At 34.7% G+C, this 72,089-nt stretch overlaps 3 protein-coding genes and 1 pseudogene across 5 annotated transcripts; 1 reads left to right on the forward strand and 3 right to left on the reverse strand.

Moving 5' to 3' along the window:
- Nucleotides 1–1,959: 1,959 nt before the first annotated feature.
- Nucleotides 1,960–12,270, forward strand: LOC146955071 (1-acyl-sn-glycerol-3-phosphate acyltransferase 2-like). Its single transcript, XM_085719907.1, has 11 exons — nucleotides 1,960–2,146; nucleotides 2,241–2,363; nucleotides 5,120–5,159; nucleotides 5,312–5,385; nucleotides 5,571–5,630; nucleotides 7,692–7,769; nucleotides 7,870–8,028; nucleotides 9,168–9,293; nucleotides 10,551–10,643; nucleotides 11,172–11,258; nucleotides 11,774–12,270. The coding sequence occupies exons 1-11, from the start codon at nucleotides 2,066–2,068 to the stop codon at nucleotides 12,011–12,013; spliced, it is 1,161 nt and encodes a 386-aa protein (XP_085576033.1). The 5' UTR covers nucleotides 1,960–2,065; the 3' UTR covers nucleotides 12,014–12,270.
- Nucleotides 12,271–13,353: 1,083 nt separating this feature from the next.
- Nucleotides 13,354–15,107, reverse strand: LOC146955072 (uncharacterized). 2 transcript variants are annotated; one of them, XM_085719912.1, is made up of 3 exons: nucleotides 14,954–15,107; nucleotides 14,707–14,874; nucleotides 13,354–13,653 (listed from the first exon to the last, which is right to left on the reverse strand). In XM_085719912.1, the coding sequence occupies exons 2-3, from the start codon at nucleotides 14,866–14,868 to the stop codon at nucleotides 13,567–13,569; spliced, it is 249 nt and encodes an 82-aa protein (XP_085576038.1). In that variant the 5' UTR covers nucleotides 14,869–14,874; nucleotides 14,954–15,107; the 3' UTR covers nucleotides 13,354–13,566. The 2 variants fall into 2 exon arrangements, with proteins under 2 accessions (XP_085576038.1, XP_085576041.1); XM_085719915.1 differs by having other exon boundaries at nucleotides 14,707–14,877; nucleotides 14,954–15,104.
- Nucleotides 15,108–17,741: 2,634 nt separating this feature from the next.
- Nucleotides 17,742–26,525, reverse strand: LOC146955073 (uncharacterized; annotated as a pseudogene). The gene is made up of 4 exons (XR_015016134.1): nucleotides 25,767–26,525; nucleotides 25,111–25,207; nucleotides 24,367–24,525; nucleotides 17,742–18,098 (listed from the first exon to the last, which is right to left on the reverse strand). The product of XR_015016134.1 is annotated as an uncharacterized LOC146955073 (transcript).
- A 24,721-nt stretch (nucleotides 26,526–51,246) lies between these two features.
- Nucleotides 51,247–57,387, reverse strand: LOC146955074 (uncharacterized). Its single transcript, XM_085719927.1, has 4 exons — nucleotides 57,334–57,387; nucleotides 52,358–53,206; nucleotides 51,994–52,152; nucleotides 51,247–51,722 (listed from the first exon to the last, which is right to left on the reverse strand). The coding sequence occupies exons 2-4, from the start codon at nucleotides 53,198–53,200 to the stop codon at nucleotides 51,486–51,488; spliced, it is 1,239 nt and encodes a 412-aa protein (XP_085576053.1). The 5' UTR covers nucleotides 53,201–53,206; nucleotides 57,334–57,387; the 3' UTR covers nucleotides 51,247–51,485.
- Nucleotides 57,388–72,089: the final 14,702 nt, after the last annotated feature.

The raw sequence follows: 72,089 nt of genomic DNA on the forward strand, positions 1-72,089 counted from the left end.
TATTTGTATTGTATTTAATGGTCATATCTAAATAAATATTATCTATTATGTAAACAATACTTTGTTCGTTGGTTTTTTTTATAAACAAAGAAACTATTTTTAATCCCAAATGACATTGTAACCAAAAAAAATCTCAAATGACATTATGTTTATGTCATTCTTTATAAATTACTCCCTCTGTTCCTTTTTAAGTGTTTTTTTTAGAAAATTAACACCAAATTAGCGTTGTCTATTTTTACACCTTTTTCTTCCTATTATACCCTCATTTTAATCCACCAATAAATTCCTATTTTTTTGCACACAATTTATCTTTCCAATAAGTTTAATATGTTATCGTTCTCTCGTAACAAACAATTGTCAATTATTATCTTTTTCTCCAACAAATTCCTATTTTTTTCGCACTCTCTCTCAAATTAAATTCATAATCTGCATCTTCATTTAAATCAAAATTCATTAGTACTCTTGATGAAAATTCTTCTTCTTCATTGTCATCTTGTTCTTGTTCTTGTATCTTGTCAAATGAGTATTCAACTATTTCTCCCTCTTCACCTCTCATCAGCAGTTCAAATGAGTCTTCCACTTTTTCTTCGTTTTGAGCATTCATGGAGTCTTTTATTTTTCTTCTCTCAAATCTGTTCTTTTACTTTCCACTTGAAATTTTTAACAATTGATACTCATCTTATATATAGAATTTTAACCCTTCTTGAAACCATTATTTGTAACAAAATTTTGTTTAAATTTGAAAATAACAAGAAACAAACTTTATTTATAAAAAAAAACAAACAAACTTTGTTGAAAAAAAACAAATTTTAGTTTTCCAAATAGAAAACATTAATTAGTTTTATTGAAAAAGATAAGAAAATTGACAAAGGGTATAATTGATAAATCGTACCCTTAAAATATCAAAAAGACAGTTAAATAGAAACGGAAAATTCACCCTAAAAAGACACTTACAAAGGAACGGAGGGAGTATAAAGCTATTCACAACTTATACATGTTAACCGTATTAATGTTAATTACCTACCCACTATTATTTTTTAAATTAATCCGCTTTTTTAACATATTAATCATGTTGCACCGGTGCATGACCCATTCTGATCTTGCACCGTAGACGGCACCCTATGTCCCTAGCTACAATTTTATTTCAAATACTCTTTTCGGTCACCATTATAATAAAAAAAAGGTTATGCTAACAAGTGCCCTTATGACACTTGTTAAGGAACCCAAAAGTAGTATCTTGACTTTTAAAAAATTAAATTCTTCATTTTTCACCAATTTTCAATACAATATTTCTATTTTTATCATCTTAACGGTCACCATTATAATAAAAAAAAGGGTTATGCTAACAAGTGCTTTATGACACTTGTTAAGGAAACCCAAAAGTAGTATCTTAACTTTTAAAAAGTTAAATTCTTCATTTTTCACCATTTTTCAATACAATATTTCTATTTTTATCATCTTAACCCATGTCCGAAGGACACTCTTTAGCATTTCCCATAAAAAAAATCACTTTTTAAATTTATTGAGCAAGATACATATTTGGTTTATATTTATATATTATTCAATAAATCTATTTTTGTTTTGTTTACAATAATGATGTAATTTTTTTTTATTGAATAAAGTTTAGGTGGGTTCGGCTCCGGTCACCACCAGGGTCAGGGCACGCCTCCGGACCCAAAGGACACTTATAGAATTAAATAAAGTTTAGGCGGGTTCAGCTCCGGTCACCACCAGGGTCAGGGCACGCCTCTGGGCCCAAATGACACTTATAGAGGTACTTACAGATCACCCATCAACAATGCCCTCACATCGGCAGAAGGAATCGAACACAAAACCTTATGCAAGGAAGTGACTCGTTCCTTACCAACTGAGCCAACATGTGTTGGTATAATGATGTAATTTTTGTTTAATAGATTAAAATTGATAGATGTTATAAAAAAGAAAAATGATAGAAACTAGAAAGCATAGAAGACATCAACATATAAGTAACAAGACAGGATCATCCATCATCATCGACAACAAAGGAAAACATCTAGCAATTAGTAGTAAGTTAGTATAATTTAGTATGCCAATTTCACCAGCAGCTGTGATCATCCCATTGGGTATTCTCTTCTTCGCTTCTGGTCTCATCGTTAACCTCATTCAGGTCAGTTTTTTCTCTTTTCATTTTACCGAAACCATCATTATAAAAATTCATTTTTTAGATTCAGATTTGATGTGATTATTATTGTGTGTTTCAGGCAACATGCTTTGTGATTTTGAGACCCTTTTCAAAGAATTTGTACAGACGGATCAACAGGATGGTGGCAGAACTCCTTTGGCTCGAGCTTGTTTGGATTTTTGATTGGTGGGCTGGTGTCAAGGTTTTTTTTTTATTATTTCATTTCATTCTCTCTTATATTTCATTTTCATTTTTTACTGTACTGTAGTTCTAGCTTAGTGTGGATTGCATTGAAGCACTATGAAACACTCATATGTCAACACAATTTAATGTAATCACATGTGCTGTTGTCATGTTGGTGTCTGAGATGTGTCCACGCCAGACACCACTTCAATCAGAAGTTTACCACTTCAATCAGAAGTGTCAGTGCCACATATATGAATCATTGTTTCACATGTGCTGTTGTCATGTTGGTGTCTAACACATGTTTGTGTCAGACACCAGACACCACTTCAATCAGAAGTGTACCACTTCAATCAAAAGTGTCAGTGCTACATATGTGAATCATTGTTGTGAAATGATATTTGAAAAACCATTTTTAAACAACTTTTGTGACAACTTTCTCCCTCTCTCATATTCTCATTGTACTTTTTTCTCTCTCTTCTTTTTTCTCACTCTATTGTTATTGTCCAATGAGAAGAGAGGAAAAAGGTTGTCACAAAAAGTTGTTTAAAATTGGTAGTCAAAATATCATTCCTCATCATTGTTTACTTCTTTTCAACTTTGTTTCTATTTGTTATACATAGTGTGTGACATAGTATTTCTACTTTTTTTTTATTGGTGTTAAACCTCTGGTTCCCGGAGAAGGGCTCTTAGTAATCCAGAGTTGAGCCGTGAGGTAAGTTTAGCCTGACCAATAATTGTTCCACCCATGAATCAAACTCGAGTTATCCCAAACGATTCCTCCTTTCGTGGAACTACTAACCACTTGAGCTCAATCATTTGGTTAACATAGTATTTCTACTTTGCTCATTAGTTATGTTTCCTTGCTATCAATGTGTATTGAAAAATTAGTGATCTTTGGGCTTTGATCTTCAGCTCTACCTTCTTCGTTTGAGGATGGTGGGATTTTAATGGATTTAACTAATGCGTGTTAGGAATCACACATTGGCTAAGATGAGAGTTGAACATAAGTTTATAAGCGGGGGCAGTCGTCACCTTACAAGACGGTTTTGTTATGATGAGTTAGGCCAAGGCCGGCCCAATCAAATTGGACGCCTTGTACAAATATTAAAAATGGACCCCTAATAAAAAAAGCGTAATTTTTTTAAAATGAGTTATTCTCTATTTAAATGTAAATATCATCAATAACATACTAAATAATCCTCCTTTATTTAAACAATATAAAGATTATACTATCAATGCAGTTTTTAAAAAAAAAAAAAATTAAAGCAAGACCCTTTGGATAAAATCGATTTTGCTTACCCAAGATCAAAAGATCATCAGGTTCAAAGTCTTGTAAAAACAATTTAAAACTTTTTAGGATAGTTTTCCAATCATTTGAATTTCAATTTTTTTGTTGGATCAAATTTGAGTTTATTTCACTCGAAATGTTAATTTTTGCAACGATATGTGATTTATATAACGAAAAAATAGCATAATAATAAGTGTGTATCATACTTGATTCATAGTTCTGGTGTACTGTGCAATTGTTTAACCACTCATGGTTGTTCTGTGCAGTGATATGTTAAAAATGGATACCGTAAATTATTCACAAAATTAACATTCCTTTAATTAAAAATTATGACAAACGTGTAGACCATTATGATCAACGATTTTCTAGAGTTATTTGGGCTAACACTTTTGTGACTAATAATGGGCTTGACATGAATATCTACAACTCCATTTGTTGGTTTGTTTGTTTGTTTCTCTAAAGTTACGAGGCACTCACGTGTTGAGGCCCTGTGCTGTGGGCCTTGCTGCACCTGCACAGGGCAGACCCTGGCCTAACCAAAATTTTAAGATGTGCTTGTGTGACGTGACTACTTAGAACGGGCTATAGGTTATAGTTCCGACTGAATTCAATGAAATGATATGTGGAAATCTAGGCAGTTATGTTTTCCCTAAAATTTTAGTAGAACTCAATGTCGTCAAATTTCCGCCATGGCGTTATAGTATGGCTGATTTTGTTCGCTATATGTCTTAAAACCTATTATATCCGCCATAGGCCACAACACCATGTTTATGTGGTGGATTTTTTTGCTGGCTGCCATAATCTACCATTCGCCATTGATAACATTGGTAGGGAAATGAAGTCACTTGGTCCTGTTGTTTCTGGTGCTCAAAAGTCAGTCAAATGTCAAATTTGATGTTTGAATTGTATGATCTCAACTTCATCCAATTGTAAAAAGGATGTTCTAGGTTTTTCCTTTATCAATTTGAGGAATATATCTGAGGAGAGGGATGAAGCATGCTATTTTTTATGATTATAGCAGCAACAATGCCCAAAATTATAAATTATGAACATTTCGTTGGTTTAAAGTAGTCTTGGCTGAAGGCAATTATGCTTTTTTCTAACTGTGCGACTCGATTGGTAAAAAAAAAATACCTTGCGACTAAAAGACAATTGGAAAGATTAGGACTTTGTACTATAAACAGATGGTAATTGTTTAGGTGGTTGGTAGCTATGACAATATAAATTGAAAGGAAATTCTATGCATTTAATATATCTTCTGTTGTTTAGTACGTTTGATAGCCCTGCCTTATGCGTTATGATGACGTCCAATCTTTTTAAATTTTAACTATGAATCATGATGCAATGCGGAATATCTGATGTTACCTAAGAAGGAATATTAATCTTTTGAAAGTACGGTTATATATGAATTCGATCCAATTCAATAGTATTTATTGTTCCATTTGGATTAATCAAAGATTTCATTGGACATATTTTTGCTGCAGATCCAAGTATTCACAGATCCCGAAACCTTTCGTTTCATGGGTAAGTCTCTTGTGCTATGCATTTTGTCCTAGTTTTTTCCCCTCTTCTTTGTGCTTTGCTTATGTGCTTGTGTTTTGGAAAGGGTAAAAGGGAGTATTCTTGGGGCCATTTTTCTTCACCTAAGTAATATGATTATGTCTAGAATTTTCCAGGTACGGAGCATGCCCTTGTCATATCCAATCACAGAAGTGACATCGATTGGCTTGTTGGATGGATTTTAGCTCAGGTGATTATCTTATGTAGTATGAGCCTTCTCACATCTTTAATGCAAGCAAACAAATACACTTATAGCTTATTTCATTTGATATTCTGGTATCAAACTAGGACAAAAGGAACTTATACATCTGTGTATTTGTCATCTGATTTGTGGTTCAACTACTCTTGATTATCCAACATTATTGTGTTCAACAGCGTTCAGGATGCCTTGGTAGCACGCTTGCTGTGATGAAGAAATCATCTAAGTTTCTGCCGGTACGTTTCATATGATTTGAATTTTTGAAAAGAAAAGATAGAACAGTGTTTGTTATTCAGCAATGATGGTTTAAATCGATCAATTATGGGTTTCAGACATAATATAAACTGATATGTATGATTAAGAAATTCAGGGATGTGTATTCATGGATTGCTAATTATTGAAACAATTCATGGATTGTTAATTGATGGGATGGTCTATTGGCTAATTAGAGTTATCATGTGAAACAGCATTCTCTTACTCGGTTTTTTATTTTTTATTTTTTTTTATTTTTTGCATTCACTGTTTATGCTTAATATATTTTCGAACATATGGTCGAGTCCATTAACTGAGCACTAAAACACAAAACTGTCAACTTGCGTTGGCCTTGTGGTTATTTGGTTATTGTGGTTATGTGCTCTGATTTTTGTAAATAAATGAGTATTTCTGTATATTATACTTATTCTTACACGTTGCTTAATTAAAAATGTAACACCATCAACACTATTATATTACACTTTATTTCCTGTACCTGAAACTCCAATTATAAGCTTCTCTAATATTATTTTCAACCTAGTGCACTGCTCATAGTCACATAATACGCGGTTCGCTTCGGTACGCGGTACGGGTTCGGGTTCGCGGTACGCGACATTAGAAGAATTCGGTGCGTCCGGGGGTATAGAGCTTCGGTACGCGTCGGTTCGTAATACTAGTAAAAATATAAAGTATTTTTTAAAGATAGAAATATAGTGTAGCAGAAGGATAAAATTACCTTAAGGATAAATGGATAAATGGCTAACTGACTTGGCCTACTGATGCTAAACTAAAGGATAAACAGGAAGTAAATGGCTAACTGACTTGGTTAGAGAAATTCTTGAAACAAAAGTATAAGTGTTTTGGTTGTGGATAGAGGAGGAATCATGAGAAGCAGGAAAGGATAAATGGCTAGTTGCTGCTATTGTACAAAAGCCTACTGATGCTAAACTAAAAGAATAAATGGCTAACTGACTTGGCCTAAACCTTCTATACACCGATTTAAATTTACTTTCTTAGATTGAGATGAGACTTGATCACTAAAACTCCAAAAAACAATCACACATAAGAAGCATTAACACTAGATCACATTCGACTAATTCACTCCACACCAGACCGAAATTTGCAGATTAAACTTCAGGCTCCATTGTTTACTATAAAAGACTTTGAAGACAATGTGTTGATTGGAGAAATTCTTGAAACAAAAGTATAAGAATTTTGATTGTGGATAGAGGAGGAATCATGAGGTGTGCCCTTGTTGGATGGAATTTGGTGCAGTTGGCTAAAAACATGCGGTGGTCTGGCAGATTTTAGTGAATGGTTGTGTTAAACATGTGGTGAGACTAATATTTGAAGTCCCACATCGGAGATTTTGAAAACAAATGAGAGGACCACTGGCTATAAATACATAGAGTAGACAGTAGAAGTGAATGTACTAACAATGAGTATTACTCATGTGGGTCCAGTGTTCCACTAATATTAGAGTGTTGAGCACTTTCCAATGCAGTATTAATATATTATATTTATTGTAGTTGTTTTCTCTGTATTGAGCTTTCTTGTTTTGCTCAAAACATTTGAATTTAAGGCAGTCAAATTTTTTCCTAACAGCTGGTACTTCTGGTTCGCTCAGTTAGACGAATTTTTGTACGAATTTGTCCGAACCAGTACGCTAAAGTACCGTGAACCGGTTCGTGCGAACTGGTTCGCGGTTCCCAGTAAAACCGGCGAATTATGTGACTATGGTACTGCTATTACTGAGTGAAACTTACCCACTTGGAAGTAACAAACATTATAAGTTTTTCTATCACCTCAATCATGTTACCTCAATCATGTTAATTTCTGCTTGTATACTTGTCACAAGTAAAATATCAAAAACTTGGTTTTCTGCTTATTATTTAATGTTGTTTAAGAGTCCCACATCGAATAAGAGATGGCCTGACAATATGTTTATAAGTGGGGGCCATCCTCACTTCCAAAGTCGGTTTTGTGGGGCTGTTTTAGGCCCAACCACAGTTTCTAAGATCTATCTTCTAAGTTCCAATATGCAGGTCATTGGGTGGTCAATGTGGTTTTCTGAATATCTTTTCTTGGAGAGAAATTGGGCCAAAGATGAAAGGACATTAAAGGTATGGACTATGGGTTACTCGAACATAATTCATATGTATGCTGAATGCTCACAAGAGATTCATATTTGTACATGTTATATTAATATTAATGTATGTGCAGTCAGGCCTACAGCAACTGAGGGATTTCCCTCTTCCCTTTTGGCTAGCTCTCTTTGTAGAAGGAACTCGCTTTACACAGGCCAAACTATTAGCCGCTCAGGAATATGCAACCTCGACTGGATTGCCTGTTCCTAGAAACGTTTTGATTCCAAGAACTAAGGTGAAATTTTAAATAATCTCTTTATCTTTTCTTTGTTTGTCTTTTTCCTTCCCCTGCTTTTCTTCCACTTTTTGAATTTTAAGCTATTCTACGTGAATTTTAAGCTATTAGCACGTTCTTGGCAGGTTTTTTCTATTCTATGAAATTATATTACTGTGTTACTCCCTGTAATTAGGATTATACCCTCTATTGGAGAGAAAATAACCCAAGTCCTACATTGGATAAAGCTTAGGAGTTGGAAATCCTCAGATTACAACCTTGTTTTATGGGATTGAATTAGGTCCAAAAGTATCATAGCTCTAAATCTTAGACGGTATTAGAGCTTATCTTAGACCATCGTTAGCCTGCTCATACCTTAGACCATTGTCGGTTTCGTGGGGTTGAGTTAGCATAAAAAACTAAGAATATCAATTTTGATTTGTCAATACACTCGTGGTAGTTAAAATCACGAGCCAGCGCGTAGCAACATACAATTCTGTGATCTTGGTACCCTTCCCCAATCCGTGTTACAATCTCCTGATTCACAATCTTGTGACCCTTCTTGATCCTGCGTATGATCTCGACTCAGTCTAACTTGAATGCACAGATAGTTTCTCACTTTGTTGATTCAGACTGGTGATTTTGTGGATAACAGTAACACCTCTGCCAACTCTATTCTAGGTGAATATGGACATTATATCACTGATTTATGCAGCATTTTTGGACCTTCAAAATTTTGATTTTCATGTCACCTGTAAGCAGACATGAGTTACTTAAATTCCCCATCCTACTCTAGTTCATCTATGTGGAATATGCTTTGACAGTTTTTTTATCAATTGGGAAGATACTTTATCCTCCTCAAAGCGTACTTTAACTCTTTTCCATCCTAAAATTACTTGTTTTTGTTTGCTTCAGCATGTAATTACAACCGATTTTGATTTGAGTTTCCAATTTACCCCCCAATAAATTTGAAAATATTTATTGACTCTGTGTATATGTTTTGCTTCCTTACTCTGGCTGTTTTATTCTACCAAGTTTACATGAGCAACACAGTGTATCTTACTTATATAACCTATACATAGTCCAAGCCATTACAGTTGGTTTCCTTGTTCTTTTCTGTTATTTGCTTTGAAAAGTTTACTGAATTGTGTTGCTTTCAGGGGTTTGTTTCTGCAGTAAGTCATATGCGCTCATTTGTTCCAGCCATTTATGACGTAACAGTGGCAATTCCCAAGAGTTCACCCCCTCCTACAATGCTAAGACTCTTCACAGGGCAATCTTCAGTGGTGAGTTTTTTTTTTTAATAAAAAAACTGCATCTACAGTCTTCAGTTTTTTCTTGACCACATAGTATACAAAATGAAAATTTACTTCTTTTCTCTGTCGATCAGTTATATGTTTTGAGTCGATTGACTTTTGCTTGCTGAATCTGTTGATGTGTGGGGAATTTAACTGAAGAAATTAATTTTGACGTGCTGACAAATAGGAATTACGAGCAAATAGTACTCTCGATTTATGAATTCTCCCGTGTACTAGTGAATGTATCTCATTGTGAACTGAGGTGGAAGGCCCAGTTTGAATTAGCTTCTTATTCATGGAAATTTCTCAACTTAGCTAAGTATTTGATTCCTAACTTACAATAGGTGTTTATGGAGAAGTTAGATGAGAAAGCTTCAAAAAAAGTTTAGGCTTGATAAGTTAATTTCAACTTACCGAAAGCTAATAATTAGAAAACTAATTGTAAGACTATTTCACTTTTTTCTTTTCCGTTAAGTATTTGTGGAAGATTTTATCCAAACTAACTCTAAGTGCACCTGTTTTGGGGAAAGGGAAGTCATGAAAAAAGGACATCAAAATTCAAAAGTGTAATGCAAGTGGATAGTTTTGATTTTCTTTTTTGTTTTTCTAATTGTATATTTATATGCTATTTCCCTAATAATTTATTCTAAATATGCAGTATAGAATTTAATTTACAGCTTCATTTCTTGATTTTCTTTTCTTTTCTACCATTTTTTTGGCATGGTCATATGGGACAACAGCAGATACTTTTAGAAAAATGAATCAAATAGAAGATTGTCTGATTGAAACAAGCAAAAAATGATCAAAGAAAAACTACAGAAGAAATTATTAAGAAACTCCTTTTCTTTTTTGGTTTTTGATATAGTCCAATAGGGTTGATTGATCCAGATGAGTCTTGGTTGTTTTGAAACTTTTTGTGTGATACATGATCATCTTGTTCGACATGTAAATTTGTTATCCTGAAGATTTAAATAGGCTTATTGGGGGACTTTATAGGAACTGTTGTTATTTGTGGGAAAAGAAGAGATGTGACTTGGCAATTTGGTGCATGTTTTTACTTTGAGAATGATGGAGCTTTTTAGGAGCATTGTTTTCTATATAGCTACTTGGAATCTTTGCAAGAGGATTTCTTGCCTTTCTTACATTTTTAAGAACTATTTTTCTTTTCGGTCAAAAAAAAAAAAAAGAACTATTTTTCTTTATAAAATGTCATGTTTGATAAAACATGTACTATCTGAATCCTAGGTTCATGTGCATATTAAGCGGCATTTGATGAAGGATTTGCCTGAAGCAGAGGAAGCTGTTGCTCAATGGTGTCGAGACATATTTGTGGCTAAGGTTTGTACCAATTGAACCTTTCTATTAATGGTTTTTTTTTTTTTTTTTTTTTTTTGTGGTTATTTACACAAACCAATAAAACCGATAAATTTTGTTACTTTTGATGACACTATGTCTTTTTTCTTTGATACCCTTTACTTGTATTATCTAATTTCACTTATTTCTTTGCAATAAATACTTAGAGTATTATTGACAAAACAATAGTCAGTGTTTCACTAAACTTTGAAAACCACAAGTAAATAGGAAAAAAATTTCCCTACAAAAGTGACATGTTAAAAGGAACGGAAGGAGTATTATCTTTGCTCTCCTTTTTTCTCACAGGGTACCTGTGTCTCGGTTATTTTGATTCAATCATCATAGTTTTTATTAAGAACTAATTTGACACACTTCTTTGCACACCATGTAACGTCTATTTGCAAGAATGCCTTCGTTGATTTTGTCACATCTATGTCTATAAATTCTTGAGTTTCAATTGTTTTACAACTTTGCTCTTCTTTTCTCTCTCCCTTATTTCCTCGGGCACACCAGGATGCTTTGTTAGACAAACATACTGCTGATGACAAATTCAGTGATCACGAGCCACGGGATCTCGGTCGACCAATAAAGTCTCTTCTGGTAAGATATTTCCTCTCAATACATCTAATTTCGCTATGTCCATTTCGATTAGCGAGCTATTCTCTAATGTAGTACACTACTTAAGGTTCACTAGTTACAGCTTATAAAAATAGTGATTTTGATATACATTAATTTGAAAATTAGAAATTATTGTGTTTGTATAGCATAAATAAAATCGCTGATTTTAATAAGAAAAATAAGCTACCAAAAATGATTTTCAATATAAGCTACTCAAAACAGCTTCTCATTTAATGCAGTTTTTTATTTTAGATTCTTATTTCTTCAAAAATCTGTAACAAACCAATGAAAACATTTAAAAGCGGTTAACGCAATTTTTTTTAAATTGATTTTTTGACTAAAAACTTGTAACAAGCACATGTATATTGGTTATTAGGGCCGAAGTCTGGATTACTAGGGCCTGATCCCATAAGAACCGGTCGGGTTAACGCCAAAATAACACATAAGTATTGATTATTTGCATGATTATTGATCAACTTCATGTTGGGAACAAACAGGTTGTCATAACATGGATTTGTGTCGTCGTTGCGGGGACTGTTAAGTTGCTTCAATGGTCTTCACTACTCTCCTCTTGGAAGGGTGTTGCATTTTCAGTATTTAGTTTGGCAATTGTCACCGCACTCATGCAATTCTTGATTAAGTTCTCACAATCTGAGCGTTCAAACCCTGCCATGGTATCCCCTTCAAAGTCCAAAAGTAGAGAAGAATTGCAGGGTAGTGATGACAAACAAGAGTAGATCACACACATTTTAATTTGTATTTATGTGTGGATCCTCTTGGTTATGAAATTCCAACACCTATGTATGCAATCTTGTATTATTATGCACAATTATCCATTCATTATTTTCAAACTAGGGTTAATTTGTATATACGCTATAGGATTTTTTTTTTGAAGGATATACGCTATAAGATAGGATGGCGTACAAAAATCTTTGCATTATTCTTGTGGGCACTTAAACATTAGAATGTTAATTTTGTGGTTATCTTAGGCTCATCTTCAAAATGTCTTTTATTATGCACGATATTCTCTGCTTTTGTATTATGTTCATGAGAAAAAATAGGTCTATGAACAAGAACCAATTCCCAATCTTTATTCGTCCACGAATTCCATAGCTCCACCATGCTCGAATAAGGATGGGAGGGATCACAATCACTATTTGAAAGTTGGACATCCAACTGAGAATCACAATGAATAAGGACCTTACAAAGACCTTTATCCCAACCAATCTTAAGAGCCATGATCAATCCTCAAAACACCGCCATCAATATTAGCCGAAATCCAGTTATGTAGATTATGGGCAAAGAAGTTTTGTGGCAAGATACCTAAAAACAACTCCCAAATCTGCACCACCTTCTCACAATCCCTGGTTACAAATTGCATAGCTCTAGAATCATTAGTAGAAAGGCCATTTTTAAGAGTCTTGCACAAATATTTCTCCCACTCCCATTGCAAAATTGTATAATTTTCATGCAGGGACCTTTCAATAGATTATAAGCAGACGAGTAATAAACTTAACATAAGAGGTGAGTTTCCAAATTAAGTTATCTTCCCCACCCTCATCTCTAGGAGGCATTACATTACTGATTTCACATAGCAACCATCCAGGTACATCCTCCATCAAGAACATCGCATCCCAACTTCCATCAATTAAAACAAAGTCTTTAAGACACTTATATAGAATGAGCTCTGGAATTGGTTGTAAGGCATGATCTTCAATGATATGGCCAAACGTTTGTAACAAAGTTCATCCTGGGAATAATACCACTAGCGGTGTCGGATACCGACGCGTGTCCGACAATGGGACACACCTAATCCGAAGAACACATGTGTTTCATAGGTCCATATTATGGCTTGATTAATATGCGATGAGTGGTATTTGTCTTGGTGTTTATCTTACGTTTTATTAATGCTATTCTTGTCAATTATAGATTGAAACGAACTATAAACTGATCTTTGAGACAAATTGGTTTGTTGGCAAAGATTATGAAACATAAATTTTGAAAAATGAATTTAGATCTCATTTCATTCTCAAACGCTAGCTCAAAGAATGAGAATGTTCAAACACATACATCCAATAGTAAAAGAAAAACACTCGCCTGCCTGAAATTCCATTACAACTTCATCAAGTTTCACCTACTAGGGGAGATGAATTATACAACTTTATCAATAACAGTAGAGGAAAACTATCATCTGAAAAACATAACCTACCAAAGGAATTTTACTTCTAAGCAAAATAAAATAAAAACTTTGTTAAACAGTTTCTCTGCATTTATTTAAATTCCAACATAACTAATCTCGCAGAGTTGTCTGAAGAGGCAGAGAACTTTCAACTCCATCAGAGTTCTTCTCCGTAACAGCCTTAGACAAACCAAACATCTGAAATTGACAAAAGAAACATTAACACAAAATCAGGAGATGGAAAACAATTAATAAATTATCAATTTAATCCTAAATTATCCAATTTAGTCATTAAATTATATTTTATATAACAATAAGTCTCTAAAGTATATAAAATCCGTCACTTCGTAACTATAACAATTGACATATTTTCTAGGAATATGCAACTCAACTAATTTGAACTAAGCGATAAAGAGTCAGAGGTCCTGGATTCAAACGAGACGAATAACTAAATATTAATCTATCGACTAGTAACTACCGATAGGGGTGTTCAAAACCGAACCAACCCAATAGAAAAACCGCAAACCAAACCAATCCAAACCGAAACCGCAAAAAACCGCACTTGGTTCGGATGAATTCGGATGACTTTTGCACTGAACCGCGCGGTTTGGTTTGGTTTGCGGTTTGCATCTCAGCAACCGAACCAAACCAAACCAAACCGCAAGAATAATGAATATTACTTAAATATGTACTAGCCCAATTACATAGCTCAAGAATAATCTATTTTGATTCGATTTTTCCATTGTTGCACCATCAGGTTCGATTCTAATTCATTTCCATCTTTTTCAATTCATTTCCAGTGATGAATTTGTTTCCTTTACTTCCCAATAATTTATTTCATGCTTATGTTTCTTCTTAACTTTACCTATTTTGATATAAGTTTTACCTAATATTTTATCATATAAACAACGAAATAAAATGTCCTATGTTTATTTTGTAACAAGTTGGCAATATTAGAGTTAATGTAATATTTTTTTTATCGCGATAAACCACACAAACCGAACCAATCCAAACCGCATTGGTTTGATTTGGTTTGGTTTGGATGACTTTTTAAAAATCAACCGAACCAAACCAAACCGCATGCTTTTTTATCTCGCGGTTTGGATGACTTTTTTGCTCAAAACCGAACCAAACCGCACCGCGAACACCCCTAACTACCGATATATGTCATTCAAAACAAAATATTGACATATTTTCATATAATTTAATTATCTATAGAGAAAGTAATGATACAAAAAACATATACCTTACCTTCTTAATTGTTTTCTGAAAGCAAGTTTTGTGTTCATCCATAGAAGCATGAATAAACTCATCAATGTGATCTTTCAAATCTTCAATGAAAGTGGCTTCTTCATTCTTCTTCTTTCTACACGAAGTTGGTTTTTGATCAGCTTGGCTTTTCTGTGTATCCATAGCTACCTACTGAGAATACTCCAAAACTAAAAATCACTTAAAAAAAAAAGGAGTTTCAAATAAGTTTTTAATAGAAATCACAAACCTTTCTCGAGGACTCTTGGAAGTAGTAAAAGGGGTTTGATTGCGTGGAGAGAAAGATAAGAAAGATATTCGAACTATAAAAATAAAAATCAACGAATTTATAAAAATAAAAATCAACGAATTTAAGTGTCTATCTGGAAGGTTCTAATTGAAAAATGGGTCTTATTGTTTTGAAGATTGCTTTTATGCTCCTTCAATGTCTCTCTAGCCCTTCAAAATTCCGTTTTTGCCCCTGTATACCGGTTCAAGAGATATGCCCATAAACTCGGATAGCGGCCTGGGCCGTCCTGGAATGGGATAAAAATAAATTAGATGGACTGGACTAATCGTTTGGGAGTTAATCTCCCTTTCGGTGTGTTTTGGGAGTTATCTTTCGAAGGGATCATTTTATATGTGAAACAATTGGTTATACTTTAATTTATTCTTCAGCCCTCAACTGTAATCTTCTCTAAAACTTTGTGATTTTTGGTGATTCTTTCATTTCTTATCAGCCTCCTCAATTATTCGCGCGCCCTGCTTATGGATTCTGAAATCCAAAAAACTGGCGGTTTGAAACGTATTGTATGCTTCCAAAATGCAGTAGGGTGTTCGAAAAGAGAATAGGGCACTCACACGAATTTAAAAAGCCTAATTAGCCGATTGTGTTAGTTGAATTGATTCACGGCTTCTTTGTAATCAAAATAATTTCTCATTTAAGGACTTGATATATTACTTTTAGATTGATATTCTTGTCAAAAAACTATAACCAATGGACAAAAACTCTAAAAAGTGATTATTTTAAAAAAAAAGTTACCAACGAACAAGGAGCTTGCTATGGGAACATAAAAGAAGGAATGTAGTTTATTTTATTGAGATTGAATGACACAATTTCAAAGAAAAGGATAATCAGTTATTTGACCAAAAACAAGAGTAATCGATTAATGTCATATACCTAATCGATTACTTTGACAACAAAGTGATCTAATCAGTTAATATCATAAATCTAATAGATTGTTTAGACAAGTAAATGATGTAATCAATTAATATAACCTCCATTTTGCATTGGGAAGCTTGCACTCTTCACATCAACACAACCACTATCACTCCCATTACTTTTTCCGCAAGGTTCAACTTCATATTCTATCTGCAAGGGTAGTTTTGTAACTTTTCTTTAATTAAATAAAACAAAAACAAAAAACCCTTTCATCAAAAATCAAAATGCAATTTCCTAAAAAAATCAGAACACAATATCGTTGCCAACGACATATAGTACAATACCTCTAAACAAATACACATCGCAGTCAATCACTTCACATATGCAATACACAACTTTAACCCTTAATATCTTTAATTATCTATGGTAAAAAATTATAAAAATTTAATATCTTAAAAATATTGATCGAAACAAATCGAACAACATTCATCTTTAATGACTATCCACTAACAATGTAAAAACATTTTACTCATACATCTAACTATATCAAACCATATATTACAATGCGAGCGCACAACATATGTATATATTATTTTGAGATTTCACTTACCTTGCAATCATGGTTCATACTCATTCCTTTAGACTTATCTGATATCTTCAAAGTATCAGTGACATCAAAAATATAAATCTTGACAGGCAACATAAAGTTAATATCCCAATCGATCCACATAATTGTGTATTTCAAATATATCATTTTTTTTGGCCCTAAAAACCCTTTCCTCAGCTTGCACTTAGTGTTATCAGGACAACATTGCAAACCCCCTTTATAATTTGGACTCAAAGCATCACCGTTTTCATCTTTTGTTACATTGTATAGGTCACATCTGCAATCAATACATCCCATCCTATCTTCCACACCCCTTGTATCAATAACATGAATATTCATCAACCATTTCTCTACATAACCTTTAAGAACTTTTTATATTAGTTTTAGATTGATATTCTTGTCAAAAAACTGTAACCAATGAAGGAAAACTCTAAAAAGTGATTATTTTTTTAAAAAAAGTTCAACGAACAAGGAGCTTACTATGGGAACATAAAAGAAGGAATGTAGTGTATTTTATTGAGATTGAATGACATAATTTCAAAGAAGAGGAGAAGAAAAGAGAGTGGGGTTTCAAACAAGGTTCCTATTTAATTGGATCCATTAAATCGTGGGCATTGGTTAATTACAAAAGATATGGTTCAGTTCAAAATAGTTTTAAGATGGGTTTACCGAGATTTTACAATTAGATAATCAGTTTTTTTTTTTTTTTTTTTGTTGAGGGAATTAGATAATCATTTATTTGACCAAAAACAAGACTAATCGATTAATGTCATATACCTAATCGATTACTTTGACAATAAAGTGATCTAATCAGTTAATATCATAAATCTAATCGATTATTTAGACAAGTAAATGATGTGTAATCAATTAATATAAGCTCATTGATCAATTATTTTGGCAGTAAATGTAATAGAACATATGCAAATGGCACAATTTGAAGAGTTTGATTTGGTTATTTTGAAATTATACAAAATTATGGACCGTTATACCAAACAACTATAAAATAGCACAATATTAAAAAAAAACAACCAGGTGTGACAAAATACATCCATACTTTTTTCTATGAGATATCCAAAAAAAAAAAAAAACCGTCAAAGGTAGAAGTTTGACTATTATTGTCTTCATGGCGAGGTGATGAGTCAATATGACAAATAAAATAAAGAAGAAAATATAAAACTTAGTATTAAGTCATTGATATTTGTTTTTCTCTTTTCTTCTCCTAATGAGGATCAATTGGGTCATCGTCTCACTCATTAAGATAAGAAATACCGTAAACTTGTACTTCCGACAATATTGTAAATTATCATCGAAGTTTCAAAGAATATTCAAGTGCTAGTACACATCAAAAGGCCCACCGTAGAATTTACTGAATAAAAGATGATAGGAATTTTAGACATGATGGTGTGGTAGCTTTTCTGCCACCAAGAAATAAAAAAGTCCCATTACTCCAGAGTGCCTTATGCTGCTGCTATAGTTCGTCTCTAGAGTTAAAGTTTCACCATCAAATATCTTGATAGAGCCTGGTTGAGGATAACAAGTTGACATTCCTACAACATACCCTTTCTCATTTCCTGCTTCCTTTCCATTTCCATATTTTGGGTTTGAATTACATATTACCTTCCCATCCTAACATTGACACAACCAAAGTTTCAAGAATGTAATTAATATTTCAATCTAAGTAATAAAAACACATGTAGTCTAATTATAAAAGCTAAGCACATTAATACAAAATAACAAGATGGTTAAGATATAACTGGACTAAATAAAAATGAAAATTTATAACTCCTTTTTAACTTGAGGGACTCAATACTACAAATTTCCATGTATACATGTACTACGCATGTCACTAAATGTTGTTTTTGGATTTCCAAACTGTTGTATTTGGATTTCCAAATTCTATTATCTACCGAAGTTGTTACTAGGTTGAGTCACGACCAGGTCGCTCTCTTTAAGACGTTTCGTGGCACTACCCAAAATTGTGCAAGGTAGACTATCAACCACGCCGCCTCCAGGATAAAACAAGCCCAGCTACAACTGTTCGATTAACTACTGCACTGTAGAAAATCGTTCGAGAATTACACCGTCAAATATGGTACTAAGACCACTCTTTAATAGTGAAACCACTTTAATATGGTATTATTACCATTCTATTATGGTGCTAAGACCACTCAAATATGGTGTTTCCACCATTCTAACCTTTAAGTTCTCCAAACTTTCAATATGGTACTACGACCACTCAAATATGGTGATACCACCATTTCTCCTCAAATAGAAAAATATTTAAATAATTTATATACTGTTAAGATCATTCATAATTCCGACGGGACATTATTATTACGAAAGGGACTATGATCTTAATAGTACTCTTTATTCCGAAGGGACATATATTATCGAAAGGGACTATGAACTTAAGACCACTCTTAATTCCGAAGGGACATTAAACCGAAAAGGGACTATGGTCTTAAGAACACTCTTAAAAATATGGTTCAATCGATTGATCGAAGCCACTCGATACGGTACGTAACCGCTCTATTTGAAACCGAAAGGGACAGAAAGGAGTAGAAGCAGAAGAAACTTGTTAACACAAGTCGGAGGGAGAAGAGAAGAAAAGAATTCCCGACAACTCAATGAAATTCTTTTCGGTGTGTGGAATGCACTATGTGAGTTCTCTATTTATAGGGAAAACTCACAACTAATAAGTGAGAAACTTTGGGAACAAGTAATATGAGAAACTTTGGGAACAAGTAACATATTACTTTGCGATTAAGTAATTCACATATTAGATCTAGTACAAAAATATCTTAATTGAGTACTAAAATATATTAAATTATGTACCAAAATATTTTAGCAAAACTTGGGGACTAAGAAAGCACTTTCTAATAATGATTAAATTTATCATTTCCAAATAATAAAATATATATCAATATATATTTTTTCTCTAGTGCTTATGTACCCCCATTAATTAGAGGTACACCCCCACTATATAAACACTACTAATGTGTGTGTTCCATCCGATGTGGGACTTCCACTTTTTTCAATTCACACAACACTAGTTCTACCCAACATGGGAATTTGTGTTTAGTCTTTTAACTCAATTTCCACACATGTTCCAACAATCCCCCACTTGAATTTAAAAAATGGTTTCAGAATTAACGTCAAAAACGTCTCCATAAGATTTGCTAGTAAACAAAGGTGTCGCTTACAACTTGAACCTTTGCATAGCGAGTAAAATTCTGATTAACAAGAGTTGCTTACAGCATTGAACTCTATCTCAGACATAGAACTCACACACAAACCTTTTCATAAGGTGTATTCTAAAAGCCCGTGCGTTTATGGCTTTGCACGTGTATCCCGGTTTTAACGAACGCTCTAGGTATTCTGCCCCGAATCCCATAGGAACCGGCCCTTAGTTCCACATTCGTATAGGTGAGTCTATCAAGAGTACTCCTGTAGCTATGTACTCCACTCCAAATAGAGTATAGATCTCATTAAGAGTTTCTATTATCTCATCCTTCTATCGCTGCAGGAATCATGCTTTCTTACTTTTATCATAGCATGTTCTATCACTTGTGACTTGTTATTACCCATTGAACCTATTTCTTGGGATCTCCAGTCATGTAGGTCGGGTTACCATCACTTGTGACCTTTGGGCATAAGTCCCATCCTATTGGATGTGTTTAGGACTTTCTTTTTAGTAATTCCTTTCGTCAAAGGATTAACTAATTCTTTATCAGTACGTACATGATCTAGTTTAACCGTTCCTTTTGAGAGTAGCTAGCTCTCTATTTCTCTATGTGTTCGTGCCTTAATAATCGCCTCTTACCATTGTGGTAACGATTCTCAATTTTGTAATAGCTGCAGACTATCACAATAAATTAACACTTCTGGAAACGGTTTTATCCACTAAGGGATTTCAACTAGCAAGTATCTTATCAACTTGCTTCTTCACTAGTTTTCTCTAGTGTTCTCATCTCAGATTCATTCCATAGTGGACTGAGTCAATATCATTTGTTTCAACAAATAACTCCTCTAGTGATGCTCAATATGCAAACACTAGTCGCTAAATATTCATCTGAAAGATGTTCTATTTTATATCTTGTACCATTTAAGTACAATAGGTTACTCCTCATGAAGTAATTCTAGAGTCATAGTCTTCTTAAGGCACCTCATGACTCTTTCTATAGCATGGCAATGCTTCTCATCCGTCTACTAGTAAACTTGCACAAGAGGTTTACGACATCGGCAATGTCGGGTCTAATACATTCAGTGACATACCTAAGTATTGCCAATGATGCTCGCATCAGTTTTTCTAAATCCATCTCAAGTGTTCTTACACTTGATCATAATATATGATTGCAAGTTTACGGTGAAATAATAATATTTCCTTAAGAACTTCTCAACTTTGTGAGATTTATCAAAAAAAGTTCTCTTTTCTGATCTAGTAATCTTGAAACCAAGAATTACTTCAACTTTGTCTAGGTCTTTCTTATCAATGTTGTTGATAAACAATGATTTCACATAATTCATAACATGAATCTTTAAATCAAATATGAGCAAGTCGTCTTCATAGAGACATATGATCGTGCAAATATTATTTGTCACTTTCATTCACTTTATACTCATTCGATAGCATTAGAATGTCAAATTTTTCATGTCATTCCTTAAGAGTTTATTTTAAACCTCACAAAGAATTATCTAATTTACAGACTTTGTTTTCTTGTCCATGAATCGCAAAACGTTTAGGTTGTTTCATATAGATTTCTTCTTCTAATTCACCATAAAAAAGGCAACTTTCACATCCATTTGGAGTACTATCGAGTTATGAACGGCGGCTAAAGGGACTAGTACTTTCATGGATAGCATTTTCGTGACTGGTGAATGAATGTCGAAGAAGTCTATATTTTTCTCTTTGTCTAAAACCTTTGACTACAAGGAGAGCCTTGTATTCATCAACCGTTCCATCAGGTTTTAGTTCCTTTTTCCAAAATCCAAATATAACCGATTGATTTTGCAACTATGAGACAAGTCAACAAAGTGTCATGTTTTGTTAGACTCTAGAAAATTCATTTCATCGTTTATTGCTTTTAGCCAAAATTCAACATCCAAATAAGGATATAGCTTCGTTTAAGGCTTAATGAATCTTCTTCCAATGTATAAACCATAAGGTCCATACTCTTTAGCAATTCTTGCTTTCTTACCTCTTTGAGGTTCTATAACATCCCGTACGATGTTCTCATAACTATTTCTAATTACGGAATTTAGTTTACCCCCACTAGTGCCCCCACTATCCTTTAATTTACAGGGGTACTTACTTCATAGAAATCAGCATCTTTTAATTCTATGATCACTTTAACATTTAGGTCCTAAAACCTATATGTTTCGTTATTTATCGCATACCCGATGAATACACATTCATAGGCTCTACTAGTGAGTTTAACTCTCTTGGGTTCAAAGTCCGAACTTATGTCAGACAATCCCAAGTTCAAAAAATAAGACAAGTTGAGTTGTCTTTTCTTCAAAAATTTCTTAATTAGAATTTTTGTTCTTAGACTTGGGTTCTCTATACAACATAAATTTCAATTTTTGTTATAAAAATTGAACATTCAAGCATATCAATTTTATTTTCTAAAATGCACAGTCATCAATAAATATGATAAAATATCATTTTATCATTTCTAGTTTATGTGTCATCAAATTCACACATATCATAATTTATTATGTTTAGAGATTCATATTCTCTAAATTCTGATTTATATGAACTTTTGGTTCATATATCTTGACTGCAATAAATAAAATTGTCTAATCATATAACGTTGGAATTAAATCCAAGTTACTCAAATTTAAAATTAAAAGCTTGTTCACATGTCAAATATTAAAATCACACAACTAATAAAATAGAAGCAGAATTTAATTTTGATCATGTCATCAAAGTGCAGTCTTTTCTCATAAGAATGCATAGAGTACAAGTCACTAGACTTGTTCTTATAGGATTAACATCCTAAAATAATTGAGTGCTCAAATTTATATCCGTCTGCCAAAATTGATGCTCTAGCACATGGTTTTAATCGATAACATAAATATAATATATGTTGTAGCTTTCATTTACCAAAAGAAATTTATTTAGTGCACGTGCTGAACTGAAGCAATATTGGCAGAGCAGGCACACATTGATTCTAACAATGTACACTCATCTTTCAATTAGAACCGTAGCATCCTTTTTCATTTGTCAATGCACCGTACAAAATTTCCCAATCCTTGACAATTAGTTTTATCCTACTCGATCAGCCCTGTGTTACGTTAAATGTTTGTCTTTGTCAATCATCAAAGATTCAATAGAAAATTAGAAACGATGCATCAACACTCGGGGGTTCTATTCATGTACCAATTAAGGTTATTTATTCACAGAACCGTATTGTGAATTTCTTAGTGTTGTTGTTATAACAACATACACTTCATTGTTTCAGTCGAAAGATGTAATTTTATAGCTTGATTTATCCTTAATGTATTTAGGGACAACGAAATCTCAATAAGTAATTCCTTCGGTAGACATAGCAGATCGAAACGTCTTAAAATTGTTGTTTTTGGATTTCCAAACTGTTGTATTTGGATTTCCAAATTCTATTATCTACCGAAGTTGTTACTAGGTTGAGTCACGACCAGGTCGCTCTCTTTAAGACGTTTCGTGGCACTACCCAAAATTGTGCAAGGTAGACTATCAACCACGCCGCCTCCAGGATAAAACAAGCCCAGCTACAACTGTTCGATTAACTACTGCACTGTAGAAAATCGTTCGAGAATTACACCGTCAAATATGGTACTAAGACCACTCTTTAATAGTGAAACCACTTTAATATGGTATTATTACCATTCTATTATGGTGTTAAGACCACTCAAATATGGTGTTTCCACCATTCTAACCTTTAAGTTCTCCAAACTTTCAATATGGTACTACGACCACTCAAATATGGTGATACCACCATTTCTCCTCAAATAGAAAAATATTTAAATAATTTATATACTGTTAAGATCATTCATAATTCCGACGGGACATTATTATTACGAAAGGGACTATGATCTTAATAGTACTCTTTATTCCGAAGGGACATATATTATCGAAAGGGACTATGAACTTAAGACCACTCTTAATTCCGAAGGGACATTAAACCGAAAAGGGACTATGGTCTTAAGAACACTCTTAAAAATATGGTTCAATCGATTGATCGAAGCCACTCGATACGGTACGTAACCGCTCTATTTGAAACCGAAAGGGACAGAAAGGAGTAGAAGCAGAAGAAACTTGTTAACACAAGTCGGAGGGAGAAGAGAAGAAAAGAATTCCCGACAACTCAATGAAATTCTTTTCGGTGTGTGGAATGCACTATGTGAGTTCTCTATTTATAGGGAAAACTCACAACTAATAAGTGAGAAACTTTGGGAACAAGTAATATGAGAAACTTTGGGAACAAGTAACATATTACTTTGCGATTAAGTAATTCACATATTAGATCTAGTACAAAAATATCTTAATTGAGTACTAAAATATATTAAATTATGTACCAAAATATTTTAGCAAAACTTGGGGACTAAGAAAGCACTTTCTAATAATGATTAAATTTATCATTTCCAAATAATAAAATATATATCAATATATATTTTTTCTCTAGTGCTTATGTAACCCCATTAATTAGAGGTACACCCCCACTATATAAACACTACTAATGTGTGTGTTCCATCCGATGTGGGACTTCCACTTTTTCCAATTCACACAACACTAGTTCTACCCAACATGGGAATTTGTGTTTAGTCTTTTAACTCAATTTCCACACATGTTCCAACACTAAAACTAGAAAGTAGTATTGAAATATTAACAATGATTGCAATTATTTAATGTCACCTGTCCATATAGAGTTGATCCAATTGAACCCGCATGCAAATGACCAACTCCATAGATGACATAACCTCCATTTTGCACATGGAAACTTGCACTCTTCACATCAACACAACCAGTATCACTCACATTAGTTTTGCTGCAAGGTTCAACTTCATATTCTATCTGCATGTAGCATAGAATCTATGTTACTCACACTTGAACTACAATTTTGCATATAAGATGCTGCTAACTTACTCCCACCTGCTAACTTACTCTCACCTAAAAACCTAAAGGAGTAAGTTAGTAACCATATTTCCACTTGCTTTTTACTAAATAACCAACTTATTACTATTAAAGCTAATTTTAAATGCAAGGGTAGTTTTGTAACTTTTCTTTAATTAAATAAAACAAAAACAAAAAACCCTTTCATCAAAAACCAAAATGCAATTTCCTAAAAAAAATTAGAACACAATATTGCTGCCAACGACATATAGTACAATACCTCTAAAAAAAAATACACATCGCAGTCAATCACTTCACATATGCAATAAACAACTTTGACCGTTATCTTTAATTATCTATGATAAAAAATTATAAAAATTTAATATCTTAAAAATATTGATCGAAACAAATCGAACAACATTCATCTTTAATGACTATCCACTAACAATATAAAAACATTTTACTCATACATCTAACCATATCAAACCATATATTAGAATGCGAACGCACAACATAATGTATGTATTTTTTTGAGATTTCACTTACCTTGCAATCATGGTTCAGACTCATTCCTTTAGTCTTATCCGATATCTTCAAAGTATCAGTCACATCAAATATATAAATCTTGGCAGGCAACACAGGGCTGTCCCTGAGAATTCGGAGGCTCGGCTCAGGGAATGAAAAAAGGCCAGTGATAAAATCAAAACGTATTTTTTTTAAAAGAGCAATAGATAATATAAAACGAGTTTAGGCGAATACCTTCAAAAAGAGTCTTCATTCGCACCAAAACGAGACTTCCTACGTGTATTTACTGAAGCAAATTCATCAATCAACTCTTCGTATTGTATATTTGGTGAGGTTAGACATGTAAGATTATTAAGAGATCAATTTGGTGATAATTATCTAGACTAGATAATGTGGCAAAACTAATGCTTCTAGAGTAGAAAAACTATGAACTTCCTAATGGACAAGTTATCATAATTGGGGCTGAGAGGTTCCGTTGCCTAGAAGTCCTTTTCCAGCCATCTATGATTGGAATGGAAGTTGCTGGAATGGAGATATTAAGGGGGCCTAAAAAGCAATACTATTTTTTATTGGAGATACTATTACTACTGGGTATAAAAAAAATTGAGGCCCATCCTTGAGGGAGGCCCAGCTCGTTTGAGCTGTTTGCACCCCCTCAGGGACGCCCCTGAGGCAACATAAAGTTAATATCCCAGTTGATCCACATGATTGTGTATTTCAAATATATCCTTTTTTTTTGCCCTAAAAACCCTTTCCTCAGCTTGCACTTAGTGTTATCAGGACAACATTGCAAACCCCCATTATAATTTAGATTCAAAGCCTTACCGTTTTCATCTTTAGTAACATTATATAGGGTCACATCTGCAATCAATACATCCCATCCTATCTTCCACACCCCTTGTATCAATAACATGAATATTCATCAACCATTTCCCTACATAACCTTTTGGAATTTCAGCAGGATTACCAACTTCTATACCATAAGGGTCTGGAATATATGTATTTGTGCCTCTTGTTTCAGATCCAAGACCATAGTACTGTCCTAAAATAGTCTCTTGGCAAAAGCCATCATTTCTTCCAATAATAACACCTGATTGGCTATTTTCTGTCACATTTTTAGGTTGGTGGTATCTAACAACAGCCCAATGGTGTAGATAAGTTTGATGAAGAGGTACAGAATTTCCTGCTTCATCAACTAGTTCAGCATTGAAACTCTTGAGTGAAATATGGCCTCTTGGAAACTCAACATCATAATATACTTTGTTTGAAACAAATCCTGGACTCAGTTCAATCTTTGGAGACATAAAGACATTTGTTTTAATATTTTTATTGGTCTTCCTAGTAGTAGCTGATGAGAATGACGTGCTCAACAACAACAGTAGTACTAGTATTGTCAATGAAAAAAACATCCATTGTTGAGATACAATCATCATGTTAATCTGTTTATATAGAAACAATTGGTTAAAAGCAAGTAGGCATGTAGGCTTGAATTTAAAGAAACCATTAAGTTAACCATTTAAAATATGTGTGCGCTACAACTTTATGCGGATGTCATTATTTCTAAAGTGTGGGATCCATATTAATTTCACTCAATAAAAGAGAAAATGTTTGAGTGAATGTTGAAAAGAGAGTGCTACTAGCACTCCTCAATTTTTAAACTATTGTTGGTTTAGTTAATAAGCTTGAAAGAAATATTTATATACCAAAAGATTAAGTAAGGTGTTCGAATGCTCTAAGCCGGCCATGACGTTTACCAAATATGGATAATGAATTTAAAGTATTTGTTTGAAAGTTTCAATGTTTTCTAATGAATATACGGTTGAACGTATCACATATTCAAGCAAGTGTTCCGAGTTGTATGTCTTAATTGATATTATTTTAGAGTTATTTTATATATCTAAGAAGTTATTTTTTAGTATGTGTATATGTGTCATCTTATACTTTTAATCCTATTTTCTATCTTTATTTATGTGTTACATGTTGTTAACTTGGTTATTCAGTTATTATGTTTAACTAACTTTTATTTATGTCTTGCACTAGTTTGGATGTTTATCTTCCTTTTAGATTTATGCTCCTATATTGAGTGCAAGTTTTTTATTTTGTTTCGATGAATGATTATATTGTTAAATAATTAGTTCCTTTTAATTTGTCCTTATATTAGTTTTTAGATGAACTTTTGTGCTATTGACTAAATTGAAAATGTTACTCATCAGGCTTTCTTTTGATTGGTGACAAACCTAATATCAGATTAGAATTAATTAATGCATATGTGTCGTTCAGTAATCTAATCATATTAATGCATATGTGGCCCTAGTTTTTTTAGTGAGAGAAACTCCAACTTCTCTCTAAGTTTTCCTTTTCTTTCACTCATCGAGGAGGGGTGGTTTTAGGTCATTTTTTGACATAAAATCACCCCTCTACATCTTTTTTCTCCTTTCTTTTGATCTAAATAAGTGATTTTCACAAATACAAACATTTTCTTTTGTGTTTTTTTCGTGATTTCGTCGTCTGAGTGCGACCTTGTGTTGTTCGTCGTCTTGTGCGGCATTGTTTGATCTGGCATCTTGTTGCGGTGTTCGTTGGTTCATATTGAAAGATCAGCTTCAGTCAATCAGAGATTCAATCAATGATTTGGACGTCAACGTTGCAGATCCAAAAGCAAGAGTATTCTGGTGGTTTTGATTTTATCATATTATTTGTAGGCATTATGCCGTTGTATGCTATTAACTTGGGTGCTGTGAGTTTGTTCGCAGATTCATCCTTTACGTTTTTAGCGATCTTGATTCTGATGTATTCTATCGATTTGAATGAATGAATATCGTTTTGTTTTTGTCAAAAAAAAAATCTGACGTAAGTTATTTGAATTATGTTTATTCATAATTTGAATTACGACTTTTTTTATAACTCATTTTGTTCTTTTTTTTATGGTATCTGGAGTTCGAACCTGAACCTTACCTATATTATACATTGTTCTTATGAACTAGGGATGGCAATGGGTACCCAATGGGTAGGGTACTATAGTACCTTTTCCCATACCCGCGTTTGTAAAAAATGCCCGTACCCGACCCCATACCCTCGTGGGTAACAACTTTAGTACCCTTCCCCATACCCTATGGGCACCTAAGTGCCCGTACCCGTATCCATTACCCACACTTTATTTATAAAAAGACAATAAAAAAATATCACAATTGAAATAAAACTATGATCCAAATTTTTTTAAAGCAACTTATAAAATAGTAGAAATTGTAGTCTTTAGCCAAATAAAAAAAATCTAAAATATTCCTCGAAAATTAAAATAAAAACATTCAAAATACATATAAAAAGGTGCATGTTAAAATAAACATCAAATTGATTTAAATCATAAATTTGTAGCTCGTGAGCTTTGAAGGTGAGAAAAACACAAGAAGGGGGGTTGAATTGTGTTTTAGAAAAAATTCTTCGTTTCTCCTAAAAACTGAACACACTGATCAGAAGCTAAGCGAGACAGCTTCTGAACTGATAATCAGAATCTAAATGCAGCGGAATAAAACAGAGAGAGAGAAGAAGAACGACACAAAGCAATTATACTGGTTCCTTCCACAATCCGGAAGTAGTCCAGTCCCCCTTGCACTTCCAAGGAGATTTCACTATGAGTAATATCTGATTACAAATGCTCAAGCACACAAGCAAGAGACTTCCAATGCTCAAGCACACAAGCAAGAGACTTCCTTTGCTCAAGAACACAATCAAGAGACTTCCTGCTCAAGCACAACTGCAAGAGACTTCCTAACTAAACAAAATTACACAGAAAATTGTTTAAGGTTGAACACTTGATATACAATCAGAGGTGCTCACAATACAAATCAGATACAGACTCAATGGACTTAAGAATTTCTAAGATATGACTTTGAGACACAGAAATTCTAAGTGAATGCAGAACAATTTCAGCAGAGGTTTGGTACTTGTGAAAATCTTGTGAGTCTTTCGTTCAGCGTTCTTGCATTACCAAATCTCTAGGTCTTCACTCCTTTATATAGAGGTGTGAAAGAGACGTTGTGAAATTGCCAGCACACCAAAGAGTCGTTGTTGAAGCTTGATCTTTCACCAATGATCTTTTGCCTGATTTGGTTGTTGTCCTATGAAGAACAAATTTGAAATCCATTCCTTATCCAAAGGAACATCTATGCAGGCGAAACCGTATTCTGGAGCTGTTTTCTTGTCCTGTAGCGCGGACACAAAACAGAGTAGTGGAGAACGTGGTTGTACAATTCGTACAAAGTACAATGTCAACGCTTTCGTCCAAATTGCAAACACACGCCTTCAAACACCTTTGAAATGACCGTTGCAAACTCCACTAATCCTTTGTTTGTGTTTTCGAATCCAATAGACAGCTTTTGCATTGATAATTCTTCAATTCTTGATTCTTTGCAAATCCAGTTGATATTCAGCTTCTGGTGAAATGGCTTCTGATGATGCAGCTTCTGATGATGCAGCTTCTGATGACGCAGCTTCTGATGATGTGGCTTCTGATGACGTGGCTTCTGGACCTCTTGTCTTCAGAAGCACTATTCTTCAGGAGCAGCCTACTTCAGGAGCGCTATTTCTTCAGGAGCAGCTTGACTTCAGGAGCGCTTTTTCTCTTCAGTAGCAAGTTGCCTTCAGGAGCGTCCAAGCTTCAAATTTTTGTTGTTTCCATAGCTCTTTATTTGCTCATTCAGAACCAATGATGATGTAACTTTATAATTATGGTCCTGTACACTTGAACAAATATTAGCTAGTCCAATTTACAATTTTTAATACCTTGTTATCATCAAAACCCTTTAAGGTTCATTGTTAAACACATTTTGTTCCAACAATCTCCCCCTTTTTGATGATGACAAACAAAAGTATTTAAAATTGATCAATTGTTGTTAATCTAATTAACAAGTTGACTTTGGGGTTCTGAGGTTTGTAAGCTCAGAATCTGAGGTTTGTAAGCTCAAACTCCCCCTGAGTCTGATAGTCTATAAGGTGAGGTTTGTAAGCTCCCCCTAGGTTCTATCCAGGTTAATTAAATTCATTTTTCGCGCAATAATATTATCAGAGCTTAAAAACAAAATTGAATCATTGAAAGAATAAACTTATAGATAAGAAGAATGGTTCAATTAATTTTACTTGAATTTTGATACTCCTTCGTTCGTTCATAGCTTATACCAGTAAGGTAAAAAAATGATAGAAGGTTTTCAAAAATTTCAAATGCCATTAATGGGGCTCAGAGCCTTTAAATACTTGTCACATATACTCCCCCTTTTGTCATTATCAAAAAAAATTTAAGCATAAAAGACAAAAAGATATGAGAAAAACTCAACCAGGAGAGAGTATAAAAGAAAGTGAACTAAATAAGTCAGAGCAAAATATATGAACATGTATATCAATTGTCAGAAGCAGCTAAACAGTCAGAACCAGTAAGCATTCAGAAGCATAGAGAAATAAAACACGATGGTTTCAGAAGCAAGGACTAGGAATTTAAAACAAACAACAAACAAAAAGAAAAACACAAGGGTGTGCAACTAAGGGTTGGTTTGTTGTTGTTTCTTCATCTCCTCCATTTCTTCAATTTTCTTCTGCAACAGTTCTTCAAGCTGTTGTTGCCTCTGGAGAAGAGCTTGTTCCCTTTCCTTAGCTTCTTGCTGCTGCTGTGCCATCTGTTTCTTCAGAAGCTTACACAACCTGGCTTCTCTGGTCAAGTAATCCGTTTCAAAGAAGAAAGGCTGGTTTGCCAGGAGCAGTGTAGAGCTTCTTACTCTAAGACTCTGATTCAGATTTTCCATTAGCCTTCTGACTGAAGCTTGCTTGACTCTGATGCATTTAGCTTTGATCTCTTCAATAAGCTCAGCTGCCCGGTTCTGAAGTGATGCCCAGGAGTCTTCATATGCACTTGTGAGATCAATTGTCCTTCGTTGATCCACCAGATTATGCATCTGACTCAGAATTGTGAGAAGCTCAGTATTGATATATCCAGATTCCAGGATGTTTGTGGGTGGATGATCAAGGGTTTCAAGATCAGAATCACTGATTTCTAAATCTTGAATGGGGTTAGGAATTGGAAAGGTAAGGTGTGTTTGTGTGTTTGAAGATGAAGGCTGGTCAGAAACAATGTGTGTGGTGGAGGTTGAGGCTTGAACATTGACTTGAGAGATGTCAACATCCATGGGAGTTGGTTCTGGGGAGTGTTCAGGTAAAGGTTGAAATTCAGTTTCAGTTGGTGGTTGTCGTAGTGAAGTTGTTGTTTGATTGTTGAGTTGGGGGTCAATGATGGCTATTGGTGATTGTGGGGGTGTTGTGGGTTTTTGTGGTTCAGGTGTTTGTTGATGAGGGTTTTCTGAAACAACATTTTCAGAAGCAGTTGCTTCTGGAGTTGTTTCAGAGGCCTTTTCTGAAGTAGATTTGTCTAAAGGTAACTCACCTGAGTAGTGGAGAGCAAGACTGTCTAAGACAGAAGTGTCTTCTTCTTGCTCAGTTGCTTGTGGTGAAAGGGGTGAAATGGGGGTAGAGGTGACTGGAATCTGACATACCTTGACTGAAGAGCCAGCTACAGAAGTGGTAGCACTAGGTGCTTTCAGAACCGCTTCTGAAGCTTTAACAGCCACTTCCTTGACTTCTTCAGACTTCTTCTTGAGAAATTTATCACAATTCTCCAGTCCTGAAGCCTTGAGCCTTTGATCCCTTTCCTGATTGTGCTGAGCTTCTTTCCTCTTTATCTCAGCTAGCATCTGAACAGCTTGCTCATCATCTTCTTTCTTCATATCAGAAGTCACTCTTTTCTCAGGAATAGAAGCAGCCCTTATTCTCTTCTTCTCCTGTAACTCTGATAACTTAAAAGCAGCAAATTCCTTAGCCATTCTGGCCTTGGCAGGAGTCAGCTCAACCATAGAGCTTTTTATATCAACAGGTGCCTTTTTCTTCTTCAGCTTGGGCTCAACTTCCTCCTTTTCTATTTCATCCAAAGCTTCATCCAGTTTTTCCTTGTGATAAACTGTTTCAGCTTTCCCCCTCTTTCTTTTGACATCCTTCTTTTGCTTGCCCTTATCAGTAATTGCTTCTGATGCAGTGGCACTCTTTACCTTCTTTACTTTAGCAGGAACAGCTTCCTCCTGAGTGCTTGCATCTTCTTCCAGGACATACTCAGCTACTGATTGAACTAGGAAATCAGAGTCACTTTCCTTAAAGATGGGAGGAAAGTCCCTGATTATCTCAGTTTCAGCAGTTGTCATCTCTAACCACTTTTCATCTTTAGGGGCTTCTTTGATGAACTTCATAGAGCATAAGCTCCTGCTACTGATAGTCCTTTCAGCAGTAGAGACTTCGAAACATCTATCAGAAGCACTTCTTGTCCTTTTTAAGAACTCCAGCACCCTTCCTTGATAAAAGATTTCAGACAGCAATCTTCCATAGGGTACTTGTTTTCTTCCTCTGATAGTGCTTTCATTTATGGCCCAGCAGAGATGATCCATTACATATCTTGGGAAGTTTATCTTTTCCAGAATAGCCATGAAGTAAATTGCTAGCTTCTGTTGATTGTTGGGTTGGTCAGATCCTCCTGCTCTTTGAAAGAAGCAATCATTACTGAATTTCACCAACATCCTGTTGTGAATCTCCATTTCAGAAGGCTTTGCATCTTTCTTCCCACCCAAAAGAGTGTTGTAGTAACCTTGTAGCAGGACATCTTCCTTCCTGACTATTTCTTGGAATCTTCCCTCTGCATCCATCCTACAAGCTTTAGCTATAACGTCCTCAGTGATGGTTATAGGAATGCCCATCACTTCAGACCTTATTTCTAAGCTATCAAAAGATGTAGGATTCATATCCATGACCATTTTCCCTTTCTTTGACCCCGCTTGTTTGCTTACGACTTTTGCAGGCTTTTCATTGTACACTTCAGCTTTTAACCAAAAGTCCTTGACCAAGTTCACATATGTTGGCCCATTTAGCATCTTGAAATACTCAGACATCATCTGAGTTTCTATCAAGCCTTCCATGTTTACTTCATACTTCTTGAGTGAAGCAAAATCCACCGGTGACTCTACTTGAACTATTAAGGATTCCCATGGAATATCCATAGTCTTCTCTTTGTAGATGGACCCAGATTCTGATACGCTTTGCTTGTTTGATGTAGATTCTGAAACTTTTGAGCTTGATGATGCCATTTGATGATTTACGAAGATTTGAAGAAGATGAAGATTTTAGGGTTCTAAGGTTGAGAGAATGCGCTTACTTCGCAAGAGGTTTGAGAGCAAATGTGTTTGTTGTGAGTGAGTAGTGTGTGAATTGACAAAGTGTTAGAAGTAAAACGATTGCAATTCAAAAGAGACAAACAAACATAACATTAATGACAAAATTGGGGGCGCGTGAAAAGTACTTTCAAAGCTATTAAATCATCATTGCCCTTTTAGTTATACACCAACACATACAGGCCACGTAAGAAGTTCACAGAGTAACTACCAAGTTAGTGGGCCAGAAGTTACTTTTTAAAAGGTAACTTCCAACGTTTCCACTAATTCAACTATTCAGAAGCAATAAATCCAGCTTCTGGACTTCAGATGCTGACGTCATCATCAGAAGCGAGTTTTCCTCAGAACCTCAATAAAGAGCTTCTGATGGACTACCGCTTCTGAACTAACTTCAGAACCTAAAATCCTATTCAGGAGCAAGCAAGCATTTAATCAGATACAAAGTGCATGTTCAAATTTTTCTTTATAAAATCAAATCTTTCAACAGTTAAAGGCTTAGTAAATATATCAGCCCATTGATTTTCAGTATCAATGAATTGTATATCTAAAATTCCTTTTTGAACATAATCTCTGATAAAATGGTGTTTGATTTCAATGTGCTTCGCTCTTGAATGCAAAATTGGATTTTTAGACAAACAAATAGCAGCAGTATTATCACAATAAATGGGAATACTGTTAGCAGTTATCTGATAATCTTCCAACTGATGTTTCATCCAAAGTAGTTGTGTACAACAACTTGCAGCTGAAATGTATTCTGCTTCTGCTGTAGACATAGCAATAGTTGTTTGTCTTTTGCTAGCCCAGGATATAAGATTATCACCCAGAAATTGACAATTGCCACTGGTTGACTTTCTTTCAATCCTATCACCAGCATAATCAGCATCACAGAATCCAATTAGCTTATAATCTAAGGATTTCCTATAAAGGAGTCCAAGATTGGTCGTTCCTTTCAAATACCTGAAGATTCTCTTGACAGCAGTCATATGAGATTCTCTAGGATCTGATTGGAATCTTGCACACAAGCATACACTGAATAAAATATCTGGCCTAGATGCAGTGAGGTATAACAAAGAACCAATCATACCTCTATACAGCTTCTGATCTACTTTAGCTCCTTCATCTTCTTTGCTTAAGGTGCACGTAGGGTGCATTGGAGTGTTCATCACTTTACAATCTTCAAGTTTGAACTTCTTCAGAAGCTCCTTTGTGTACTTTGATTGATGAACATAGACTCCATCTTTGCATTGATTGATTTGAATGCCCAGGAAGAACTTCAGCTCTCCCATCATGCTCATTTCAAATTCATCCTGCATTAACTCAGAAAATTCCTTGCAAAGAGATGCATTAGTAGAACCAAATATTATATCATCAACATATATTTGCACAACAAGAATATCTTTCCCAAGGGTCCTTCTGAAGAGTGTAGTGTCAACCTGTCCTCTCTTAAAGTTATTTTTGATTAAGAAATTACTTAGTCTATCATACCAAGCTCTGGGAGCTTGTTTCAAGCCATATAGTGATTTCTTCAATTTAAAAACATGGTCAGGATATTTAATATCCTCAAATCCAGGAGGTTGCTTAACATACACTTCTTCTTCTATGACACCATTGAGAAATGCACTCTTGACATCCATCTGATATAATATTATGCCATGATTAACTGCATAGGAAAGAAGTAACCTGATTGCTTCCAATCTTGCAACTGGAGCAAACGTTTCAGTGTAATCAATGCCTTCTTGTTGACTATACCCTTGTGCAACAAGTCTGGCTTTGTTTCTTGTTACTTCACCTTGCTCGTTCAGCTTGTTTCTGAATACCCATTTTGTTCCAATAATGTTCTTGTGCTGAGGTTTGGGTACCAGATCCCACACATCATTTCTTTGAAATTGATTCAACTCTTCTTGCATAGCTAGGATCCATCCATCATCTGAAAGTGCTTCATCAACTGTTGTAGGTTCAATCATTGAGATTAGTCCAATCATTGACTCTTCTTGTCTGAAATGTGATCTTGTTCTTCTTGGACTATCTTTGTTTCCAATGATTAGCTCTTCAGGATATGAAGACTTGTGTTTGAATGTGTTTCTGGGAGGATCTTCTTGATGTGAGTCATCTTGTGCTTCATCAGAAGCAGCTTCATCTTGCGCTTCTGATGTGGGTTCAGCTTCTGGACTATCTTCAGACTCAGCTATCTGATCAGGTTCTGGAGTAGCTTCAGGAACCTGTATCTCTGCAGAACTTTCACCTTGCTTTGAAGTTTTATCTTCAAGCTCCTTGTCATCAAATTTAACGTGCATAGATTCTTCAACACAGAGTGTTTCTGAATTATACACTCTGTATGCCTTTGACCTTTCAGAGTAACCCAAAAAGATTCCTCTTTGGGCCTTGGCATCAAATTTCTTTAGGTAGAGCTTGTTGTTCAGAATGTAACATGTACATCCAAATTGATGAAAGTAAGAGATATTGGGTTTTCTTCCTTTAAAGAGTTCATATGCTGTTTTCTCCAAAATAGGTCTAATATAGATCCTGTTTTGAACATAGCATGCTGTATTCACTGCTTCTGCCCAAAAATGTTTTGGTAAATTGTTTTCATGAATCATGGTTCTGGCCATTTCTTGTAAAGTTCTATTCTTTCTCTCTACAACCCCATTTTGTTGTGGTGTTCTAGGAGAAGAGAATTCATGGAAAATTCCATGTTTTTCACAAAAAGCTTCAAATGGCTCATTTTCAAATTCTCCACCATGATCACTTCTGATTTTCAAAATTTTTGATTCTTTTTCAGATTGAATTTGAGTGCAGAAGCTACTGAATACATCACACGCAACATCTTTACTCTTTATGAATTTCACCCAAGTCCATCTGCTGTAATCATCAACAATGACTAATCCATATCTACTTCCATATAAGGATGCAGTACTCACTGGTCCAAATAAATCAATATGGAGTAATTCCAAAGGTCTTGAGGTTGAAACAATGTCTTTGGTTTTAAAAGATGATTTCACAATTTTCCCTCTCTGACATGCACCACAGAGTGCATCTGAATGATAGTCAATGTCTGGTAGCCCTTTCACAAGTTGTAACTTACTAAGCTTAGAGATTAACCTCCAGTTAGCATGTCCCAACCTTCTGTGCCACATCCATTTCTTATCATTCACTGATAGTAGGCAAATCACCTTCTGATCAGCCAGTTCAGAAAAATTGATTTTATAGACATTGTCAACTCTCTTTCCCTTGAACACAATGGATTTGTCTTCCTTGTTGATTACTGTACAGTTGGGTTTTTCAAAAAGCACATCATAACCATTATCACAAAATTGACTAATGCTCAAAAGGTTATGTTCAAGACCATCTACCAACCATACATTATTAATTGAGGTAGAGGAATTACCAATAGTTCCTGTACCTATGATCTTGCCTGACTGGTTGCCTCCAAATTTCACATTTCCTCCCTCTTTCATTGTTAGGCTGAGGAACATGGACTTGTCTCCTGTCATGTGTCTCGAGCAACCACTGTCTAGGTACCATGATCTTTGCTTTGGCACTGCTCTTAGACATACCTCGTTTTCATCTTCTGAGTCTGAATCTGATCCAGCTTCTGAAGTTGCTGTTGCTACCAACCCAACAGCTACCTTTGCATCTTCATCAGCTTCCTCTTTATCAGATCCAGATTCACTACCCAAATCATCCCAGGTTGCCATTAAACTCTGCTTAATCTGCTTCTTGAGTTTGCTTGGTTTGAATGTAGACCTCTTTGACTTGTCCTTTGACTTTTCTCTTTGAAGATCAGGGCATTCAGCAATGAAGTGTCCAGGCTTCTTACAGTTGAAGCATCCCTTCTGATCTTCTTTCTTTGAGCTTCTGGAGTTACCCCTTCTGGAGAGAAACTTTCTGTTCTTCTTGGCCAGATATTGAAGTCTGTTTGAGAGCATGGCCATTTCAGCAGCATCTGGTTCAGAATCTGAACTTGACTGTTCTTCCTCTTCAGATTCAACCACTTTGAGAGCTTTTGATGACTTGCCTTTGGATGGAAGAGCTATTGATTTACTCTTCTTAGTAGACTCATGTTCATTAAGACTTAACTCATGAACTTTGAGAGAACTAACAAGATCTTCGACACTTAAAGTGTTTAAATCTTTAGCTTCCTCAATGGCAGTCACCTTTGGTCTCCATCTAGCAGGTAAGCTTCTGAGTATCTTGCTTACATGATCAGAAGCAACATAGCTCTTCTTTAGAATCTGTAGCCCAGAAACTAAAGTTTGAAACCTTGAGTACATCTCCTCAATAGTTTCATCATCCTTCATCTTGAATAACTCATACTGATGTACAAGCAGGAGAGCCTTTGCTTCTTTGACCTTCTTGCTCCCTTCATAATTTGAACAGAGAGAAGCAAACATAGCTTTAGCAGTGGATTTGTCACTCATCTTCATGTATTCTGCTTTGGGTATGGCCGTGACAAGAGCTCCTCTGATAATATGATGCTTCTTGTAGAGTTTCCTCAGTTCTGGAGTATGTTTCTTTCTATCCACAGCAGCTCCTTCTTCATCAAGGACTAAACCACCAACGCCGTCTTCCAGAATATCCCACAATTCTTCATCTAGGCTCATGATGTAACTGTAAAAATTGGTCTTCCACCAAGAGAACTCTTCAGCATCTCCATTGAACTTTGGAACTTTTCCAACACTGGTTTTCTTACTATCACTATAATCATGTGAGACATTTTTATAGCTAGTATCACCATCAGGAGGAGGAGTAGTCATGTTTTTCTCAGATCTTTGACTGTTGCACGTTTAAGTGATACACAACAGACCAAGGCTCTAGATACCAATTGAAGGTGAGAAAAACACAAGAAGGGGGGTTGAATTGTGTTTTAGAAAAAATTCTTCGTTTCTCCTAAAAACTGAACACACTGATCAGAAGCTAAGCGAGACAGCTTCTGAAGTGATAATCAGAATCTAAATGCAGCGGAATAAAACAGAGAGAGAGAAGAAGAACGACACAAAGCAATTATACTGGTTCCTTCCACAATCCGGAAGTAGTCCAGTCCCCCTTGCACTTCCAAGGAGATTTCACTATGAGTAATATCTGATTACAAATGCTCAAGCACACAAGCAAGAGACTTCCAATGCTCAAGCACACAAGCAAGAGACTTCCTTTGCTCAAGAACACAATCAAGAGACTTCCTGCTCAAGCACAACTGCAAGAGACTTCCTAACTAAACAAAATTACACAGAAAATTGTTTAAGGTTGAACACTTGATATACAATCAGAGGTGCTCACAATACAAATCAGATACAGACTCAATGGACTTAAGAATTTCTAAGATATGACTTTGAGACACAGAAATTCTAAGTGAATGCAGAACAATTTCAGCAGAGGTTTGGTACTTGTGAAAATCTTGTGAGTCTTTCGTTCAGCGTTCTTGCATTACCAAATCTCTAGGTCTTCACTCCTTTATATAGAGGTGTGAAAGAGACGTTGTGAAATTGCCAGCACACCAAAGAGTCGTTGTTGAAGCTTGATCTTTCACCAATGATCTTTTGCCTGATTTGATTGTTGTCCTATGAAGAACAAATTTGAAATCCATTCCTTATCCAAAGGAACATCTATGCAGGCGAAACCGTATTCTGGAGCTGTTTTCTTGTCCTGTAGCGCGGACACAAAACAGAGTAGTGAAGAACGTGGTTGTACAATTCGTACAAAGTACAATGTCAACGCTTTCGTCCAAATTGCAAACACACGCCTTCAAACACCTTTGAAATGACCGTTGCAAACTCCACTAATCCTTTGTTTGTGTTTTCGAATCCAATAGACAGCTTTTGCATTGATAATTCTTCAATTCTTGATTCTTTGCAAATCCAGTTGATATTCAGCTTCTGGTGAAATGGCTTCTGATGATGCAGCTTCTGATGATGCAGCTTCTGATGACGCAGCTTCTGATGATGTGGCTTCTGATGACGTGGCTTCTGGACCTCTTGTCTTCAGAAGCACTATTCTTCAGGAGCAGCCTACTTCAGGAGCGCTATTTCTTCAGGAGCAGCTTGACTTCAGGAGCGCTTTTTCTCTTCAGTAGCAAGTTGCCTTCAGGAGCGTCCAAGCTTCAAATTTTTGTTGTTTCCATAGCTCTTTATTTGCTCATTCAGAACCAATGATGATGTAACTTTATAATTATGGTCCTGTACACTTGAACAAATATTAGCTAGTCCAATTTACAATTTTTAATACCTTGTTATCATCAAAACCCTTTAAGGTTCATTGTTAAACACATTTTGTTCCAACATTATGGATGCATGAATGAAACGATCACCATATTAGTTTTTAGGTTTAGGTTTATATTTAAATAGCTAAATAAATTAAATAACTGTACACCAATAATAAATTAAATATTTATTATATTATATAAATATGTATATGCGGGTTGCGGGGCTAAATTTGCGGGTAATTACCCGGACCCAAGCCCATACCCATAAATGCGGGGTTTTACTCTACCCATTGCGGGTATTTTTTGCGGGTGCCCGTCGGGCCTGGGTCCAATTGCCATCCCTATTATCAACTGAGTTAAGCTCATGGAGACATTCATTTTATTCTTTAGAGTGCATGATTCGAATCATGCTTCTTAATAATTTTTCAAATCATGAAAAAGTTTTTTACTCATTTTTGTCTTTGGAGTGCATGATTCGAATGAAGCTTCTTAATAATTCTAAGGCCACCTCCCCGGGTCCTTTAAGTTTCATATTTGTTTCAGATAGATCCTTTAAGTTTCTAAGGTTTCAGATATGTCCTTTAAGTTTCTAAGGTTTCAGATAGGTCCTTTAAGTTTCGAGTTTGTTTCAGATAGGTCATTTCTATCAACCTCTGTTAAGCCAAAGTTGATCTGTCCGTTAAGCCAAAGTTGATCTGGTTGGGAAAAAATGGATGCCAAGTGTCAGAGAGAACCACCTCACCCACTTAACGGACATATCAGCTTTGGCTCAACGGACAGAACAACTTTGACTTAACGGAAGTTGACAGAAAAGACCAATCCGAAATAAACTCGACACTTAAAGGACCTATCTGAAACCTTAGAAACTTAAAGTACCTATATGAAACAAATGTGAAACTTAAAGGACTCAGGGAGGTATTTGGCCTAATTCTAACCACCATATAAATTCAAGGTACCAGGTTTTTTTTGGATATCCTAATTCGAATTACAGTTAAACATACGACAAACTAGTTCAAATCATGTGTTTTAAAAGAAGTTACAAGATTTTCTTAGTCATGATGATTTGAATACATGATACTCTAATTCAAACTACGGTAAAAGGCTGATTTGAATGACCATATTCATTATGCTTCTTTTTTTAAATGATTTTGTTCACTAATCAAAGGAAAAGATTTGGAAAAATCTATTCACCTCAGCAAGGGTTTTTGATTCAAGACTAACAAGATACAAATGGGTATTCTACTATATACTAATAATAATAAACCAAAATTGGTAAAGAAACAAAAGTAAATCATGTTAGCTTTGATGGGCAGAACTGAGAAAATATATGATATGTTTCCATCTTTATGCTAAATATGATGATGGTATTATTAATCAAGTGTTAAGGAACGTACCTCAAACACAGAGAAGAAACAACGTCTAGTGGCATTAATTATTAAACGATGGTTCAATTGTTAAGCTTGAAAGAAATATTTATATACCAAAAGATGAAGTAGGTGTTCAGATGCTCTAAGCCGGCCATGACGTTTACTTCACTTGACTAGAGCTCTATTTTGTTAAGGTTGAACGTATCACTTCACTTGACTAGAGCTCTATTTTGTTTTATTTTTTTGAAGGAGAGCTCTATTTTGTAAAAAGTAGTGAATAACACGAGTTTTTTTTTTTTTTTTTAACTAGTATGATACCTGTGGTAAGCAAGGAGATTTAATGCACTTATAAAATTTTAATAAAAATATTATTTTTAATTTAATGAAAGATTAATTTACACAGACATAATTAGTGAATATTTTTTTTAGGGAATTAGTGAATATTATTTTAGGGAATAAATAAGTCAACATAAATTCGAAGTAAACTTAATGTATATTAAAAAGTTTTTTTTGACAAAAAAAATTATAAATTATAAATTTAAAAGTAATATTGTGTAGTTTTGTAAAAAAAAATTATATAGTTTTATTTAGATACTTGGTCTTACAAATAATATAAAGTATATATGTAGTTTTGTTTCAGCGGATGGAGGTTTGGGTAGCTTTGCTGGTTTGAGATTAGGGATAAGGAGTTGACGGTCATGAGTTCAAATTCTGACAAATGAGTAAAATATTAATCTAACATTTGTCATTCAAAAGAAAAAAAAATATAAAGTATATATTAAGTTTTGTTTGGGGGAGGGGGTGTTGGGTAGCTTGACTGGTTTGAGTCAAGGGATGAGGAGTTGGAGTCATGCCATGTGTTCAAACTCGAACGAAGGAGTAAATATTAACTTCACAACTTATTATTAACATTCATTCAGAAAATAAAAGTAATTGGTTCAATCTCTCTAAGATAAAATAATATTTTCACTAAGAATATATCATATTGACATTTTAAGAAAAAATAATTATATTCTGTTTTTTTTTGTTTTACCCATGCATGTGTGTGTGTGTGTGTGTGTGTGTGTATATATATATATATATATATATATATATATATATATATATATATATATGTAAAACCTAATAGGGAATTGGGAGCCGCTCCTTCCTCTCGATTTACACAGCCGCTCTTTCTTCTTGCTAATCCCATCTGAACGACAGCCGCCGCTCCGCCACTCAACCACCACGATGTAGATCCGGGAGATGGTGACGCGAAGAGAGCTTTTCTTCGCATCACCGTCGCACCCTTCTTCCTCCGGCGGTCCATCTGTCTTTCCAGTTTGTCGTATTACCATCGTCGTTCACAGGTTCGTACATTGGTTCCTTGTCGGAGTTTAAGGGTTGTGTAGTTTAGGTTGCTGCTCCACCGTTTTGAACCTCGGAAGTCCGGCGCCGCCTTATCCAGCGGTGGTTGTTGGTTCTTTTCTTGGTATGTTCGTGTTTCGTTGCCAGATTTTGTTCGTGGGTCAGAGTTCCGGGTCTGCTCCGTTCCATATCTGTTTTGAAGTTTTGAAACAGATAGTAGTTTATGCATTTCGGGTGGTCTGTTGTTTGTTTCTGTTCGAACTGCGGTCACCGTTCTGCAGTGCCTACGGTTTTGGTTTGAAAAACTGTCGCTACTTTCTTCTGTGGTGACGATTTTGGTGGGTTCAAGAGAAGTCGGGTTGTGTGCCTCCACTTCGTCGGTCTTTAATCAATTTCTAGGTTTTGTTTTGGTTCATGACTCATGGATGCGGTGATGGGTTTTTCAGTAATTGTTCATGCTTATGGGTTTGTTTGGCTTGAAAGAGCGTTAATGACTGCTGTGATTTGGTAACAGGGGTTTGTTGGAACTTGAATATGACCGTGTTGACGGTTAATTCATTCGTCATATCAAGAAGTGAAGACTCATCTTGGCCAGCTGATGGTCAACCTATATGGTCTTCAATCCGCTTAGATCCTTTGAATTCGTTGTAAATGAATTGTTGGGGTTCGAACTATTTTGGACTCGAAAGAGTCGTTAATGCTTGCTGCTGATGGTGCAGGGAGTTGATGGAACGTGATCATTTCTGTGTTGACAGTCGTTTCATTTTCCAACTTATAGACCCGGTTGGTGCTCACAAACATCGTTTGTCAGTCTTGACTAGGTTTGACTCGAGTGTATGTTCTTAACGTGTTTGTAATGCCCGTTTGGGTTGGCTTGCACACCTTTATGTTTTTACTGGGTTTAGGTCTATGTCCCCCAAGTTTTTTTATGTACTTTTTTCATTTTTTTTAATAATATATATATAAGCACGTGACATATGATTAAAGTATAGTTGAGAAATCACCTATCCTCTTTTTTGATGTTATTATGCTCTGGCCTTATAAAATACACACACACACACACACACACAGAGAGAGAGAGAGAGAGAGAGAGAGAGAGAGAGAGAGAGAGAGAGAGAGAGAGAGAGAGAGAGAGAGAGAGAGAGAGAGAGAGAGAGAGAGAGAGAGAGAGAGAGAGAGATTGAGAGAGGATCCATTGAATCCAAGAGTAAGTCTAAAGACTTACTCTTGGAGTCAATGGACCCCTTCTCATCTCTTACCATAGAAATCTTTAGTAATTAATCATAGCCATTAATTAATATTAAAATCAATGATCAAGATTGGGGGTAAGTGTTTAGACTTACTCTTGCAGTCAATGGATCCATTCTCTCTCTCTCTCTCTCTCTCTCTCTCTCTCTCTCTCTCTATATATATATATATATATATATATATATATCTGTGTGTGTCAAGATCCGTTGACACCAAATCCTACGCCTCTATTTGTTAATCCAAAGACTAATAATAGTTTTCTAAATCAACCCACACAAGTCTCTATTTCGTTGGTGTAGTCAATCATCAAACTTAATTTGAAACTGTGCCATATCCACTCATCAGACATCGATATGCAATAAATCAAACTTCATTCACTAAATTACAACCTAATTAGATACCATTCATGTAATATTTATGAAATCAATTACACGTAGAGGAAGTAATTTTGAATGAGTGTCTTGATGGATGGAATTTAAGGTTTGGGAATGAGTTGCATAGATGTCGCCATTTGATAATTGAAATACTCCCAACAATTTCATATCTGAATACATATACATAAAATACTCGTACCAAACCCATCCAAATACCCCTAAATTCATTATTTTTTTTTCTTCTTCAATTGCGATATTTCCCATAATATTGGCACAAATTGTCTTCATGAGCAGCTATTGATACAAGAAATTAACAAATAGAGAATAGAGATGTAGATAAGAAATAACAAATTTTTCAGAAAAGAATAAGGAGGAGTATCACGATGCACCCTGTTTTCAATTCCAGATTTTCAGTTATTGAAATTAACCTGAGGGATGAGACACAAACACAAAACTAGGGATTTGAGGAAAAAAAGATACCCGGCAAAACTTGCTCATGTGATAATTTATCAAGGTCTGAACATATATAAGAGCATCAAAAGCATAAGAGAAGGTAAAGACTTCATAGAAGATCTGAAGAAAGGTTAATCAGAAGTCAACAAATGATCAGAAGTGAAGAAGTCACCCAAAAGTTGCTGTAGACCAGACTCTGGATCATCAGACTCTGAGTTAACCCAGACTCTGAGTCATCCAGACTCTGAGGTATTGATGGTCGGATTAGGCAACTGTACCAAATTGTTTACCAAGTAAAAAAGTGATAAGTAGAGTATCATATTAACAGGGATTGTCGTTTCATCTAAAGAATTCACGTTACTTATTTGGGAACAAAATAAATAAATAAGATAAGGGTTTAAAGTTTTTCAATTTAATCTGTTTGCAACAGTGCAAGTTTACCTGTTTGATTGCAGAATGTTAGTAGTGGTTAAGATTCTTTGAATCCCTTCTATTAATTTGTTGGAATTAATTAACAGTCAAGTCGCGTTCAATTATTCTAAGTAGACTATCTAAGTGATGAGTACGTCGGGACGTGATAACCTAATCTGTTTGTCAAGTTGCACCTGCTCGTCGCACGTTGATCCTTACATGCAGGGTCCTACACTCTCGGTTAACTTCGGTCTATCCCTCCTTCTGTTGAGTTGCACCTGCTGGTCACATGGTGATCCTTACATGTGGGGTCTTACTCCCTCAGGGGTAATTGAAACATAAACTTAAATTTAAGTTCCTAAATTTCCAAAGGTATGGTTTTTAGTGTTCCTAAAGGTTCTCTCATATATGAATCTTAGAAGTACATAGCACACTCTACCTCTCGGTAGTTCTACAAACGAGCAGCTCTATCAGCGTCTATCTAACCAAGGTGCGAGGAGAATGAAGTTACTGGGCCAATTTAAGTCGTGAAGTCACTTGTTTCCTTAATTACTAACTAGTTACCACTTGATTTCAACAAATGTTCATCAATATTAGGCCCTATCACTACCTAAGTGCCTAAATCAGGGTTATGCTTCAGAGGAGACAAATCTTATGCACTACAGTAAAACTAAATAGCGAACAGAAAATAACTAAATAAACGACTTTAAATAAATAATTATCCAACAAACAAGATAGAGGTTCATCTTAGAACCCTAACCTAAAAAGATTTAGTTTCTCATGGTAACTAAAGACAAATTACAAAAGAAATAAAACATACCCTAGAGAAACTTGGAGTGAGGAGGGAGAAACTCCTTCCCTAGAAGCTCGTAATGCTTGCCATCCTCTTGAAACACTTCGTTATGAATGAAAAGTTGTGAATGAGGAATGTGGTATTTATAGGAAGAGTTTCCACCTGAAGTCGGGCCCAAAATCGGGTTTTTCCCCACTAAAAAGTAGCAAAAACTAGTTTTGGCAAGCATTCAACCATGCTCGAGGCACATAGGATGTGCTCGTGGATCCTGAGTGTGCATAAAATGCATACTCGGAGTGCCCATGCCATGCTCGGGGCGCATAGTGTAACAACCCGATTTTCGCTAGTTTTATTTTATTATTTATTTATGTGTGTTGTGTGTGCTATTATGTGATTATTTGCATCTGTGTGTATTTTTGGTTGGGAATTGTAGAATTCGGTGCAGAAGGGTATTTTAGTCATTTTGGACTTAGGGGCATTTTGGTCATTTTGAGAGTGGGGGGTAATTTTGTAATTTTAGATGAGAATTATTTTGAGTGTTAGTAAGAATGTTGTTTTACCAAGTTACTAGAGAAGGTGTAGTAATTAATTGATTTACCGGTAAGTGACCGTTAGTGTTGTAATTTACCATTAAGTGAGTAGTGACATTTTGGGGTGTTAGAATAGAAATGGGTTAGGCCCATTAAGGTTGAGAGATAAGCCCAATTGAATAGAGCACATATATAAACTCTAGTTGTTGGTGAAAATTAGGTTTCACAACATTATTCATTTCATTTCATTTGGGAGGAGAAGAGATAGAGACTAGAGACAACAACAAGAGCAAGGGCTAGAGCTAGAAGAGTGGATTCAACACCTAGGAGCTAAATTGAGGCTTGAATTAAAGATTCTTGGTGTTAGAGGTAAGGGGGTTAGTTTTTGATCATAATTTCATCATTTTTCATTTAAACCCATTTTTATGAAATTGATAAATTGAATCCAATTGTTCTGAATCCGTGCATAATTGTTGCTGTTATGATTGAGAACATGATTTGTATGATAATTGCAAGTTAGTATGTGAATTAACATGTTGAAATGTGCAATTGTGGGTATATTGTGTTCTTGAGCAATTTTGATGAAAAATGAAGTTGTGATGTTGAATTGTACATGAATTTGTGTTCATTAGTTGTTGTTGATGATTGTTGAACTGTTGGAATCAAAATTATGTAACTGGAAACGTTGTTTATGGATTCATGAGGAGATTTGTGGTTATGTTGGTGTTTTGAAAGAATTTTGTGAATTTGATGAAATGAGCTATGTTGTTGTTTTTAATGCTTGAAACATGTTTGTTTAAGTGTATTGAACCTGTTTTGACACATAAACATTTTCTGGAAGTTGATTTGGGAGTTGGGGGTTTGAAAATTGGGATTTTTGGGCAAAAATGGTGTGAAAACCCGAAACTTCTGCATAATTTCGCAAGAACGGCGCTAATAGCGAAACTGTCTGGACAAGTTTCGCTAATAGCGAAAATTTCGCTAATAGCGAAATTGTCTGGGAATTTCGCTAATAGCGCAGATTTCGCTAATAGCGAAATTGCCCAGAAACAGTTTTCTGTTTTGATTGTTTTGAGCTTTGGGGGACCAATCCAATACTTCTAAAATGTTTCTTTGGACTTAATTAACACATGTTTACCCCTTTAATCCTACTGGAACAAGATTTGAGTTGGTTTGGACTTGGATTTATGAAAATCGTCTAACTTTTGTGAAAACGGTCCAAACGTCAACTTTTCCAAAAACTCGTTTTCTCCGGAAATTGAAGTGGGATTAGAGTTGTATATCGTTTATATGATTTTTAAAAATGGATGTGATTGGTTCTATCAAGTTTGAACTTGTTTTTCTTTGAAAATGGAAAATTTTGGGAAAAAGTGAAGAGTGAGACGAACTTTGGGTTTTTCTTGAATTCGTCGTTTTGGCAGATGAAATGCTTATGTATCCTCTACTGCACCTATAAGTGACTTGTGAGAATACATGGCATAGGCAATTGAGCTTGTAGAGTTGAGTTTGGTTCATAACCTCTAGTATTTTTAAAATGGTGACTTTGGAGACGAACTTAGTAGAAATGAATCTTGTTGGACTAAAGTCTTATGAATCTTTTGTGAATGGTCACATATGATTAAATAACTGTGTTTGAATGATTGTGGAAGGTTGAGAATGATGTTTGTCATAGATTGTTGTGTTGTTCCATTTTACTTGATTATGTGATGTAAATGGAAATGAATTGTAAATCGATGTTGATGAATGTTGATGAATCTTATGTGAGATGTGATTGTTGAATGTATGGGCATGATTCTTGATAATGCAATGTTGTTGAGTTGTTAAAATGTAAAGGGAGGTGTACTTTACATTGTTTTGATAGTTGTTGGAGATGTGCATTATCGAGTCATTGCTATATGTCCATGCATCATATCATGTTGTTGTTGTTGTTGAAATGTAAAAGGAGGTGTACTTTTACATAGTAAGAGGAGGTGTACTCTTACTTGGATGTTTTTGTTGCATCCATTGTTGTTGATCTGGTACCACATGCATATATGTGTCGAGTATAGGCGCATTGCATATTGAAATGTTATCTTGTTGTTGCATGTGAATGGTGAATGTTGATGATAAGTGTGTTTGATGAATACATACTTGAGATATTTGGAATTGAATGGTTGATGAGTTGTGACATAATTGAATATGTGACTTGATGATTTTATGTATTGGTGAAATTTGATGAATGTTGTGATTATGTGGATTGGTGTATATGTATATTGGTGGATTTTGTTGATGGTTGTGAAATAAATGCTCTAATTGCATGTCTTACTTGTTGTGCTTATACACTTGGTGAATCTATTTGATGATAATTGGTTGGATGATAATGATGAGGTGAGAATTGTATATGTATATACATAAGATGTGGTGATTTCTTTGATGATGATGATTGATTGCTTGTAACTTGAAATGATGAATTGTACTTGTTGAATTAAGCATGCTAAATGAGTAATGAGGTAAGTGATGTGATCATTGATTGATGTTGATAAATGATGAGCTTTTATTGATGACTTGATTAGAGGTTGATTATGCATGCTATGCTATGATAATAATGTGATAGCTTGAGATGCAAGTAATGGGGGATGTTAATCATATGATGCTAGTATTCTAGGAGGGGTGGTTATGTATATGTGATATGTATAAATTCTTGAATACCATGTTTTTATATGTGGATTATGATTAATGTAATGCTTACCCCCAGTGGTTTCGACCGCCTACCTGTCTGTATGGATGGGTAGACGTTGTGTAGGACTAGACGCTTGGTGAGTTTGCTAGTTGGATGTTTGGACAACGGGAGCTTTCTCCGTTGTCGTGTCAGTGTCATAGTATCTAGGCTTTGATTAGGTTTAGCGTCTGTTGTTGTTTTGGATTCTGTTGCTATGTTGTTGCTATTGTCCACTTGTCGGACTTGGAGTATTTTCATATGAGGATTTATTTGACCATGGCATGTATATGTTGAAGTTTATGATTTTGAATTCCGCTGTGTTCGTTGAAATATTATATATATACATGATATCTTTTGGTTTGTTTTGAGATGTAGCATCTATTTCTAGAATATTTCTGATGTATTCGCGCGTTTTACCGCTTAATAGAAATAGGGTGTTACACATAGCCATGCTCGGGGCACATAGACCATGCTCAGGGAGCCGTGAGTATGTTCCAATGCATAAATATCTGTTTTTCCGTTCTTTTGGGTGTTTGCTTCCATACAAGATGTCTTGGGACCTGGGATCAAAATTTCTCACTCTGTAACATCTTCTGAGGCCACTTGAATCTTCATTTTGGATCTTCTCAAAGTCTTCACTAATCATCAGATGTCTTGATTTGCCGATTTGCTTGATTTCTTCGTGAATTACATCAAAAACACCCTAAAATTGCTATGTTTCGGGAAGAATAGAATTACAGACTCAAATATAGAAAACATTCCAAATGTCCCGAAATCATAAGCAATTGTTCTAATACTCCTCTGTTCTGCTGGTAAATCCTACTGAAATTGACTGAAAAACATGTTAAGAATAACGTAAGATGACCTGTCATCAGTGTATTCCACCATTCGACCTAAAACCACTGTGTACCCTAGATGTAGGTGTCAGGTACTTTTTTGCCATACAAACATCATCGGTAACAAGATGACTATAACGTCGGTTGATGGATACTCGACGAATCATGCTGAGGGACACAGATGTCCTAGATGGAATTTTCCCCTCCTACATAATAGGTGAAATGTCTAAGGGTTCAATATTGAATTTGACAATGGTGACATACTATGCCTTGTGTTTAATATAGACATGAGGGAAAAATGGTAATTATACACAAGATCTTTATCACTAAAAGGTTTGACAGATCATCTGACATTTTCGTAACTTGGGTAGCAGTGATGTGTTACTATATATTGCTCACTGTTTATAGTATTAAATATGTAATATAATATTATTGCCAACATTACAATAACCTACAAATTCACACACAAAAGGACAATTGAACGAGAAAAATGAGCGAGACTTATTTGGGGTGCGTTTAGTAAGTGGTTCTAATTAATTAACAGATCAAGCGAATTGGTTATTGGGCTTGTACACGTCCAATAACACAAGACTTGGTGAGCACACAATGGATTCTATAAATAGAACCCTTGTGTAGAAGCAAAAGTTGTTGAAATCCACCATTCTATCTCTAAGCCTCCATCACGTAAAAGCTAGCACTGTGAGTGGAGGTGATTGTTCATGTGGACTGAGTAGAGGCACTACCGGAAGAGTGGTGCTTGTGATCGTATTCAGAGTTTCGATAACAAAGGAACTGCACTACAAGAGGTATTATGTTTTTAATATACGATTTCGCTTCAAATTAGACATAGACGAATTAAACCAAACATTAGATTATAAACTGAATAAAAACTTTATTAATAGAATCCAACAAATAAAATGGCTTCATCGTGGAACCATAATCAAAGAGGTTTAGTTGATCATGGAAACTGACATCATTACAAAACAATAGAAAAACATACCCTAGAGAGAACAAGAGGAGGATAGAGATCCTCTTCCTTGAAGCTCCCGATGCTTGTCCTTTGCATTATACTAGCTTTCTGAATGAATAAAAGAGTGTGCAATGGTCTCTATTTATAGTGCATGATTACTTAGGGGTTAATGGAATGAAAATAGGATTTTCCACCAAAAACAACTTGGAAAACAAGAAAACAGCACCTCCTGCCCGTGTTCATGTGCGGGGCTCATGCAGAACCCTTCATGCGCGAATTCTATAGTTTTCAACCCTTTTTCAAGCATTCTTCCGTCTTGCAATGCATTGTAACTTCAAATGAATTTTCTTTACTTTGTATTGTCTTCAAATGTCTTCTAAGAACTATTGAACTTCAATCTTCATATCCCAATCCTTCACGTGATGTATTGTTTTGCAGATTTACATGATTTCTCACTAAAAAAATTCAAAACACTTATGGAGTTGAATGATTTAGGATACAACTGAATTACAAACTCGAATGAAAAAAATAGAAAAAGTTCCTCAAACCATTGACAATTCCTCTAATGGACTTCTATTTTGCCTTCAAATGCAAAGAAATACACTAAAAAAATAACTAAAAACATCATATATTATTCCATCATCACCCGTGCCTTGCACGAGTAATCCCAGAAGTACCAAACATCTATAAAATAACACATAATATTTATTTATTTTTTTTAAATGTCTCGGGTCTTACAAAATTTACATCTATACTTTGTACTCTAAGATATCCAACAAAAATATGGGGTATACTAATTACCACTGCAGCACCATATTTTAATTATTTTTTCAACATAACATGCAATGATTGCTATCAAATACAATAAAAACAAATTCTGAGGTGGACCATGTTGATAACAAAGTAATCAAAATGATAGGAATGTTAGACATGATGGTGTGGTAGCTTTTCTGCCACCAAGAAATAAAAAAGCCCCATTACTCCAGAGTGTCTTCTGCTGCTGTTATAGTTCACCTCTAGAGTTAAAGTTTCACCATTAAGTATCTTGATAGAGCCTGGTTGAGGATAACAAGTGGACATTCCTACAACATATCCTTTCTCATTTCCTGCTTCCTTTCCATTTCCATATTTTGGGTTTGAATTACATATAACCTTCCCATCCTAACATTTACACAACCAAAATGATATGATTTTAAAGATTATAATATATCAAACTAAGCAATAACAACACATAGATAGTATAATTATAAAAGTTAAGCACTTTAAAGCAAAATTACAAGATGCCTATGAAAAAAAGTGAAAATTTATAACTCCTTTGTAATTTTAAGGGAGTAAATTATACAAATTTCCATGTATATATGCACTATGAACATCACTAGAAGTAGAAAATAGTATGGAAATGTTAATATTAATTGCAATTATTTAATGTCACCTGTCCATATAGAGTTGATCCAATTGCACCTGTATGTAGATGACCGACTCCATAGATGACATAACCTCCATTTTGCATTGGGAAGCTCGCACTCTTCATATCAACACAATCGCTATCACTCACATTACTTTTGTTGCATGGTTCAACTTCATATTCTACCTGTATTTAAAGAATAATCTCTATTACGTACTCACACTTCAATTACTAATATATATATATATATATATATATATATATATATATATATATATATATATATATTAAATTTGAGATCATTAAGTAGGAATTCAATAATTGTCCATAGACAATGTAAAACAATAACATCTAATCATATCAAATCATAATATTTTGAGATTACACTCACCTTGCAATCATGCTTGATACTCATTCCTTTAGACTTATCCGATAGCTTCAAAGTATCAGTCACATCAAATATATAAACGTTGACCGGCACCATAAAGTTAACATCCCAATTGATCCACGTAACAGTGTATTTCAAATAGATGGTTTTTTTTGGGCCTAAAAATCCTTTCCTCATCTTGCACTTGCTATTATCAGGACAACATTGCAAACCCCCTTTATAATTTGGACTCAAAGCATCACCATTTTCATCTTTTGTTACATTGTATAGGTCACATGAGCACTCAATGCATCCCACCCGATCATCCACACCCCTCGTATCAATTGCATGAACATTGATCAACCATTTCTCCACATACCCTTTTGGAATTTCAGCAGGATTACCAACTTCAATTCCATAAGGGTCTGGAATATATGTATTTGTGCGTCTTGTTTCCGATCCAAGACCATAGTATTGTCCTAAAACATCCTCTTGGCAAAAGCCATTATTTCTTAAGAAAATAATACCTGATTGGCTATTTGGTGTCACATTTTTAGGTTGGTAGTATCTTATAACAACCCAATGGTGTAGATAAGTTTGATGGAGAGGTATAGAATTCCCTGCATCATCAACTAGCTCAGCATTGAAACTCTTGAGTGAAATATGACCTCTTGGAAACTCAACATCATAATATACTTTATTTGAAACAAATCCTGGATTTAGTTCAATCTTGGGAGACATAAAAATATTTGTTTTAATATTTTTATTAGTCTTCCTAGTAGCAGCTAATGAGAATGTTGTGCCTAACAAGAACACTAGTGCTAGTATTTCAAGTGAGACCATCCATTGCTGAGATACAATCATCATGTTGATCTGTTATAGCAACAAATATTTATAAGCAAGTACGCAGATATAGGTTTGAATTTAAAGAAGGCATAGTTAACAATGACATATATGAAATTTACTTAATTACAAAGTAAAACTTAAACAGATATAGACTTGACTTCTTCATAGTAAATATTGAAAGTGATCAATTCACTTAAAAATTATGGTATGTTATACAATTCATCAAAGAAGTACTATTAAACTATAACATATAATTAATATTTTTTTTCCTACTCGAAATCAACCTTCAAAATGGATTCTCTGCATCTACCTTTGTAGAGCGCCCGGCCAAGACTCTTTGATTAAGAGCTAGGGATTTCTCCTTCTTAATTAAATTTTGGGTTGGGTTTAATCATAGGCATGACTCGAGTGGCCCGATAGCAGAAAATTGATAGTATATCGTGTAATGAATCTTGGATATGCTCTAATAACATATTAAAAGAACTATTAGTTTTTCTACCCTATGAGTTTCTCGCGCTTACTATTTTTTTTTCTTCGCAAATATCCTTTGTTCGGATTTTGTAATATGAAAGATTATTCGGATTTTTCAGATTTTATAATCCGAAATGTGTCAGATTTCACCAAACTACTTGCACTGATTTCATGTATGTCTGGATTCAACAAATTTTCATTGTATAAATAATATAAAAGACAACGAGCTTATAATTATATCAAAAAATCATTATGTAGTTGTTAATGATATACATTTCAACTAATCCGCCTCAATGTCTATACTACAATCATCATGTCCAAGACTTTCATCTTCTTAAATCTTGATTCCATCTCTGACCTTGTTATGAGCAACAACCTTCTCTTAAGGGTTAAGGTTTTTAACAAAGTACAAATCATCATCTCCTATTATCTTATAACCTATCACCCCACTTAATTAGTTCATTAAAGACAATCATCCTACCGACATATATTTCATCTCATGACTTTGCATTTTTGCTACGCTGTTATCTCCATAGCACGGAAGTGGGAGGAAATAGACAGCCATCCCTCAAATATATCACCATAAAATGGTTGTCATTCATATGTGCTAGACACAACATTCGGTCTCTATGTGAAGATGCACCGCATAGAGGGAAAAATATTTTTGAATGTCATTTATCGATGGACATTAGAACCACTACATGTTTGAATCTATGTGCAATGAGGAAACTCATATCCAGCATGATCATCCATTTATCTGGTGGTGCAGGACCAAATACCATCACCGGTCAGAGCATGCAAGACCTCGTTGAATTGTTTATCCGACCCAATCAATAGCTGATAATGCTCACTATCTTCACCGTTAAGCTCTTTTAGAAGTTGATAACAAATAATCTAATAACCATCGACAAACATGTTATTAAATATTTTGGTTGAGCCTAAACTTGTCTTTAAGAAACCTGTTAGTAAAATGAGGATTGCACACACTTATAAACTCATGTGCCGGACGTTACTTCATCCAACAAAGGACTCTTTAACATTCTTAATATAAAAGTTCTCTTTTAATCTAGTGATTTGCAATCGGCCACACCATAAAATCAATCGTAGAGGGTGGAAGTCAATCAACCTTCTAAGTAAAAGAAATCTAGCCATATAAAAAAGGTATATCAACTACGCTACTTAACAAACATGCTGGAATTAGCCATATATATTGCATTCCTTTTGTGTGAAAAGGAATCTAGCTGCTAGTTCATCCGAGTCACAATGTTACTTCAGCAAAAAAATAGTTCTATTAATGTATTAAAACAAATTTTTTTTTTTTCTTGAGCGAAATGTTATTTTTAGTGATCAATATAACATTAATGAAGACTATGTATATTCTTCTTCTTCTTCTTGTGAGCATAAGTCATTTAGTAAAAACCTTGCAATATGCAGGCGTAGTAGAAGTTGCAACTAGGTTTTCTTTCCTTTATTCATTTTAAGTGGTAAAATTCTGATCACTAGACTATTTCACAAAGAAAATAGACTATATACATCACTTACCCTAAAAAAAGAAGATTATGCACATATTATTAATGTATTTTTATGCATTTATGATAGTAGAAACCACCCAATAATTAATAGAAATTGTTTAGTAAATTTACTATTCTCCATGTCCCTAATTATAACCCTATGCATATTAAAAAGAGTTAGTGGTATAATTTTTTGTTTGTTTTGTGCGGTACTATTATCAAATTATCCTTTATTTATAGTCTATACTTTCTTCGGTTTCATTTATAGAAAATGATTCACTTTTTAAATTTATTGAATAATTAATTTATTTGCTTATATTTAAAAGCAGAGGAGTATTATATTTATGAGTTTCATAATCAAGTAATCGAGTTTAAGTAGTTAATGAACTCCACCAATGAGGAATATTCACGAGAACCTGAATTCAATTTTTTGGTAGAACAATTTTTTACCATATTTATTTACTCAAACTCAGAATCACCATCATCTTTTACCCTGAGAATTGAAGGGTTAAAACTAAAAAAACATTTGAGTTTAATGTGTTGCCACAATATTTAATGAGTTAAAAACATATGATTTTTCATATCTCATTAATTGATGTGACAATTTTTTATTGAATAGATGTGTAAGACTTTTGTTAACGTGAACCAATCAAGATATCAGTCTAAGGTTCTTTAAAAAATAAATATATCAGTTGAAGGTTAAATTAGTCCAATCGTGGCTGAACATGTAGTAAACAACGAGTTTATTGTTAAGGGATTGACATACGAATAATAAAATGCAATATATAATTGGTAACGGTGAAAAAAAGAACAGGTGATAATCCATAGCAGACAAAATAAAACATTTCATAAAATGTATAAAATCTGAAAATATTATAAAAGAAAATTCGGTAATCCTATCAATAATTCGGTAAAAGAAATATAATTTATGATTCTTCTGCTGTCTGTGTATTTTACCACGGTTTAGGTTTTTTTTCTAGAGAAACACAGTTTAGGGTTTGCTATATATAGCCGAGTTTGCATGGAAATTAGGGTATTCTGTTTGTAAACGTATTAAAAAAGTGTACAACAACTTGTAAAAAAAAAGTCTACTGAAACAATAGATATATAAAAACGATGACACAATATGATAGGAATGAAATCAGTGAGGAGAAATATCAGGGATTGCTGCATTTTAGAGGGAATTTGTTAGGTTAAATTAGTGCGCTGCATTTTAGATGAAATTTGTTAGGTTAAATTGTTGCTAACCTAATGCAGCATTTTAGAGGGAAATTATTAGGTTAAGTTGCTGCAGACCTAATAAAATTAAAAAATAAAGATAAAGATTTACATTTTTTCTGCTTTTTATCGATTATATAAGTTACTTGAAAAAGTAATTATGTCAAGTAACATAGATTTTTTTTATTTTTTTTTAAGGAAGTAACATAGATTATAATATTGTGTATTTTTATTTAAATTTTTAATCTCCTACATTTACTCCATGGCTAAAGTTTTCTATGTGGGATCAATGAGCAAAGGTTTTCTATCTGAAATTAGATCCCTTCTTTAAATTTATAATCATTTATTAGGGGAAATAGTCACTTTAGTCTCTAAATGAGGAACGAATAGTCACAATAGTCCCTCAATGTATCGAAATTTCAAAATAGTCCCTGATTGTGCATTTTGTTAGTCAAAATAGTCCTTGATATTAAAATATTTCATTAATATTGTCATATTAGTCCTTCAATAGACTTACTTATTATTATATTAGTCCTTATACATACTTCCTTATTGTCATTTTAGTCCCTATATGAAAAGAGTTATTGTGAGTATTAAGGGATTATTTAAGTGTTAGGGACTATTTTGACTAACAAAGTGGACAATCAGGGCTATTTTAGAATTTTGATACATTGAAGGACTTTAATGACTACTTGCTACACATTCAGGGACCAAAATGACTATCACCCCATTTATTACTATGTGGGAAATCTGCTAAAGTCACACTCGTTATAAGACGGATAGCTATTGAAATTGTACATACCACTTCTAATAATATTAATACAAAATTGGCGAAGAAACAAAACTAAATCATGTTAACTTTTATCGGATACTAGAGTGGATATATATTCATGTTTATACTTACATATGAATATGATGATGATGGTGTTATTAATCAAGTGTAAAGGAACGTACCTCAAAACCGGGAAGAAAGGAGTAACAACTAGTATTACTAAACGCTGGTTCAATGTTAAGCTTGATTTTGGATCAAATATTTATATACCAAAAGATGGAGTAAGATAGCTTTTCATATGCTCTAAGCCATGACGTTTACTAAATATGGATAATGAATTTAATGTGTTTGAAAGTTTCAATGTTTTTGACCGAATGGAATGCATCATTTGGACTAAAGCTTGTTGTAGGGAATACTCATTTGATCATAATTATAAGAGAAAGTTGAGTCAACAAAAGTTGATGTATGTAGACTGAATTTTGAACTAGAAGGAGTAGTTGATAAGTTAGTTGATAGCGGTTAAGATTATAACGAATGAAATATAAATTTCATTATAAAATATGATGTTTAGACATGAGTTGACTAAAAAGTAGGGATTAATTTCATAAAAAATTTTAGAAGGACCTAAAACTTAAAGAATATTTTATGGAAACTAGAATCAAATATTGATATATTTAAGGGAATCATTTACTTATTTGACCCTAAATTATATACGACTTACCTCAATATATAGTTTGACCGAATGGATTAATATATTATCGTATATCTAATGGAGCTCACCGCTCACCCTTCAAGCAAACTTACGTCAATATATAGACTTTCGAATAAAGATTATTTGTATACCAATAATCTTATTATACATATTATATTCATCATCACAAATATAAGATTATACTCATCAACACAAGATATTATATTAAGAGTTGCACTAACTTGTATCGTAGGAGTACACACTAAGAAAATCAAAAGTTGACATTTTGTATTAAAAAAAAAATTGCCTTAAAAAAAGTAAATATACGACTTTTTAACACAAATATCATATATTGAGATCCTTAACATAATAGTAAAGATAATTGTATCAGCATACGCAAAAACATGTCATTTGATAAAAAAATAAAATTGTTAGGTTAAACGTCATGATCGAAGCTCAAACTCTGACTTATCCACTTGTGTACGTGAGTTTTTAATAACTATTATCATTTCGTCTATCTACGCGAAAATAAAAAGTCGTTTTCCATCATCGCTTAGATCCTCCATTTATAGTTGACCCAAAATAAATTTTATGCAAACCTCTGAAGTTTTGATGGTAACAAAGTATGAAAAAACAATTGGATATGCTAATGTGTGTTCAAATATGCATGACCATAGAATTAAATTCTAGTTCTTAAATCAAGTTTTGGTTATGAAATATGAATACTTTGAACGCATAAGAGTGCATTTGAAGTAAAAGAGAAGCTTATAAGACTTGGAACAAGATATGAAGAATAGTTAACCAGAAAGTCAGCATTCTGATCAGAAGAGAAATTTTAGAAGACTCTGAAGGAATGAAGCATCTTATGCATTGAAAATTCTGAAGGATGAAGCATCTGAAGATGAGGTCAGATGCTGAAGACTCTGAACTAGTTTGTCGTATTCTAAAGGAATGTCACTATCAGACTAAGAGTAGTACATTTTGTCCTTTTCTGACCACATGATGCACAATTTTGGCAAGTGTACCAAATCGTTACCAAGTAATAAAGTGATAAGTATCGTATCCAACAGGAATGTCATTTCAACTAGGGAATTCACGTTACTTATTTAAAACATAAATACATAAAACGCTATAGTAAATGGGGAGAGTTTGTTCAATTTGATCTGTTTGCTCAAAGCGAGAGTTTAGGAATAACCTGTTTTTCATTGCAGAATGTTAGCGATGGTTAGGTTTCTTCAAATCCCCTTTATTTATTTGTTGAATTAAATAATAGTCAGTATATTTAGGGATGGGTTAAATGGTACCCATTTAAGTGATGAGTTCGTGGGGTCTTATCCCTTCTAGCGGTTGAGTTGCACCAGATTCACACGTGAGTTATACAGTTGTAGGTCGTCAATCCTAGAGTGGTTTCGTATGCATTTCTAGCTTGTAGTGTGGGGTCTTACTCTCTAAGAGGTAATTGAAGGATAAACTTAATAAGTTCCTAAATTTATCCGAAATGTCCTCCCATCTACAAATCTTAGAAGTACATCAACATACTCTTTCCTCTTGGTAGTTCTATATACGGACAACCCTATCTCTTCTACCTTACCAAGGATGAAGGAGTAAAATTACTTTGCAACGTTCAGATTGGGATTTTGGCCTAATTATATGTTCATTAACTATTTTCTTAGATATAACTATTTCCCTAATTTGGGTGGGTTATCCAGCGTTATATTAGATACTTCCTAATTCGAGTAAGTATTCACTGTTATCTTTGGTATGTCACCTCCCTAATTCGAGTGATTATTTACCGTTATCTCAGGTATGTCCTAATTTGGATGAAAGCATTAAGACCTTTGCATAATAGAATTAAGGCTTAAGTGCATTTTTGACACCTTAACTTTTAAAAAATTGTGATTTTGGCCCCCTAACAAAGCATTTTATGAGAGAAGTTGTTTTTATAGGCTTGTTTTCAATTGAGTTTGGGCAGAAAAACTAAGTTTTTTCCACAAAAAAGTACCAAAAATCAGTTATTTCCCGAAATAGCACACGCGGGGGGCGCAAACCACATGCTGGGGTGCACATGTGCATTTTTGCGCACACGAGTGTTTTATGTGCACTCGAGGGCGCACGAGTGTATTTATGTTCACTCGGGCGCGCACCCGTGCTATTTTTCGCATGTAATGACTTGTTTCCTTTTCTTTTTGGGTGTTTTCTTCCATATAACTTGTCTTGGAACTTGGAACAGAATTCCTCCTTGTAATTTCTTCGGAGGCCTCTTCAATCTTCATTCATTGTCTTCCCAAATTCTCATAAGTTGCTTTTGTTTTGTCCATTTGCATGATTTTGTATTGAATTGCATCAAAAACACCTAGAGCTTCTTGGTTTTGTAAAAACTAGAATTACATGACTCAAAATGAAAAAATTACAAAATGTCCCAAAAATCACATGAAATTGTTCTAAAACTCCTCTAATTTGGATCAAAACTAACTAAAATTTACTAAAAAATATGCTAAAAATAACGTAAGATGACCTACCATGACAACCTCAAACTTAAAATGTTGCTTGTCCTCAATTAGCAAAAGAAAATAAATTTTAAACTCTGCAATTTTTCAAGGAAAACATACCTTTCCGAAAAGGTTGCTCAAATCATCATCTCGTCTCATTTACAAACTTGACTAACTTACCACTTCCATGCAAGCGGGATATAACACCCCGATTTTTAGTTTGTTATTAATTTAATTATTTAGAATTTACTCCCTCCGATCCTTTTTAAGTGTCATTCTAGTGCAGATTTTTTTTCTTTCCTATTGAACTGTCGTTTTGGTATTTTACGGTTATGATTTGTCAATTACTCTTATCTTTTTCAATAAAACTAATTAATGCTATATATTTGAAAAACTAAAGTTTGTTTTTTTTAAACAAAGTTTATTTTTTATTTTAAAACAAAGTTTGTTTCTTGTTATCTTAAAATTTTTTAAAATTTTTTGTTACCTATAATAATGGTTTCATGAATAGTTAAAATTCTATAAATAAGATTAATAGTAATTTGTAAAAATTTCAAATGCAAAGTAAAAGAATAGACTTGAGTGAAAAATGAAATAAAAGACTCCATGAATGTTCAAAAGATAAAAAGAGTGAAAGACTCATTGAAACGGCTGATGGAAGGTGAAGATGGAGAAATAGTTGAAGACTCGTTTGATAAGATAGAAGAACAATATTTAGAAAATTGACAATTGTTTATTGAGAGATAGTGTGTACAAAAAAAAAGGAAGTTTTTGGAGAAAAAGATAGTAACTAACAAATGTTTGTTAACATATTAAATTTATTGGAAAGAGAAAGTGTGTACAAAAAAAATAGGAATATATTAGTGGATTAAAACAAGGGTATAATAGGAGGAAAATGTGCAAAAATACACTTCGTTATTTTGGTGTTAATTCTAAAACTACACTTAAAAAAGAACGGGGGAGTAATTGTTTATTTGATGTGTGTGAATTGATGGGTTAGATGATTTTTTTTATTAGAAGATTGAGGAGTTAAGGGTATTTTGGTAATTTAAGAGTGAAGGGTATTTTGGTAATTTGAGAGTAGAGTGTATTTTAGTGAATTTAGTAGGAACTTTGAAGAATTAAGAGAATAGAAGTGTATGATTAAAAGGGAGGTTTAAGTGATGTAATTGTGTAGTGTTTTCTTTACGAAGAAGAATAGAGACTAAGCTCTGATCCAGATGGCTAATTTGGCACCTTTTTCTATCAAACTTACCGGCAGATTATTAAGGATGAGGTGGTTAACGTTGTCTTGGAGTTTTTCACCAAAGGATGGATTCTTCCAGGTTTCAACTCTAATATTATTGCTTTAATTCCAAAAGTTCAAAATGCAACATCAATGGACCAATTTAGACCCATAGCAATGGTAAACTTCAAGTTCAAAATTATTTCAAAGATCATTGCAGATAGACTGGCTCAGATTATACCAATTATTATATCCAAGGAGCGAAAAGGTTTCATCCATAATAGACATCAGAGACTTCATGTGTATTGCTTCAAAAGCTGCTAATTTATTACACAATAAGTCTTATGATGGGAATCTAATTTTAAAGATTGATATCTCTAAGGATTTGGACACCTTAGAATGGACATTCTTGATTAATGTTTTGAAAGCTTTTGGGTTTAATGATACCTTTTGTAAGTGGGTTGAGGTGATTTTACATTTAGCATTTCTATCAATCCCAATCAATGGGAATGCTCAGGACTAGTTCAATTGCTCTAGAGGAGTGAGGTAAGGTGATCCTTATCACCTCTCCTCTTTTGTCTAATAGCAGATGTTTTAAGTAGAGGCATTGCTAAGCTAGTGGATGATGGTAAGCTTGATCTGATCAAAAGTACTGGAAATGTCAGAGTTCCTTCCCACACTTTTTATGCTGATGACTTGATGGTTTTTTGCAAAGGTAAAAGTGCAGATATTTCTAACCTTAAGGATCTGTTCAATAGATATGCTAATGCTTCTGGTCAATTGGTACCAAATCAACAATCTATTCAGGCTCTATATTTTCTTCTTACTTCAACAAATTTCCGATTTGTTAACTTTCAATACAGGCTCTATATTTTCAGTTTTTCAAACAATGATATGTTGTGAATTGGAGCCAAATCGCCATGCAAGTTTAGATATGCATTTAAACAAATTTTAACATAGATCAACTAAACCATCCAAGAACAAGCAAGTACACAATCACAATTGAAATACAAGCAAGCATGCAAAATAAGGCACAAGAGAAAAGATAGCATGCAAAAGGATGAGAGACGATCAACAAACATCTAGTCATAAAATAATCGCAATAAACATATGAGAGAAAATTTTAAACAATAAAAGAGGGGTAATATGTGACTTTGAAGGAGAGATCAAAACTGATTTTGTAAAAGTGCGTCGAAAACCGGGTTTGGTGAATTGAGTTTTTCAAACTTTAGCCCCCTTCAATTGAAATGTGTTGATAGGTTGTTGCATTGGGTATTTGTCAAGATTATCATGTGTAAGCAATATAACTATGGTAGAATTGATGACTACGATCTCAATATCATGTGGTTACTAAAAAACAAAATCAAAGTCAATTGGCCTCTTTTCTTCTCCAATCGCATAATTTCCTACAAGAATGATCGTAGGAAAAAGCTCCCATACCCTTTTTTCATAAGTTGTCTTCTTAGATCCGATCAGTTTCTAAGTGTTGATACCTTACTCACTACTCCTAGTGGCTCGAAATTTTGCTCTTCCTTGCCTTTACTATATAAACTCTTCTCCCCATTGCTTTCAATTCAATTGAGTCATTTGCAACTATTCTCTCTAGGTCTCATAAACTCATTGCACACAAATTCTTCAAGATTAAACACTTTTTCTTAGAATCACTTTGTACATTGAGTGACATTGATTTGCTAGGGTGCTAGTAGGGATTGTAAGTTGTAACGCCCCATTTTTATTCTAATATTTTAGTAGATGTGTGAATATTTTTATATGACTTTAATTGCTATATATATATGATTTTATGTGAAATATATGTTTTATATGATTTTTATATGAACTATGTTATGATGCTATTTATTATATGAATATTGGGGTTGTGTATTATTTAAATGAATGTTGTTATTATTGGATAGAAATAATATGAGAAATAGAAATATTATAGAAATAGTATTTATTTTTGGTTAAAGGGAATTAAGTGGAAATTAATAGAAATTAAGGGAGTTGGGTGAGAAAAGAAAAGAGAGATATTTTTGAAGTAAAAGAAAAAAAAAGGGAGAGAAACATTTTCACGTAAAAACATTAGAAGAAAACTGGTTTTGGAGAGAAAACCTAGAAGAGGCCAAGAGAGAGCTAGGAAGGAATCGATTGCGGTAGCTTAACGTTTGGTGTTGCTGAATTAAGGTAAGGGTGAGATTCCTTTCAATAATCATGGTATATAATTCTGAAATTTGATGAATTGTTGTTCTTGGTTTTAGGGTTAGAAGTTTTATGTTAATTGAAGAAAATACGATGAATGGTGTTGTTTGATGCATGTTTCTATGTTGTTTTAGTTACTATGTTGTATATAGAACCTGTAAACATTGTTCTAATTCATTTTGGGTGATTAGGGGATCAGAAAATGGGTTTTTGGGGTGAAAATGGTGTTAAAATCGTAACAGTAGATGAAAAACTCGCCAGAAATTCGCTATTAGCGAAACCCTCTGGAACATGTACGCTATTAGCTCAATTTTCGCTATTAGCGAAATTGTCCAGTGACAGCATTTTCTGTTTCGCGTTCTTGTGTCTTTTTCACCTGTTTCTATTTTGAATTAGCTTTAGGTGTAAACATAAAAGTTGTAGATAATTGAGTTAGCTTTCTAATGGCTTTGGAGTGACTAGAAAATTATTTGTAGATTTAGAGTTATGATGAAAATAGTCCAAGTGGGTTTTCAGAAAATTTTAAGAAAACTTAGCATAATTAATCTCTAGTTAGTCCAAAAAACTTATGGTTGGTTTCCCAACTTCAAACTTAAGTGTTAGGGATTTAGTTGAGGTGTTTTACGGATATTTGATTTATGTTCTATTGATCAAAACTTAATTGCTTTTGGGGGATGTTTTAGACTTTGAGATGACTGTAATTGATTTATATATATGCTAGTTGTTGATAATAAAGTTGTTGTTCCATTGTTGAAAATTATTGTGTCGTTGAGTCATAGTAAATAATGCACATTGTCGTTGTCATAGATGTTGTTGTAGTTGTTATGATGATAAATGATTATTGATGATGATGTCTTGATGATGATGTTTTGATGATGATGTCGTTTATGATTGATGATGATAATAGTATGATACTAAATGATGTTAATGCATTCTATTATGCTATCTTGTTTCCTTTCCGTCGTTGACGTTGTTGTATCATCTGATGTCGAAGTTGAGGAGTGTGTCATAAATGTTTTAGGCACATATGTTGTTGTTGTTGTCGTTGTTGAAGTTGTATGTTGATATACACAAGTTGAGTCCATTTGCATACTCACATCTGTTGGGGGCTCATGCCCTGGAATGTTTATCATTCAACCGTTGGGGGCTTATGCCCTGGAATGTTTATCATTCATCTGTTGGGGGCTTATGCCCTGGGATGCTTTAACCATCCAATTTGTTGGGGGCTTATGCCCTAGAATGCTTAGCATTCAACGCGCGTAGATTGGTACCACTTGCATGATGCATTAGTTGTTGTTGTCGTAGCATTGTCGAGTTGTTGTCATTGTTGAATTGTCGAGTTATCGGTGTCGTTGTGGGTAATATTGTTGTTGTTGTTGTTGTACCTTGTTGCTGAAAATGATTATGTTGTTGTTACATGTATTCTTTATATACATTATTAATGATGCATGTTGTGATATATTGTTATTTTCATTAATTTGATGAATTATATATTATTATTATTGGATAAGTTTCTCACCCCTTCTGCGTATATGTTGCCTCGACCGTGGGTAATGTGCAGGTAATGATGGTTTGTAGGTTGATTGGCTCAAGTGTCTAGGGCTCTGATACATATTAGGATGGGGATCGTCGCGAATGTCTTCTTTATTTCTTTTATGTATCATATTTTGAAAAGACCTCGTTGTTGAATTTATTATTGTTGAGGATAATGTCTATTACGTTGAGGCCTTTGTGCCAATAATTTCGTTGACGTAGGATTTGGTGGAAATTATATTTTTAAAGAACTATTCCGCTGCAGTTTATTAAGATATTCTAAATGTTGGTATTTAAATAAATAGATATTTTCTATTTATGAAATTTTGAAAAGTAGTGTGACACTCCGTTGTGTGATTACTCTGATTTTATTTATTAATATTACGTTGTTTTAGAACGGGGTGTTACATAAGTTGGTTCTTTCAAGAAGATTTATTGGGCTTAATCAAAGCTTCAAAGTGAAGTGAATAATCTCATTCCACCTCCAAAGGTTTTGGGGGTCTTTCTATCCGTTCTTGAAGTCGAAGGGGATTCGTTTACCGGAAGTATCATCGAAGACTTGAGTGAAGAGTTCGAAGGGGTGCACGGGTAATCAAGGATTCGAAGATTCAAGAAACACCAAGTTCAAAGGTTATTTGAAGTTTGGGGGAGTGTTTGTATAGGGGTTGAAGAGTTAGATTTAATTTCAAGGAACTCTTGTAAACATATTGTATTCAACATTTGTTACTTAGTGGATGACCTTGGTGAAGGCGTACTTTATCAAGAAGAGTAGATGTAGCTTTAGCAAGGACGAGAAAGAGTGAACTACTATAAGAATATCGGTGTTATCTCTCTTCCCTATCCTCTTTACTTTTTGCTATTGCATGTGATTAATTTAATAATTGTTAGGATAATTGCTAGTGTTGATCTAAGTTGTTTTTTCATCAAAAGATAATCTAATTCATTGAATTAGGTTTTAAATAATTTTCTTAGATCAATTGATTGCAAAATCTACTCAATTCTTCAATTTCATATGCGTTGTGTTTTCAATTGATCGTTTGGTATTATTGTTCATATAGGTTTGGTTTTGAAATTGTCTAAATTTCTGTAAATTGTTCGAGGCACATTAAAGTTTGATTGTAAATAAGATTTGTATTGTGATACACTCAATTCTACATTGAATCTTATTACACACAAGTTTATCCTTTTTGCTTATTGTTGTGATTGTTCGCGCATGATTCCAATTGTTGATTTCATTAGAATCTATTTTTATCAAAATTCAGGAAATTTTTTGTAAAAAGCTATTCACCCCCTATAGCTTACAACCTTTTTGGCCATATAGACCAACAAATCTATGTGAAAGATGCGTACATGACTATGTGTATCTATGTGGAAAATGTGTGATTTAATGATGGTCATGAAGTGTGAATGCTATGCATTCAACTTGGTGATAATTTCATGATGTGAATACTTATTTATATCCTTGTGATGATGATTTGAGAATAGTTATATCTATTTAAATAATTGAATGAGAATACATGATAATATGGTATTACTTAAGATGAATATGTGTATATGATGTTGTGATCCTAATACTATACATGCATTCATATTTCCTCTATGTTGAATTTACATCTTACCCTACGTGTGGAAAATGGTCACCTACACCCTTGTGGTGTGGAGTTGCAGGTTGAGGAAGCATAATTGTCGTGAGGTTCTTGAGGATGGCTTGGAGCCTACTCGTCTTTTACCGCTTTGATTTTGGAGTACTGTTTAGTGGTGCTCTAATTAGGATTGTTGGGATTTTATTCATGTTATCGGATTTTGTTTGAGGAACCTTGGGTTCATTTATATGATGTACTTATTTTGAGATATGATGTATGACATTTATGTTGCTGAGACTTATTTCCGATATGATTTGATATTTTATGACGGAGATTTGATATGTGTTGAAAGTTGAAGAGTACCACCTTAATATGTTTTTTTTCAATTGTGAATTATTACTTTAAAATTAGTATGTGAGGTTTAGGGTGTTACAAGTCGATATCATAGCCATGGTGGTCTATCCGGACCAGTGCTTATTTATTTTCCTTGTATGCAAGTGGTATGTGAATATCTTCGATATTGTTTTGTTATAATTATGTGGTTTGTGTGTGTGTGTGTGTGTGTGTGTGTGTGTGTAGTATGGCTGGAAGGAATGATGCGGTGATTGCAAATGCGATGGCTCAAGCATTGGCTCAGGCGAATGAGGTGATGCAGGGGCAACATAATCATTAAGGAGGAGTGAATAAAATACGTTTGGATCAGTTTATGAGAGACAAATCGCCATCGTTCAAAGGGAGGTATGACCTAGAAGGAGCTTAAGTGTGGTTGCAAGGAATAGATATTATATTTCGAGCCATGGTGGATAAACACTCAACAGAGGATGGAAGCTGAAGGTGTTGTTAGTACTTGGGGAGTCTTTAAGGAGGATTTTCTAGGGAAGTATTTTCTGGTGGATATTAGGAACAAGAAAGAGATTGAGTTTTTGGAATTGAAGTAAGGAAACATGTCGGTGGATGATTATGCAGCAATGGTTGAGGAACTTTCTCTCTTTTGCCCGCATTATAATGATGTGGGAGTGGAGGCATCTAAGTGTATCAAGTTTGAAAGCGGTTTACATCCTGAGACTAAGAAGTTTATTAGATTTCATGAGGTTAGAGTGTTTCTGACTTTGGTTAACAAGTGTAAGATCTATGACGAAGATAACAAGGCAAGGTCAAGCTACTACCAGAATGCAAGTGATGAGAAGGGCAAGAGTCATGAGCGTGGTAAGCAATATGGATCTCCAGGTGACAAAGGAAAAAAAGAAGGCTACTGGTGGGTCTAATCTGAGTGGGGGATAGGTGAAATGCTACAAGTATGGTGGAATTAGACATTGCTTTACGAATTGCAAGAGTACTACGGTGACTTACTTTAAATGTGGAAAGTCGAGATCTTTTGAGTGCAAGAGTAAGGATGTGGTTTGCTACAATTGTGGGGAGTATGGTCATATTAGTACTATGCGTTTGAAGTCGAAGAGGGTGAGGTCAGATGGGAGGTGTTTGCTTTGAGTGATGGGGAGGGTGCGGAACCAGACAACTTGATTAGAGGTATATGTTTCATTAATAACAGTCTTATGATTGCTATTATTGTTACTGGTGCGACACATTCGTTTATTCTCTTGGTTGTGCTAAAAGATTGAATCTAGTTTTGTTTCATATGTTGAGAGAGATAATCATTGATACCCCGGCCAATGGCTCGTTGACCACTTCCTTGGTTTGTTTGAGTTGTTCTTTGAATTTTGGTGATGTAGATATTAAGATGGATATATTTTGTTTGCCTCTGAAACACATGGATGCGATTTTTGGTATGAATTGATTGTTGTCTTTTGGTGTTAAAATTAACTATTTGACTAAGACTGTTACAATTCCTAAACCGGAGGAGCATGCTGAAGGGAAGTTTTTGACCAAGGGACAAGTAAAGGCATCTTTGGAAGAAGAAGCTTAAATGTTTGTGATGTTTGCTTCATTGAAGGTTGAAAGTGAAATGGGAGTTGGTGATTTTCCAGTAGTTGATGAGTAACCAAATGTTTTTCCAGACGACATTGTCGACTTACTGCCTGAGAGAAAAATGGAGGTTGTGATTGGTTTGGTACCTAGAACTAGTCCTATATCGATGACGCCATATCAGATTTTGCATCAGAATTGGGTAAGTTGAAGAAGCAGTTGGAAGAGTTGTTGGATAAAAAATTCATCAAGGCTAGTGTATCATCATGGGGATCGTCAGTGTTGTTGGTTAAGAAGAAGGATGGTAGTATGAGATTGCATATGGACTATTGAGAACTAAATAAGGTTACCTTTAAGAACAAATATCCTCTTCTAAGGATAGATGATCTTATGGATCAGTTGGTTTGTACACATGTGTTTAACAAGAATGATTTGAGATCAGGATATTGTAACAACCCGATTTTTGCTAGAATTATTATAATTATTTATTATGTGTGTTTATATCTGCTAGTGTGTGATTATTTGCCTTTGTGTGTATTTAATTCAGGATTAGTGGATTTTTGGCCTAGAAGGGTATTTTAGTCATTTTTAGACACATGGGTATTTTGGTCTTTTGGCAAGTAAGAGTAAATTAGTCATTTTATTAAGAACGTTATTTTTGGCATTTTAGTGGTGACAACTTTGATGGCGTATGCATGTATTGAAAAATGTTGATGTTGATTGTTGACAACTTGTTGTTGAACGTATGTATTGTCGAGTCATATGTTCATGCATTCATAAATGTTAAGTAGGATGTTTATATCCATATTGGCGATGACAAATACTTTTGTATTCATATTGGCGACGACCGAATGCTTTGAATTCATATGACCATCCCTTTTAATCGCTTTGAGATGGGGGGTTCTCCATTATTTGAAGATATCACCTTCTCAATTCCATCCTCTGTCGGGGGCGCTTGTGAAGGTGTTTAAGTTCTGGTGTGAATACAAAGGACAACCGCCGTCACTCCGTCTCTTTTTTGCGATGGTTAGGGTCCAGCGGAAGCTCAAGACAGGTCCTCAGGGTTGGGTGTCCCTGCATCAAACGAGGAAATCCTTTGACAACTATGTCGATTTTCTGAAATATTTGAAGCATAAGTACGTGGTGCTCCGTTCATTGAACAGGCGCACCCACACTTGTATCTGCCTGGTTCCCCTTGATTATGTGGAGAACCATTCAGACTCGAAAAGTCTTGATTTGGAGGCTACCAAGGAGTCTAACGTAGTTGTGGATTGCAAGGCATAAGGTCATGACCCTCATTGTGGCGGTGGCTCTTCCGCCACGTTATCTTTGCTTGCCGAGGTGAAACATGTTCCTCTATTTTCCCACTTTTGGAGTCAGGAGCATTAGGACTCTGCCCTAGGGGGTTTACACCTATGACTCAGACGCTAGTCATACCCCTTCGGAGTTGTAGTTGAGGTTTGACATGGAAGAGTTTATGCGTTTGTTTGAGCTGCAGACAGTCCAAGATCGGGACAATTCTTCCAAGCTAATCATGAAAGCCCATATTTTAGAATCTAGGATGGTAATTAGGGGGAAGGATGTCGCCCATCATAAGAGGATTTTTGGTGAGTGTTTAAGGCGCTTGCCTACTGCTTATTTTGTTGTCATCTTGTATCGGCCGTTGTTTAACTTTTACTTTATTTTCATACAAATTTGATGGTTCTGCTGAGTATGTTGGAGGCCATGAGGGAGGAGATGAATACTCTTGTTGTTGCCGTGGTAGAGGAAGATCATCCTCATGGTGACATCCCTTAGGAGATTGCTAATGCGTTTACTGCAAGGGCGAATGATTCTGTAAGGACATCAGAGTCTATTCCAGTTGTTATTGGGGAGGGCAGCTCTAAGAAGAAGAGTTCAAAGCGTCATAAAACATCTCAACATCATTTGTCAAGCGCCCAGGAAGGTAAAGAGAAGAAAATAGGTCCTTCTCGTGAAGGAGGTGAAGAAATTGACGCCGGGGGGGGGGGGGGGGGGGGGGGCTAAAAAGCCTAAGGCATCTCCTGATGTGGTTGTTGTGGATGTGGATGGGAACTACTCTACCGCCATCCCCCATACTATTTCCACTGTGCGCCAGATGTTGTAGCGGGCTCGCATCCTTCCTCTACAATACTTGTTGTTGCAGCGGGTCTGAAGCATCTGTTCTGCTTCCCATATATCTACATAGGTTTCCCTCCCCGGACCAAAGAGGAATATGTTATTGCATTGAGTCATGAGGAATGGGCTTTTATCAACGGCTTGGATGCTACCAAGAGGCGGGAGTTACTATCGGCTGGTGCCAGCAGCTAGACAGAGCAAACACTCATTATTATTAACCTAGACAAACGACAAAAATGATCCACGTATGAAGGGAATGGGAAAAGAAAGGAAGTACCTTTAGGTTTAGATGATTGTTAAAGATAGGAAAGTAGGAACTCTGTAAAACCGCGAAATCCCCCAACTGTATCCTAAGGAGAGGAGATTCTCACATGAAATGATCGAAGGAAAAATCAGAAGGGAGCGAAATAAAATGCATGAAGACTTTTGAGAGAAAATTTGCAAAAGAAGTGAGAACCTTTTTGAGAAATAATGAGAACTGGAGAGCGTAAAAGGTGGAAATGAAGAGTTTAACTCCTTTTATAGACTCTGAATCATCCAGATCAACGGTCCAGAAGAGTAGAAACCAAAGTTTTTGATCCAACGACTGATAAACGACCTTGAACAACAAAGAGTACTCAAGTGGAGTGCGCGTAAGCCACGAAGTTGACACGTGGAAAAGAAAACTGAATAGGCACCACGTCAGGAACGTTCCGCATTGAGGCATTAATCACCAACTACTCCCACTAACTGGCCCAAAGCACCATCATCTTCAAGTAGAGAATGGCTAAATTACCCTTCCTGAAGTAAAGACCTTTGAAAGCGCCAACACTAGTGGACGCCCGATAGAACACCACCTACAACTAAACGCCATTACGCCTTAAAGGCATCAATGACTTGGGGGGCAACTGTTCTGGACCGGCAAGAACGCCAATCCAATACTAACACGTGGACTAAACGACCACCGCCTTAAGGCTCGACGCCTTAATAAATACGCCAATATCAGTGCACCATGTAACACTCAAGCACGCCTCCGCGTGAAAATCACCATACATGTGTCCTCTAACCGTTCTCTAATCACACGCCGCAAAATCCGAAGACAGTTATTTCTCATGTGCGTCTATATAAGGGTGACTTATCTTCAGTACCCTCAAGATGCGATTCACTTTACACAACACTGTCT

The sequence above is a fragment of the Medicago sativa genome, chromosome 1 (assembly GCF_051527215.1).
Source record: "Medicago sativa cultivar Bolivia chromosome 1, Bolivia_mono, whole genome shotgun sequence".
Lineage (NCBI taxonomy): Eukaryota > Viridiplantae > Streptophyta > Magnoliopsida > Fabales > Fabaceae > Medicago > Medicago sativa.

Coding starts and splice junctions, on each gene's coding strand:
- LOC146955071 (XM_085719907.1), top strand. CDS start 2,066: ATGCCAATTTCACCAGCAGCTGTGATCATCCCATTGGGTATTCTCTTC. Junction 5,631..7,691: donor AATCATCTAAGTTTCTGCCG/GTACGTTTCATA, acceptor TCCAATATGCAG/GTCATTGGGTGGTCAATGTG. Junction 11,259..11,773: donor GACCAATAAAGTCTCTTCTG/GTAAGATATTTC, acceptor GGGAACAAACAG/GTTGTCATAACATGGATTTG.
- LOC146955072 (XM_085719912.1), bottom strand. CDS start 14,868: ATGGATACACAGAAAAGCCAAGCTGATCAAAAACCAACTTCGTGTAGA. Junction 13,654..14,706: donor TTCAGAAAACAATTAAGAAG/GTAAGGTATATG, acceptor TGTCAATTTCAG/ATGTTTGGTTTGTCTAAGGC.
- LOC146955074 (XM_085719927.1), bottom strand. CDS start 53,200: ATGATGATTGTATCTCAGCAATGGATGGTCTCACTTGAAATACTAGCA. Junction 52,153..52,357: donor GTATCAAGCATGATTGCAAG/GTGAGTGTAATC, acceptor CTTTAAATACAG/GTAGAATATGAAGTTGAACC. Junction 51,723..51,993: donor GATCAACTCTATATGGACAG/GTGACATTAAAT, acceptor TGTAAATGTTAG/GATGGGAAGGTTATATGTAA.